This window comes from Magallana gigas, chromosome 2 (assembly GCF_963853765.1).
Source record: "Magallana gigas chromosome 2, xbMagGiga1.1, whole genome shotgun sequence".
NCBI lineage: Eukaryota > Metazoa > Mollusca > Bivalvia > Ostreida > Ostreidae > Magallana > Magallana gigas.
Genome location: NC_088854.1, coordinates 12,381,804 through 12,439,245, shown reverse-complemented (window position 1 = coordinate 12,439,245; position 57,442 = coordinate 12,381,804). Strand labels below are relative to the sequence as shown.

General features: G+C 34.3%; 3 protein-coding genes across 6 annotated transcripts; 1 reads left to right on the top strand and 2 right to left on the bottom strand.

Annotated features, from left to right (window-relative positions):
* Positions 1-921: 921 nt before the first annotated feature.
* LOC105336114 (A disintegrin and metalloproteinase with thrombospondin motifs 1) lies at positions 922-45,772 on the bottom strand. Of its 4 annotated transcripts, none has more exons than XM_034447959.2 (34): positions 45,543-45,765; positions 42,429-42,492; positions 41,844-41,978; positions 41,381-41,520; positions 40,539-40,671; positions 38,609-38,736; positions 36,483-36,569; positions 35,617-35,741; positions 33,521-33,664; positions 33,133-33,267; positions 26,565-26,718; positions 26,069-26,164; positions 25,679-25,830; positions 25,526-25,589; positions 25,291-25,402; positions 24,860-24,990; positions 23,458-23,578; positions 23,260-23,337; positions 22,973-23,124; positions 22,729-22,873; positions 22,064-22,193; positions 21,671-21,852; positions 20,838-20,948; positions 20,551-20,667; positions 20,192-20,317; positions 19,616-19,792; positions 19,306-19,416; positions 18,968-19,186; positions 18,140-18,250; positions 17,847-18,047; positions 17,544-17,666; positions 2,321-2,503; positions 2,064-2,186; positions 922-1,485 (listed from the first exon to the last, which is right to left on the bottom strand). In XM_034447959.2, exons 1-34 carry the CDS (start codon positions 45,609-45,611, stop codon positions 1,046-1,048), a joined length of 4,719 nt encoding a protein of 1,572 aa, XP_034303850.2. In that variant the 5' UTR covers positions 45,612-45,765; the 3' UTR covers positions 922-1,045. The 4 variants fall into 4 exon arrangements, with proteins under 4 accessions (XP_034303850.2, XP_034303851.2, XP_034303853.2 ...); XM_066075068.1 differs by lacking the exons at positions 922-1,485; positions 2,064-2,186; positions 2,321-2,503 and adding exons at positions 15,176-15,739; positions 16,318-16,440; positions 16,575-16,757 and having other exon boundaries at positions 45,543-45,772; XM_034447960.2 differs by lacking the exons at positions 20,551-20,667; positions 20,838-20,948 and having other exon boundaries at positions 45,543-45,766.
* LOC136272577 (uncharacterized) lies at positions 6,422-11,928 on the top strand. Its single transcript, XM_066074317.1, has 5 exons — positions 6,422-6,462; positions 6,896-6,967; positions 8,219-9,589; positions 10,145-10,340; positions 10,892-11,928. Exons 3-5 carry the CDS (start codon positions 8,417-8,419, stop codon positions 11,926-11,928), a joined length of 2,406 nt encoding a protein of 801 aa, XP_065930389.1. The 5' UTR covers positions 6,422-6,462; positions 6,896-6,967; positions 8,219-8,416.
* A 1,663-nt stretch (positions 45,773-47,435) lies between the features above and the next one.
* On the bottom strand, positions 47,436-49,197 carry LOC109619736 (carbohydrate sulfotransferase 10-like). The gene is made up of 2 exons (XM_020070568.3): positions 49,057-49,197; positions 47,436-48,412 (listed from the first exon to the last, which is right to left on the bottom strand). The coding sequence occupies exons 1-2, from the start codon at positions 49,154-49,156 to the stop codon at positions 47,577-47,579; spliced, it is 936 nt and encodes a 311-aa protein (XP_019926127.3). The 5' UTR covers positions 49,157-49,197; the 3' UTR covers positions 47,436-47,576.
* Positions 49,198-57,442: the final 8,245 nt, after the last annotated feature.

Here is a 57,442-nt window from a genome sequence, read left to right as displayed (position 1 = left end):
CATTTTCAATGAAATATGAAGGAAATGAGGAACAAATTTCGGAGTTTTGTCCATTTTTGACTAGTAAATTATATCTAGAATGCCTACAGTCTCTCCATAAACGGAATGAAACAAGCCATTGACTTCCTCTTTAAAATGAATATAAGTATCGGGACTACTTTTCCCATGATTTAACATAAAATGTCATGAAAATGTTAAATTTTCTACGTAATTTCTTTAGAGGCGTAAAGTACGGGAAAACGAATCTTCGAATCAATTATAACGTCATAATGGTTCTATCACCAAAAAGACACTCTGGAATCATTTACTAGATCTTGACCTTAAACGTATACAAGAAAGCTAAATGGTGGTGACCAGTTTAAGGCTCTATTTACCTCCTTTAGAGCTTTGTATAAAGATATAAAAATGGTCTTAAAGCTAAAATACTTGGATTTCTTCTGTACTAAATGTTAGTCTATGGCCTAAATATGACAGACCTGATGGTTAATTTGTTGTCCCCAGCCTCCTTTAAAAAAGAAAAGAAATTTGTTAACAACTTTTAAACTTATTATAATTCCTTACTTTTGAATTGAATGTATATTATATCTCCTTCTATCTGAAAACTTAAGGCGCTTTTAATATTTACAACTGCGTTAAAACAGTTGGTCTTCTGCGGTAAATCATTTGATACTCAATTCTGTAAAGCATATGGTTACAACTGAAAACAGTTTACAGCCTCGGACAATCTATAATAAACCAGTTTAAAATCACATAATTTTAAACTTAACTATAGCAAAGATTGTTATTATTAAGTGTAAAATTCTGTGATTTTAAACGTAACGGATGTTATCCTTTTCAAACCAGTGACTAGATTTTTTCCATATTTTTTGAAAACCCAACACATAACACTGAATGGAAATAAAAATAAAATAAAAACATGCAGTATTTGCTGACTATTTTACTAACAACAGCTCTGATAAAACTCTCAGATTGAAAACCATTTTTTATAAATAAAATATCTAAATATTTAAACAAGGGTCCAATTCCTTTAGAGATTCTTTCGACATCACATTTTTATGTTATCGTCCACCAGGTTCTCAAGTTTTTGAACTTCATCAAGCACACTGACTTCCTCTCCTGGTGGGACCTGCCCTGTTTCACTTCCGTTTGTCTGAGCGGGGACACGCCCCTCCGAATATTCCTCTACAGGCTGGAGATTGTACCCTCCCCCTTCGTTCGGAACATCCCCTATTGAGTTTACGATTTGAGGAATGCGGTGGACTTTGGACGGGACCAGATTCTGAGATTCTACCACCATTTCGGGTGCTTTCAAATCGTTGTTGTCCGAAATTTTATCCGGAATTAAAATATCTTCGTTTCTGTCATCTGCATGCATCAAATCCATTTCTAAACGGTCTGCTTCGTTATTCCCCATTGGGTCGGCGCTGTTTCTGGTTACTGTATTTATTTTCTCTGGTGTATTCATTCCGGCTCTCCACAAATCACCTGAAAAATTGTTCTGATTGTCTTAAAGAAAGTATCCAGGACATATGTGTATTTTATACAATTTTAACGAAATTTGAAAGCCAGGCCACAATTTTTGGAACAAATACTGTGAACATGGTTATTTTCGCCCAGTGTAAATTTCGCCCTTCTACACTTGCAAACAGTTTTGCCCCGTCTTGAATTCGCCCAGTTGTGTTTAAAGAGAGATAACATTTGACCAGTCATAAAATCGCCCGCTGACCTTGGCGAAAGGGGCGAAATTAAACGCGCCCGAATTTTTTCCTGTACACAGTACAACAATGTCACATTTTTTCAAGTTCATTGACCCTCTGCTGAGTGGGCTACTAGTAATTCTCTCAGGGATTTATATTTTATAACTATAATTTGCAAAAACTTTAAAAACTGCCCAGTAAAAAGGCAATATTTGTCAAGTGCTACCACACAAAGGAATGCATTTTTGTTCAAAAAATCCTAAGTAGGATTTTTATTGAAAACTATTCTCTGGAAAGCCAGATTTTTACAACTGATAATATTGATGCCCAACCTAAAATTCATTTATTATTAGAAAGTCGACGTACGCTTTTTCCTCGAGCCACACAAATTGCAGTAGTGTGGGCAATTCTTTCGTGCCCAGGGAAGATACTGCCCCCTACAAGCGCTCCTTCCGTAACCTGCACAATCAGGCAGTTTATCGGTACATGCTGAAAAGAATGTAGACCATAAGATTTTACAAGCATGTTCTTAGTAGTCTAGCTTAATAAACAAGCAAATATTGCGTTGGAAACACTACAAAAGATGAAATATTTTAATTTTTTAGTCTAAGAATAATTCGTACGTTGGCAGAATTTGCAGTGACGTTGACAGTTGGTTTTGGCCCATGCACCGTACGCTGTGCAAACGTCAGCCCCGTATTCGTCACAGTCGTCGATTTTGTCGCGACACGGATCGCTGCTGACCACCACTGTAGTCGGTGGTGGCGTCGTTGTCGTGGTGGTTGTGGTGGTAGACGTTGTGGTCGCTGAATCATCAATGAAAGAATATTACGTTTATAGTGATTGAAATGTTAAAAAATCGAAATGTTTAGAACAGAAATATTTTGGCAGGGCACCTGCTTGTTTTCACAGTGATATTAAAGCAGTTCACATTGGAAACAACTTTATCAAAACTTTATACTCTCTAATGCATTTGCCCGTTACAATACTGTTGAATTATTTGTTTCTTTAAGCCAAATTTTTATGGAAAATACCGTTAAGAAGCCTTAATTGGAGCAAAATTTAATTATTGTCGTCCTGTACAAAAATTGATTTGCTATATGTTCCTTAACGCCCTGTCACACTAAGCTGCGTCCCCACGGCGTGTTCACGGCGTTGTAAAATTCATGGAATCGCCGTAAGATCGCAAGGAAAATTCAGAAAAAATGTACAGTTTTATTTGAAAATTTTACAAGTGGAAATATCACGGCGTCCTGACGGCGACTGAGGCGTTCTTACGGACCTCCTACGGCGTGTAACTGCGATTCCACGGAGTTCTACTTGGCGATTAACTGCGCTCTCGCCGAGTCTCCGCCGAGCGCTCATGACGTGCTAGGAGTTTTTACCGCGTGTCCACGGCGTGCTCTGCGCGCTGACTGCGCTCACAAGACGTTCTTTACTTCTTGGTGTGTTCATATTAATTTGTACAATTGTATGGGAAACAAACAAGAATTTACAACAAGTAAATAAATGATTAAAAAATTGTTTTGATTTTATGAAAAGGTACATTGTAATTGAAACATAGTTCCTTCTAAACAATTTGTGAAGGACTGAATTAAACTCTTAGTAGTCAGGTCTACAAAAAAGATCCGTTATTTATTAATTTAGTTGTTAGAAAACAGAAAAGATGTGAAAACATCAGAACCAAATGGCATGAATTCCATCTACGTCCATTGATTGGTCTTGGAATATTAGCAAATGCTACTTTTTACATAGTCATCTACACCCAGTTTGATAATTATTACATCGCTTGCTATTGTACAACAGCCATTTTTCGAGTGATCCCAAAGGACTCCGTGAGGTCTCCGTGCAAGCGCAATTGACTTATCACTGCGATTAGCTGCGTTCCTTGAGTGCGCCGGCGGAGCTCTCGTGGCGCTGTTGGAGATCTTATGGCGCTGTCACGGCGACCTCACTCCGCTTCTACGGCGTGTTTATCAGAACACCGAGCCACAGCGCGTACTTTATGCATGTTCAAAGTGCGCGCCGTCGCATGGCGTTCTTAATGTTCAAGGCGATCCCACCGCGACGGACGAGGATGCCGTTGCGTTGTTACGGCGCTTTAGGAGACTCTACTGCGTTTACCTTGGCGTTTTACATTATTTAAGTACCGGTCTCCCTAAGAATCAGGTACCGTGGTTTAAAAATAAATGAGATATGGCCACAAAATGTACATTTAAAGTGTTTTTCATGCTTGAAAATTATTATTTTAACACTAGATAATTTTAAAATCAAGTAAGTTTCTATGGAATTTCTCTAATCACTATTATTTTATAAGCTTACGAATCAGGCTCCGCCATTACGGTGTATACAAAATGTTAAAAATTTACATCGACTTGACACCTATTGCTTGTTAGCTACAATCCCATATATATAATAAACAGTTACTTTGAATACTAATCCTAGGCAATGTAAAAAAAACCTGGTGTGTTTATTTATATTTTATGAAATATAACGGTATAAAATACAGTTCTGAAAATCCGTTTTTGAGGTAAGAGTTATTCCCCTTTGAAAACTCTTTCGTGTTACTGATGTAAACAAATGGCAGACGGCAGGTGTTCGGTCGCCTGTATATCTAGTGTAGTTAAAACAGACTGCAACGTATCTTCAAGATATCGAAATGACTGTGAAGTGAGGAGGTTGAGTGACTGTAGCAGGCCCATTTTCAACCATTTGCGTCAGTTTTCTATTAACAGCGCCGACATTACAAGTGGAGGGCAATTGATTGCATTTCGATGCGGGCTGTTCGACACAGATCTTAGCTCATTCACCGTGTGCCCATTTCATAGAGACTCTCTAGGACTAGCATGGCAGCAGAGAGCCAAGTGTCAATATCCTTTTCACGAAGGGAAAGCTAAACCATACCGTAGTTTTTCTCTCCGAATGAGCAGACTTGTTTTCTCAAGCTTATCTACTTTGGTACCAGTTGGCTCAGGTATGTACATGTATCATGTCATAATAATGAATATACTATTTCATTCTGCTTTTGCACATATTTTTGAGACAATGAAAATATAATAAAAAGATTATATACAAGAGTTTTTCACTAAGTCAGACTTTAGAAATTTATGGGGTTTTTTTTTTAAGGGGGGGGGGGTGTCATTCTTTAACAAGATCTTCACTATTATTGTATATTTTAATATTACTACCAGGTACATATATAAATTGTACAATTAAAATTCAGTGGTATTTCATGTTGCCAATTATTTACTTCCTGAGAATATGATTCAAATTTATAACAAATTTTATTGCTTATACCCCAATGGATCTCCAACTCAAATAATTGATTGATTTATGCTTATTTTTAACACCATTTTGTCATGTTTATAATATATGAAATGTGTTTTAGAAATTTAAAGTATTCAGCATATTTTACGAATATTTATAAATTAAACTAGTGGACTTAAACATGCATAGTTATATACTTAGGTATTGAATCATAATTTTTTGAAAGATATAGTCTCATAACTGCAGCGGTGTGTGCATACAAATTGAGTAACGCGCGCTAGCGCGTTATGAAAATTTGTATGCACACACCGCTGCAGTTATGAGACTATATCTTTCAAAAAATAATGATTTAATGCTTATATTTACATTTTTTAAACTTTTTGCCTTGTCTGCAAATGTGATTTATGTTTTATCTGTAGGGTAAGTTCAAATTAATGGAAGAGCCACTGTAACAGCCACAAGCGTGAACCTTGAGTCTCGCTTGTGACTTTGCATTTTACAGCGTTCAACGTTTGTGACGTCATAATAAAACTAGTCATTCTAACCTTAGAGTACCCTGTGTGTGTTACGGTCTTATAACTGCAGACTGTCTTTTCACACACTTTACATGCAAAAAATATTTGGAATGTAAATATATTATATTAAAACTATGCAATTTTCAATGCATCCCATGTAGCCACCTTAGGAATGTATCTTATCAAATCAGCTGACTGACTGCAACTATAAAATAACAAAATTCCAGGGGAAAGAAGTAGGATTTCCATAAATTTAACATATTATTAATAAATCATTGTATGTATGTTATAATCTGTACTTAATCATTTTGAAAAATTTGTTTATATTTTAGGCATATGTCGTAAGTGTACACAACCTACCTGATAATCATGAGGATCCTCTAAATCAAACAGACATAAAGGTAAAACTACATTACAATTATAAAACCAACAAAAAAGAATTATTTGTTTGATGCACTCCAACAGACCTGCAAATTAAAAATTGCATGCTGAAACCCAAATATTACTACTTTAGTTTTAAGGATTATTTTGTTTGCAAAAAATTCTTGATTGTTATTATGATTATCTATGTACAAGCTAATTTTTAAAAATACCGACCTCATATTAACCCATCTTGAAAAATGTGGGGTTCCTAATAGAGTACTCTAACTAAAATTCTTTCATGCTCACCTTACTTATTGTCTAGAAATGTAAATGCTTGATGCAAATTCAGTAATAAAGTATCAAAATATTTTGATATCTTTTTATAACAATTATATTTAATTATCTGACACGACTGGAGTTAAAGAAAATTTATTTATAAATTCCAAAAATGTTATTGCATTGCCACTTCTAGAAAATTCTACAATTTGTACAATATTCAAAATTAATATACATGTAGGACCTACTGTTATTCATATTTTTTATAACTCTTTGAATTTTTATTCTTTTCTTCTCAGAATGATAATGATAATGAGAAGAATATATCAGCTGATACCACACAGGTAACTTTTTATAAAATTCTATCATAAGAAAATTTCACATTTAGGCCAAAATAACATAATTGTTTGTTTGGAATTGCCTCCCGCTTCATTGAACTGATTCCAGATTATAAAATTTGATTATCAGAAAGAAAGCCTTTTTTTAATATTGAGATTTTTATTTACCAATTTTTGATTACTGAAACTTTAAAAAAAAAAAAAAAAAATGGTCCCTCCATCCTGGGTCCAGAAACCTCCAGGCCGCAATTCCAAGCAAACAATTTTTAAAGGATGGCCTTAAAGTACATGCATTTGAAATCCTAAAATCACAAAATGAAAGCTTTTGAAACATATAATTATGTCAGTGGTAATTTTAAATATTACTTAAGATTTTATCAAGCTAATTCTTTGATGCAAACATTTTTAAGAATTTAATTACAGATAAATTTATTTACAGAGATGTGCTGCGTACAGTCTTCGTCCAATTAACATTGAGAATGGTGGGGATTGCATTGAACATTCAGACCAGGTACAAAATATTAAGGGAACTTAATGTGTTGATCAAGAACTTATTTCATATTTTTCTAATCATCCACAATAATTATATAAATATCATTTGTCTGTCTATCTGTAAACTTATCACAAAATAGATTTGGCCTTTAGTACCCTTGTGCTTATCTATTAAAATTAGCACACAGTATACTTGAGCAATTTTCTTTCAATTTTACACAAAGGCTGCCCCCCCCCCCCCCAATAGAGAGAGAAACAGACAGAATAGAGAACATAGAGTTGGTGTCTTAAACATTCTTATAAAAACTATTGTATTTTTTAAGATTCAAATTTAATCATTTAAACCTGAAAAAAACATATCCCTTATATAATGAGTTAGTTATAGATTTTGATGTCAATTATTGGTCAAGGTCATAGCAGATATTACCGATAGTGTAAATACTTTTTACTATCTTTTTTTAGCTCACCCAAACCAAAGGTTAAAGTGAGCTGTTGCCTGCCATCCGTCTGTAAACTTTTCAAATGTTTTACTCCTAACTACAATAACATCCCTTGCAAAATTTAATTCCAGTTTGGGGAGTTAGTTTTTGGGTGATTAAATGGATGAAACCACATGGAGTGAATTGGTGATTCTGGGTGATTACCATAAACTGGTACAAACTTTTAAGCATCTTTATGAAAAGGGAACTTGAAACTGTTTAAATAAAGGTTTAACCCTTTTCAAAGGGGAGATAATTACTAAACAGTGAAAATAGGGTAACAATTGCACTAGAAATACCAATATTTAACAGAAACATCTTAGTTTTTATAGTGGGGATTCTAAATTATTAAAATGGTGACCCTATAACTATAATATAACTCCCTATACATTTTTTTTTAAAGATTATTTAATATCAATGGAAGAACCACTGTAACAGCCACTACCATGAAGTATGATTTTTGCTTATGAAGTTGAACTTGACTAGAGTAGTGTTCAACATTTTTGACCTCCCCATCCATGTTATTTCATTTTGCAGCTCATCTCACATTTTACAATCAAAATACTGGTAGATGTATAGAATGATTGGTATATATATATTGACAAGTTTGAACCATGTACATGTATCTGTCTAAACAAATCATGCAATTTTTATATAAAAATACATATATACGGTAACAATGGAAATAAAGATGCATCATATTTCATGATAAGTATTTAAACTTTTATGATTCTGTTCATTACTGTTTTGAAATATTTTAATGATTTTAATATGGTTTGCATTGCTTTCAGCTTTCATCACAGGAGAGCCAACATCTGTCTCAAACTTCAAACTGGAGTGAGGAAAATTCTCTAGGATTAGAGACATTGAACAGTATTGTCCATACCATTTCTAATGGAAAACTCAGTCCATTGAAATACCAACTGCAAAAACCTCTTCAGGACATTACGTCACAAAGTAGAAATTACATACAGAAGAAAGCATCACAAATGGTACATAGTATCCTGGAATTGGTTGCTCCTGGACAATCAGAAGATCTACTGAAACTCATGGTGGAGCCTGTAACAAACACCAACCACCAAGAAACTGAAAACCTTTTGGAAATACTGACTAAAATCTACAACGATTCCACATACAAGGCTGTGAAAGATCAGACTCTATCTATTATGGCTGGACTTACAACAAAAGAGGACCTCAAGAACAGAATCCCAGGACTTACAAACTATCATATTGACAAAGTTCGAGCTGTTACACCAGACCAAATATTTCAGAAGGTAAACCAACCTCCAAAGAAAAGACAAAAAATGGATCAAACTAAACTAGAGCACTGTCTCTCATTTTTCTTCAGCTCCTCTTTTCACCAACTGGTGTCTTATGGTACAAGAGATTTGGAGCTTGACTCTGGTGAAATAGTTGTAATTCCAGATGTGGTTCGCACTGCTTGCCATTCTTCTATAATTGAAATGTATGAAAAACATTGCAGAGACACTGACTTCTCACCACTGTCAAGGGCTACACTATTTCGCATCCTACATGCATGCTCGGCTTCCAAACGGCGCAACCTCCATGGCTTAGACAACATTACAGCAGATGGCCTTGCTGCTTTTAGGTCTTTGTGTAACATCTTGAAGAATCTAGAGCTCAAAGGAACCATAGACAAAGATATGAAATCTACCTTGACACAACTTCTCACAGATGGTCAAAATTATCTGAAGAGAACCTTCAAGTTCCATGTCTCTCTAGACTCAGCTTGTTCTGACCATTGTATACAGTGGGCTTGCAGTGATCCTAAAGATGTCAAATTTCAGTCCGTATGCAACCATGAGCACACAGACAGCTGTCAAGAGTGTGAAAAATTATCAGTCGTCCTTGATCAGATGTGCTCTTTGAATCTAGATGATGATGAGGCAGTAGATGTTATAGAGGCAAGAAACAACATCCAAGCATGGAAAGCCCACATCGTAAGAACAATCAACCAAGACCGCAGCAGAGTAGATCTTCTAGACACTTTGAAAACATCTCAAATACTGCTGGTGATGGACTGGGCCATGAAGTTTCTCCCTCTTTTACATCGAGAGAAGCAGTCAGACTGGTTTGGTCAAAAAGGGATCTCGTGGCATGTCACTGTTGGCATCACTAAAGATAATAATGGATCTCTAAAGGTAACAATCAATATTTACATACATTTGCAAATATGTTTCCTTATATAATCCTATAGCGAATAGCGAAAACGTTCAATTCTGTATGAACTTTTTCATGACGTCACAATGATCATAGCACGCGCTTATCGCTTGGATTATTGTAAACTTAAAGTCTTGGTAATTTTGACAGATCTAGGCGATTAATTTGTCTTTTTCAAATGTAAATATAAGTAATAAACAGCAATGCTTTTAAGTTCACGGGATATGAAATTGGTTGGTATATATGTAATCAAATCAACCGAGAAGCCCTTTGGGATTCACAGGATTTGATAACGTGACCAACTTCATAACCCGGTGAACTTTTTAAATTGATGTTTATTTCTTATTAAAATGAAGAAAATATTGTAAAGGAATTATTACAAAAGCAATAATTTAATCAACAAGTGAGTTTTTATCTAATAAAATATCAGATATTATAAAAATCTGGCCAGATGAACAGTAGAAAAATTTTAACTCTAATTAAGGAAGTAAGAGTTTATTGTACACTTATTAAAACAAATGTTCTAATTTTTTCAGCATAGTACTTGGGTGCACATTCTGGAAAGTGGCAAACAGGACTGGTTTGCTGTAGCATCAATCCTGGAACATACTCTTTCAACTGTGGCTCAGCAGTATCCCAATATGAAAGAGGCGTTCCTAAGATCTGACAATGCTGGATGTTATCACAATGGATTTCTCTGGAGTTCAATTCCTAGCATATCTGAGAGAACAGGTGAATAAGAAACTTTTCTTACTATGCTAAATATTATTGAATCATGATTTTTTTAAGTATACAGTCTCATAACTGCAGCAGTGTGACTGCATACAAATTGAGTAACGCGCGTTATGAAAATTTGTATGCAAGCATCGCTGCAGTTATGAGACTGTATACTTAAAAAAATCATGATTAAATGCTTATATTTACATTATTTTAACTTCATGCCTTGTCTGAAAATGTGATTTATACCTTAAAATTCCTATCTTATCCTAAGGGTAAGTTCATATTAATGGAAGAGCCACTGTAACAGCCACAAGAGTGAACTTTGATTTTCGCTTGTGACGTTGCAGTTAACAGCGTTTAACGTATTTGACGTCATAATAAAATTCATCATTTTAACCTTTGAGTTCCCTGTGGGCATTACAGTATTATAACTGCTGTAGCTTTGAACACACTATACAAGCAAAAAATATGTGAAATGTAGATATCAGCATTTACATGAAATCTGTGATGTTTTTATTCTGTAAACTGCTATGAGGTGTGTAATTTTCTTGTAACATTTGCAGGAATCGTTGTTAAAAGATTCAACTTTAGTGAGGCACAAGCAGGGAAATCATATTGTGATGCCAAAATTGCTCATCTTAGGAAGAAAATGAGATTGTATGTAGCAGATGGCAATGACATCAAGTTTCCAGCTGACATGAAGATGGCCATAGATACAAGTGGAGGAGTTGCTGGATGCCAGGTAGCAGTTGTTGATGTTGATTACACCAATCAGCTGTTATTTGGCCACAAATGGAGGGATGTACGTTTCATCACTGATTTTGAAATTGATTCTTCCTTGATGACCACTCACCGTGCGTTTGACATTGGTCAGGGAAATGTTATTGACGCAACATTAATGGTCTCCTTACCACAGAGTTCAACGGATCTACGAATACTCTCCAACTTCATGACACCAGAAAAGCAGGAAGGACAAATACAAACTCCAAGTACTGTAAAAGAACCTGTTCAGTGCCTCCCTTGTTCCGAAGAAGGCTGTTTACAAAGTTTTTGCACCTTTGAAGAATATGAGGAACATATGTATTTTGAGAGGCACACGTTTGAATTTCATCAAAATTCAAACATGTCTACATTTGACAAAGTTAAACTGAGATGGGCAGAAAAATGTAACATGCATGAAAGTGAAGAGCAGATCATCATGCCAACAGCCCTGTCTGACAGTGGTGGAAAAGGTTCTAGCATAAGAGGATGGGCTCTTAAGAAAGAAAAGAAACAAGTTCGGTTCAAACAACACGTGCGCAATTACCTGAACATGGTATTCAAGACTGGAGCGGAGGTTTGGAGGAAGGCTAATCCAGCAGAGGTTGCTTTGAACATGAGAGCACTGACAAACGATAGGGGAGAGCGCATTTTTGCAGCTCAGGACTGTTTAAAGCCAAGTCAAATCATTTCCTATTTCTCCAGGCTCACATCACAATCCAAGGATTCCTCGAAACAAGGGAGCAGAGAAATAGCAGAAGAAGAGGATGATGAATACCTGGAACACGTTATCAGGGAAATTGAAATTCAGGAAATCAAAGACACTGTGAATGCGCTGTGATCAGGAAAGAGAAACCTTTGTTCAGCTATGTACATGTAATTTACGTTAAATATTTCATAACAGATTCATAATTCCAAATGCAAATGACTGTAAACCTTAACTCTATATCTAGAATTTCGAACAAATTAGTTTTATCATGTTTATGACTACAATATAATATTATATACATGTATAAGACAAATCAAGATAAATGTTATTTCAAAATTTTCCTAAGGTTGCATAATCAAGTTCCGTAATTTAGAATTCTTTCTCTGTATTACAATTCAAATAACCAGTATTTATTTTAAATAGTGTGTAACTGATACCAGTATTCCATTCAATTTTTTACCCTTGCAATATATATGATGACTTTAACTTCTTATTGTAAAAAGGTTACCGATATGCAGGGACACATTTTTGCCATTTTCATTGTTATGCAACAAAATCAAATTTTGTTTTTACACTTGATATATTCTTCAAATGTTTTTGAATTTATTTGTGCAATCAAATTTTATTTCTTTTTTTCTAAATTGAAAAATTGCAATTACATTATATGTAGGTATGATGCAAGCAATAACTGAAGTGCATGATGTTGGAGGTTACATATCCTCCCCCGCCCCCTTGATACAATTACAGCATATTATTTGCTGTTTTCTAATTTATTCTTTTGGAGACAATATTATGCAAAAAACCATAGGTATGTCTTTTTTTTGTTAATCACATGTATTTTTATCTCACATATGCACTTAAGAATTTACATGTTCACTTACTGTACAGTTCTGTCATTTTATGTGTTGTCATAAGTCAAGCGCTTAAAGGTTAATTTCCAAGGCTATTGTTCTAAAATTAATTAAATGATTTTTACAAGTTCTTCATAGTCATCATAGATTTGTCAACTTTATAGATATAAACTGATTTTTAACAAAAGATATAATAATAACAATACATGAAGTTATTGCCAATTTTTTCATATGAAGGGATTTCAACAATCCATTGTTTCTGTTTATGGTGGTAGTTTTTTTTAGGAAAAAATGGGCAATTTTCTTTTTAGAAACCTATTTATTTGAGACAAGATACTTTCTTAAATAACAAAAGAAAAATTTTATCTTGTTTTGTAAACATATATTGCCAAAAAGTTATAGTGACAAAGGTTTGCAAAGGTGAATTTTAAAATATTGTGGTTTTGTTGCCATGGATACCACCTCTAATTGGTAAAATCACACATATCTAATTCTGGAATTTTATTATTCATATGATGACTTTTATAACTATTTATAATTGGGAACAAAAGCAGATCAGAAGTTTTTAATATTTTGACATAAAAAAGACCAAATTTGTAGTTTTCGGTTTTGGCTATTTTTTGCAATATGAACCCCTTTTAATTTGCATTTCAAGAAAAATGTGCTTAATATCTATAAGAATTTGAATGATTTTTTAAAACACCATATTATCCTCTTAATAAACCAACAAAAACAAAATATCATTCTTTTTTCATTTTCTTGCTGTCATGGAATTTTAAATGCTATTTTCCTTTAATGTACAGAGCTATTTGGAGTCTTGTTGCGATGGAAAATATGACGTGGATATTTCCATAGCAACAGCTTGAATTTTGCCGAATGGTGTTTAGGTTTAGCTTATATGACTGTAGTCTCTTGTAATAAAGAAAGGTTATATCAATTGGGTAACCCCTATGATTCACTCTCTGTCTGATTCTTAGTGAGACCAGTACTTAAGGACGCAGCGGGATCGCCGTGAGAACACAGCTCCGGTGGGACAGGGGTTTAAGAAGAGAAATCTTTCCTCTGAAAAAAAAAATTATGATTTTTTCGAAACTTATTTATCATAAAAGTTTTATTTATATGCAGACTTATCATACTAGCAGGTTTATGAAGCAAAATAAAAATCTAAAAAATAAAGTTCGTATTGCTTTAACGATAGACTTTGCTTTAAATATAGATTCACATCTGTAAACGATAACTATGGTTAAGAGTTGTTAATCATAGTCTCACACTCTTGAAACTATGTTTATCAGATACACTATGTTTTGCAATCGCAAATTGCTGTTTTCGGTGTTAATTTAGGTTTACACCTCTGAAACACAGATGATCGCGTTAACTATGGTTTACAGATGTGAAATACAGATTATCGTCGTTAACTATAGTTTTTTTTTGTTCGTAAACTATAGTTTACAACCGTTAAACCTAGTTTATCGACTGTGAAACTGTGAATTGGCGTGTCTTAAGGTCAAGATGTATAAATGAAAAGTGCCTACAGGTTTATGAAATTTAAGATATAAATCCTTTCCATGATGCTTCATAACAATAGCTGTTTGATAGGGTGTACCGGGGCTAAAATCTTTGGTATACACAATGAAAAATCATGTTTAAAACTGTCATTTTCAATGAAATATGAAGGAAATGAGGAACAAATTTCGGAGTTTTGTCCATTTTTGACTAGTAAATTATATCTAGAATGCCTACAGTCTCTCCATAAACGGAATGAAACAAGCCATTGACTTCCTCTTTAAAATGAATATAAGTATCGGGACTACTTTTCCCATGATTTAACATAAAATGTCGTGAAAATGATAATCTTCAAATCAATTATAACGTCATAATGGTTCTATCACCAAAAAGACACTCTGGAATCATTTACTAGATCTTGACCATAAACGTATACATGAAAGCTGAATGGCGGTGACCAGTTTAAGGCTCTATTTACCTCATTTAGAGCTTTGTATAAAGATATAAAAATGGTCTTAAAGCTAAAATACTTGGATTTCTTCTGTACTAAATGTTAGTCTATGGCCTAAATATGACAGACATGATGGTTAATTTGTTGTCCCCAGCCTCCTTTAAAAAAGAAAAGAAACTTGTTAACAACTTTTAAACTTATTATAATTCCTTACTTTTGAATTGAATGTATATTATATCTTCTTCTATCTGAAAACTTAAGGCGCTTTTAATATTTACAACTGTGTTAAAACAGTTGGTCTTCTGCGGTAAATCATTTGATACTCAATTCTCTAAAGCATATGGTTACAACTGAAAACAGTTTACAGCCTAGGACAATCTATAATAAACCAGTTTAAAATCACATAATTTTAAACTTAACTATAGCAAAGATTGTTATTATTAAGTGTAAAATTCTGTGATTTTAAACGTAACGGATGTTATCCTTTTCAAACCAGTGACTAGATTTTTTCCATATTTTTTGAAAACCCAACACATAACACTGAATGGAAATAAAAATAAAATAAAAACATGCAGTATTTGCTGACTATTTTACTAACAACAGCTCTGATAAAACTCTCAGATTGAAAACCATTTTTTATAAATAAAATATCTAAATATTTAAACAAGGGTCCAATTCCTTTAGAGATTCTTTCGACATCACATTTTTATGTTATCGTCCACCAGCTTCTCAAGTTTTTGAACTTCATCAAGCACACTGACTTCCTCTCCTGGTGGGACCTGCCCTGTTTCACTTCCGTTTGTCTGAGCGGGGACACGCCCCTCCGAATATTCCTCTACAGGCTGGAGATTGTACCCTCCCCCTTCGTTCGGAACATCCCCTATTGAGTTTACGATTTGAGGAATGCGGTGGACTTTGGACGGGACCAGATTCTGAGATTCTACCACCATTTTGGGTGCTTTCAAATCGTTGTTGTCCGAAATTTTATCCGGAATTAAAATATCTTCGTTTCTGTCATCTGCATGCATCAAATCCATTTCTAAACGGTCTGCTTCGTTATTCCCCATTGGGTCGGCGCTGTTTCTGGTTACTGTATTCATTTTCTCTGGTGTATTCATTCCGGCTCTCCACAAATCACCTGAAAAAATTGTTCTGATTGTCTTAAAGAAAGTATCCAGGACATATGTGTATTTTATACAATTTTAACGAAATTTGAAAGCCAGGCCACAATTTTTGGAACAAATACTGTGTACATGGTTATTTTCGCCCAGTGTAAATTTCGCCCTTCTACACTTGCAAACAGTTTTGCCCCGTCTTGAATTCGCCCAGTTGTGTTTAAAGAGAGATAACATTTGACCAGTCATAAAATCGCCCGCTGACCTTGGCGAAAGGGGCGAAATTAAACGCGCCCGAATTTTTTCCTGTACACAGTACAACAATGTCACATTTTTTCAAGTTCATTGACCCTCTGCTGAGTGGGCTACTAGTAATTCTCTCAGGGATTTATATTTTATAACTATAATTTGCAAAAACTTTAAAAACTGCCCAGTAAAAAAGCAATATTTGTCAAGTGCTACCACACAAAGGAATGCATTTTTGTTCAAAAAATCCTAAGTAGGAGTTTTATTGAAAACTATTCTCTGGAAAGCCAGATTTTTACAACTGATAATATTGATGCCCAACCTAAAATTCATTTATTATTAAAAGTCGACGTACGCTTTTTCCTCGAGCCACACAAATTGCAGTAGTGTGGGCAATTCTTTCGTGCCCAGGGAAGATACTGCCCCCTACAAGCGCTCCTTCCGTAACCTGCACAATCGGGCAGTTTATCGGTACATGCTGAAAAGAATGTAGACCATAAGATTTTACAAGCATGTTCTTAGCAGTCTAGCTTAATAAACAAGCAAATATTGCGTTGGAAACACTACAAAAGATGAAATATTTTAATTTTTAAGTCTAAGAATAATTCGTACGTTGGCAGAATTTGCAGTGACGTTGACAGTTGGTTTTGGCCCATGCACCATACGCTGTGCAAACGTCAGCCCCGTATTCGTCACAGTCGTCGATTTTGTCGCGACACGGATCGCTGCTGACCACCACTGTAGTCGGTGGTGGCGTCGTTGTCGTGGTGGTTGTGGTGGTAGATGTTGTGGTCGCTGAATCATCAATGAAAGAATATTACGTTTATAGTGATTGAAATGTTAAAAAATCTAAATGTTTAGAACAGAAATATTTTGGCAGGGCACCTGCTTGTTTTCACAGTGATATTAAAGCAGTTCACATTGGAAACAACTTTATCAAAACTTTATACTCTCTAATGCATTTGCCCGTTACAATACTGTTGAATTATTTGTTTATTAGTATAACCAATATCTGTTTTAAAAAAGTTGTTCCCAACGTAAACTCCTACATGTATAGTAGTTGCATTTGTAAAAACAAGCAGATGCCCAACCTAATCACTTCTGTTCAAAACATATATATATAAATATTTCAAAAGAGTGAAAACGATTTATTGTAGGGATGGCAATTATTCATGTATAAACGTGAAGGTTACCTAATAGGAAGTATTAAGTTTTACATTGATCACGAAACAATAAACGCATTGTCAATGTCAAAGATCAAATGAGATGCATTTGAAAGCAGTTCATCCCATCCTTATTTTTCCTAACTGGCGATGACTTGCGACTTTAATTGTTAGTAGTTATCATTTATTTTAGTTTATCATACAATATAGAAAGGATGCGAAATGCTTAATTGATGTTAAAAATCTAAATACGCCTTGCATTAATAAATTTTTAACAAGTTTTATACTGCCATAAAAAACAGATCACGATAAAAGTATTATGGTTTCAATGATAATAAAACCACATTACTTAGATCGTGATTTGTTTTGTTTTGTTTTTTAAATATATTTGATGAAAATATATGGCCCTTTTACTTACTCGTGCTATCAGTATCACAGAAGCTACAATAAAGCTTGCAGTTCTTTTTGGCCCATGGTATATAACCCCCCGTACACGCCTGCCCTCCGTAGTCTGCACAGTCTGTGATCGCATCTTTACAAGCTGTAATACCAAATTATTGTGAGAAATATATTCTTTTAAGTGTAATTAACGAAGTCTGTATGTTTGAGTGCCTGAATGCAAATTCTTACTTTATTTTCCGATGATGATACATTCCATTAAAATTGTAAAGAAAATATAGAAAACCATTTATAAGTGAATATCATTTGTAACTGAACCTACGTTGGCAGAATTTGCAATGACGTCGACAGTTGATCTTGGACCAAGACGCGTAAGCAGTGCATACGTCACTTCCGTACTCCTCGCATCGTTCAACGTCCGTACAGGGATCGGTACTGGCGACGTGAGTTGTACTCACAGTAGTTGCTCGAGGTGTAGTAGTGACCATCTTAGTAGTTCTATGTGTAGTTGTGCCGGAATCGCCTACAAAAACAAAAACCCAAACACGATATTATAAAGACCCAAGATCATCTGGAGCTACTGATAGCCTATTTCTTCTTCTAGACTGATCATACCTCCACAGTAGTTACAGAACAATTTGCAATTCTTTCTGGCCCACGACTCGTAAACACCTGAACAGGATTTTTTTCCATAAGCGGCACAGTCAGACAAAGCATCTTTGCATGCTGAAAAAATTATTTGATAATAAACACTGATAATCTTCTCATTAAATGCAGGATAAGGAGTCATTATGATTTTTTAAAAATGAATATTTAAAAGATGATTAATTAAAATTTCTGAGCTGGACATTTTTGGAAGTAAACTTTACCTAAATATATACTGTATAAACTGTCAATAAATATGTAGACCGGAAATACCGCATGTATCTAGACGCATATCGACCAACCAGAATAATGAACATTCTAATATTAGATGCAATGATCTTATTTATGGGGATTTTAAAAAAAGGAATCTAAAGAATTGATAACAGCACGTACCTAAAATAGTCGAATTTTAATAAAGGATGTCCTAAATCCTTCACACTGACAATATAACATGCGAAGGTACTTAATGAAATTCATCCTTTGAAGTATAAATGAGATATTTTACAGTATACGATACCATTTGTTACCAGTTTAATTAATATAAAATTTTCTTGCATGACACAACCTAATTCAAGATAAAAGCGTATTTGTAACCACTTTAACTTTACGTTAAAGCAAAATGCTTAGTTTATTGACCACGTAATTCTTAATTCGAGAACTTGTATAGTGCAATTTTAAATCAACACATGTATTTCATTGCCTTTCAAGGGGGTGAACATACGTTATCAATATTTTTTTCAAGATACTATCCAAGTATGAATAGAGTTAGAATTATGAATTACAATGAAATTTACTCACGTTCACAGAACTTGCAGTGACGCGCGCAGTTCTTCCTTGCCCAAGGCTCATAATTAGTACAAATATCATCCCCATATTCGTTGCATTTCTCTACATCCCGACAGGGGTCGCTGCTAGCGGTGTTAGAGGAAGACGATTGGACATGGTTGCCGTTGCTATTGGTTTCTTGATGTGAAGTCCCTTGATGTGCAGTGCTAGTGCTTGTGGTTGCATTTACAGCTACATGAATACATAACATAAGTATTATAACCATTTCTGTAAATCAAATGACCATTTTCATCGTTAGTATGTTATATCTATAAGTAATTTTGCAAAGAACTTAAGTAAAAAGTACTAACCGTCGCAGTAGTTACAGTACGATTTACAGTTTTCTTTGGCCCATTTCTCATAGTCTCCAGTACAAGCACTCTTCCCGTAATCAGCACAATCGGGTAACACGTCACTGCATGCTGCAAACAGATAAAGACGTGCTATAATGGTAAAGCATATGGCTGTTAAGCGACCATCAATAGTTTTCAATTTTTTAACGCGGTTACTGCATGTCCTTTAAAAGAAAAAAAAACACAACAATAAATAAGGTAATAATTTTCAGCTTCCGTCGACAATAATGTACGTTACTGTCTCACCCAAAAACATATTTTTTCTTACGTTGACAAAATTTGCAATGCCGAGCACAGTTTTGGTGGGACCATGGTCCGTGAGTCGTGCATACGTCATCGCCATATTCATTGCATTTGACCTTGTCTTGGCAGGGGTCATTGGACGACTGTGTGTTAGTATTACCGGTGTTGGATTGTCCATGCGGGCTACTGGTGGTGCTCTGTGCTAAAGACACCAAAGATTGATTAATTATTTTACGTTGGCTCACTGCATCTTGAAGTTGTATCTCACATCATTAGAAAATTACTTGATTATAAAAAATATCGTGAGAATTATATAATTAATTGCGCAAGAAAAAGTATGATACTGTGATTTTTAATTTAATTCAGTTAGTATATATGAACAAAAGCGTAAGATGAATTAGAAAATCATTACCCCGATACCTTAACAGGTGATATGATGATTTTTCAACCAAATTGATTGATACAAACAATTTAAAACATCCCAATCGCCATCTTGTGACGTTGTGTCATAAAAACTGTTAGTCTTGATGCAGTGATCTATCTTAAACATGCATTCTTTTCTGAAGACTTTTTTGAGTAAAAATGTCTTCGTACAACTTACTGCACAATTTGCAATAGTTTGGACAGTTTTCTTTGGACCATTTTGCATACGTTGGGTTTGTACAAATATCGTCTTGATAATCGTCGCAGTTGACTTTGTCTGAGCAACTCCCAACATTCACGTTACCTTTATATAAACAGAATTGTTTCTTTAAGACTTTGAATACAGCTAGTAAACCTAAAGAATTACCAGTATATGCATGTACTTATTACTGATGAGAATTTGAACTTTTAATTTTATATGAACCATGAGTTTTCCTTATACCTTAATGTGCTGAAAATATTTTTTTAAACTAAAAATGAGTTGGAATTGCTAGTTTGTAAAACCAGTCGCCATCACAATCAAACACCATTGGTTACCCGCACTGCTGCAGAAGCCACAGTGTTTTCTGCAGTTGACCTGGGCCCAGTCTTTATACTCTTTGCAAACGTTGTCTCCGTAAGCCGGACAGTCTTCTAAGTCCTCACAGGGCTTGCCTGTCAGGGGTCACAAAGGTCAGAGATCAAACACCAACAGAGAGAGAGAGAGAGAGAGAGAGAGAGAGAGAGAGAGAGAGAGAGAGAGAGGTGGTAAAGCTTTTTCTAACAACTTCAAAAAAGTCTATAAAAGCAGAACATGTAGATATACGGAGCTAAAGGATAACTACCTTCGGGGCATAAATGACAATGTTTTGGACAGTTCAACTGGGTCCACTCAGGATAGTTGGAACACACTTGATTTCCATAGGCACGACAGTCCAATTTATCTAAGCAGGCACCTTTTCCAGAGAATAAGCAATACACACAATCAAAGCAAAAGAATGGGTCCTTGTCAGAACATCAATATACAGTGTATAGAACATGGGCGAATAAAACAAAGCTCGAAAAAAAAATACAATTTTGATTTTATGAAAAAAAACAACTTAAATACGCCTTGACAGAATTATGAAGAGCAATTCCACTCATAAAAAGAATTGGAAACGATTAAATGATACCATCTGAAGAGTTCGCCAAATCTTATCAATACCTGTACGTTTTAATTTATGTTTTTATTATCATTGCACTAAAATCAATATTTTGATTTTATAAAGGCGAAATTTGAATCAAATTTTTGTATGATATACGAGATACATGTATATTGTTAATTTTATTTTTTGCTTTCTCATCAGTTTATTTTGACAGGGTCTAGGTAGTTAACCCGCCTTCATCGCCCATGTTCTTTAATAGGAATCGAATGAAAGCTAAGTGGGAATAGAGGCTATTCAAAACTAGGGGTTTTTTTAATAAAAAAAAATAGGTCTCTCAAGGAAACAGCAAAATCAAAAGTAGGGTTTTACATGTGACATTAAAGGCGCTATCAGCATAAAAATCAGCGATGAAATTTTAAAACATGATTGACTAATATAAGTTGTATACCTTGAGGAAAGCAATTTTCTTGACATTTTGAAAGCAATTAACCACACAAAGCAATAAAAAGCCATTTAAATATTGAAAACCGTACCAGTGACCTCACAAGCCTGCGTATTACAGGCTCCGCTGAGAGCGGGTTTCCTCGCGGCGTTACACCGGCTTTCCGACACCGCGGTGAATTCCCCTCGCTGTATGGTTACACACTGCACTTTCCGTGTGCGAGTTCCGCCACCACATTCCTTGCTGCAAGTTTCCCATGAAAAAGCATGCCACCTTTTGGGGAGAAAATTTGTCTCAAATTAAAAGACATCAGATTGTGATACATATAATGTTCTGAACTTTAACTACAATGATTTCAGTACATTTCATACCGAAGTGAGTTTAACTATTTTTATTTAAAGTTCCTTGCGACTGTATGCAATTCGTCAGAATAAATTGTGCTTCTATGCATTTCTTATTACAAACAATGCAAAAATATGCTCACTCTGGGGGACAGGCTTGGATGTTGCAGTACACAGAGATTTCTGAGGGTTTCAGGAACAGGTCACACTTGTAATCCTCCACTTGCGCGTTGTTGCTGATCCTGATGCATTTGGCGGTTCTTGACTGTTTTCCTTAAACATTCATTTGACCTTCATTTTTTTATGTTCTTGTGAGAATTACAATTTATATTTAAAAGAATGTATATTTAAAATGATTTTTATAGAAAGGAAAGAAAACATCGGACATGGTATTCCTATAAAGGTAAATTGGCAAAAAAAGTTCATGATTCAAAAATATACATGCATTCACTAATCATATGTTTGGTCCTTTGCAACCCAAATCTTAAGTACACAATAAAGTATTTGCTACCCATATCGTAAGTACACAATAAATTTCTTTTCTTACGCCATGACACAGTAGTCTGTGTACAATTTTGACATAGTTATATGCTTAATTGTTATAGGATATGTAAATGAAATCAACTTTTTGCATTACAGATCCGGAAAATACCCAAGATTAAACCAATTTTTTTTCATATAAAAAGACGATCAAAAAACTATCAATTTTTTCATTTTATTCCGAGTATTATTAGATGAAGAAAATTATTCTAGGTTTTGAGTCAGCATAAAATATATGAAAGGAGTTGATTGTTGGTTTTTAGCTTACCTGTTCCACACGTGGCACTGCATTGGCTGGTGACCACAGCCCATTTGAAGTCATGACTGGACGCGCCACCATGTGGTGTGTAATAAGAGTATGTTATATCTGGTGACACTCCCATGAATTGTGTGGCGTCGTATTTTTGATACACCTTAATGTAAGATGATAAATACCGCAAAACATATGGTTACTTATACAATTTTAACATATACAGTTTTAACTATAATTATAGATAATGATTCCGACATACTTCAATCTTCACGCTTGCTGTTGTTGGTCCAATAATATGGATTTTCTCGGGTGTTGCCTGGTATTCTATCAGTACCCTCGATCCACCGTACGTTCCCGACAACGCCTTCTGTTTGTTCTGTCCGAATATACCTCGTCCGTTTATTTTCACACCTAAGTTTTACAAAATTTAAGTTACGGATTTAATTTCTCCACCAAAAAAAAATCCTGCAAATTCTCATTTAGTCGTTGAAAACTGCTATCTTAATAAATTTTGAAATGATTTTCAAGAGTTTCTATTTTGCCTACCCATAAAGCAAAATCCATTCTTGTTTTGGATTGTAATTCCCGTACTGCCAACCGGAAGTGTGAGTACGGTATGGTATCCTATCAACAAAGATCCATCAACATTATTTAATCGCTTAGCATGTCTCCATGAACTATTTATGTGTTCATGGTTATGATAGTGAACTCATTTACAGAAAGTTTTCAACGGTTAATGTTTACCTCCAGGGTTGTTTTCCTTGTATTTTCCAGTGTGGCCTGTGCACGTGTTGCCTGCTCCATTGCATAATCCACAGTTATCAAACTTTGCGTTTGATCCCAAAACGCCATCACAACCAAAACCCTAGAAATAATTACATAAGAAAATCTTTAATCAAACTCAAAATAATTCTTCCACGTGCTTTGCACTGAAGATTACAGGCAATAATCTACAATAAGAGACATTATAAAGTTCATAGGCTTCGGAACTAGAGGGTTAGACATAACCATAACCATCTTCCTTTTTTCCATTTTTTCAAGTATAGCCCTTCCGACGCCACTAAAGTTGACATATAAGGGAAAATTTGAATTATTTATCCGTTAATTTAATTATATCATACGTTTTTAAAAGATTACATCTTAGAAAGTAAGCCTACAATGATATCGAGCCTGATAAACTCAATAACAATAACCCTATCCTCGGTGTTTGAAGGTAAGTCCGATTTGTTACAAAATTTAATGGATATTACGGTCCGTAAAACATATTAAAAGACGCCAAAGATGCACAGATAGTACTATACAAGTACTATAAGGAGAAAAACTCTCTTCTCCGTTTTATTTTCCCAATTCGGTGGGCTAATTTAAAAAGGGCTATTTCATAACTGCAAGTTACCTCTCTTCAACCAATCGTTGTATAAGGTCAAATTCAAAATGGGCGAAATCTGTTAAAAACTGATTGGGCGAAAAGAAAACCTGTGAACAATTTACAATGTAATTTGAAAACGTATTTTCACAAACTCCACAGTCTGGACTGCCGATCAAATGCCAATCATTTCAAGGGTATAATATTAATCTATAAGAAAAATTATTCAACTTGTAGTTAAGGTGGGCTGGGTGGTTTTATCCACTTATAGATTGTATTAATCTCCTTTAGAATGAGAGCTCTGTACACAGATGAAGGAACATACTCAAATCTAAAAGCTAAAAATTTTACGTGTTATTTTTTTTTTAGAACTTAAGGTCAACGTTCATATCGGGTGTCATTTCTAGTGCTTTATATTTTCCATTTACTGGGTCCGTATCTATTTGATAATGCTTAGTTAGTATTGGTGATTTACATATATTTACATTATAAATATGGATTTAGAAAGGGAGAAGATCGATAAAGAAATGAGGAAGATCGACGAGATATAGCCTAAAAATGATGGCTTAGCTGTTTATGCCCCAGGGATGCACCATGCACTGATTTCAACCTTCAACCCAAAAGATCTACTGTCATTTTAAAACGTATTTAACGTAGAGTTCATCCATGCAAAAATACAAAACCTTTCCTAAAATATTGACTCTGGGGCATCCTCTTAAGATGCTGAAGTTTTTTTCTGGATGGGTACTAGTACTACTTTTCATGTTTCTCTTCAGTCATTACCTCGCATGTTCCTTTGACACATCTAGATTCGAACGCTGCCCCGGCGGCACGGCACATCGTCCCGTCCTCTGACGCCTCGGCCCGTGTATAAACAAGGTTGTCATCCAACGCCCGACACGTCAGCTTACAGTCTATCACAATATAACCTTATATTCTTAATGATGTCATGGGGATTTTTTTAATAAAAAAAGCAGTTGTTAACGTGTGTTAAAGTTGTGTAAAATATTGTACAAATTTACACAGAAAGCAATCAAAAGGTGAACTCGTGATAATATAAAAGACTATGATTTCTTTATGTCTGGATTTTGATTACTACATGTATGTCAAGACTACTAGGATTCAATTACGTAAAAATATTTATCAACTCGAATATCATTTTTGATAGTATATTTTGTTTTAATTCTTTACATGAATACTTTAATGTTTCTAACCAGATTCGCTTTCCGTAAATGGAACAAAATGGTATCTTTTTCCATGAACTGGATTTTTGTTTGTGGCAGAACATTGTTCCTCTTTGAAATTATGTTGACTAGTCACACAGGGCTGAAAAATGACGCCAATTTAATGAGTAAAATAGAGAACACTTCAGCTGCAATTTTGTATTTATTCATTGCCGAGGAAAACATGTTTACAATAAAATGCCGGTAAAATTAATGTCGGTTGTACCTGAAGATTGCAAAGCTTCGCTTGATATGATTTTCCCGGACACTCTCGCCCACCAAATCTCGGTCTAGTTGAATCAAAATAACATTATTGGAAAACTATTAGATTCACATTACAACACAAATGTCATTAATATTTTATTCCGTGAAGTCTTACTCCGGGTTGGTGCAGGTTCTTTTCTTTAGTGTCACCCCGCCCCCGCAACTCCTAGAACATCCGGACCATTCTGACTCCCAACTCGACCAGCTGCCGTCTACGGCTCGTGGTCCGCTCCGTCCCATAGACACACACTGGCCATTAATACACCACTAAAGCATAGACCGATACTAATGTGACATACTTTTATACTTAAGTTTTCTGGAAAATCTATAATTATTATCCCTAGTAAATAAGCATTATGGAACCGCCGTCATAAAATTTCCTCAAGTCATTACTTAGTCAGACATTTGACCTAAAATGTACATTTCTTTTAAGAATCTGAGTTGAGGGCTGAACTGAGAGATTTTAAAAAATGGTGACGGCGGAGCCTGACAACCATTAACTTACGTTTCTCCCGCCGCATTCTGTTCCGTCAGCAAACGACGCCGCCACAATAGTACACTGATGTGTATTGGGATTGATGCAGTCCGCACGACAAGGATGCTGCGGATGAGAACAAATTAAGCCATAATCACAGCGACAGGCGCAAACTCACTGCCCACGAATCGATTTGATCTCATCGAATTAACTTTTTATTTCGATTTAAACGAAGTAAATGACGTTGTTTGCTGAACGCCATCTCAAAGTCACGAACATCGCACTCAGTAAGAAAATTATGTTCATTTGTCCATACAAGCTCCCAAACTAATAATTTACTTTAATAATCTGTACTTATTTTTTTATAAGTGGGCTATAATTTGTCACACGTTATCTCATTTAGGAAAATAAACCAAACATTGATTACAGTGACCAAATTAATATCTGCTAAAAAAGTTTATTTTTCAGCTCTTAGATACGAAAAAAATCTAGCTTCCAATATTATGTTTTGGTTTTCACAACTCACTGTTTTTCTGACGCACGACGTGGTCGTTCCACCAAAGAACAATGTACACTGAGCGTCCGCGGAGTAAATGATGCCGGGTTTCTCCCCAGTGTTGTCATACAGCCTCACGGTGGACCCGGAGCGGCTAGGGATGTCAGAGAGGCACTGGACCCCACTGTGGATAAACAGAGTACAGAAGCTATAGAGTAACTACTATCTTACTACCCACTGTGTATAAACAGAGTACAGAAGCTACAGAGTAACTACAATCTCACTACCCACTGTGTATAAACAGAGTACAGAGTAACTACAATCTTACTACTCGCTGTGGATAAACAATCTCACTACCCACTGTGGATAAACAGAGTACAGAGTAACTACAATCTCACTACTCACTGTGGATAAACAGAGTACAGAAGCTACAGAGTAACTACAATCTCACTACTCACTGTGGATAAACAGAGTACAGAGTAACTACAATCTCACTACTCACTGTGGATAAACAATCTCACTACCCACTGCGGATAAACAGAGTACAGAAGCTACAGAGTAACTACAATCTCACTACCCACTGTGGATAAACAGAGTACAGAGTAACTACAATCTCATTACCCACTGTGGATAAACAGAGTACAGAGTAACTACAAACTCACTACCCACTGTGGATAAACAGAGAACAGAAGCTACAGAGTAACTACAAACTCACTACCCACTGTGGATAAACAGAGTACAGAAGCTACTGAGTAACTACAATCTCACTACTCACTGTGGATAAACAGAGTACAGAGTAACTACAATCTCACTACTCACTGTGGATAAACAGAGAACAGAAGCTACAGAGTAACTACAATCTCACTACTCACTGTGGATAAACAGAGTACAGAAGGTACAGAGTAACTACAATCTCACTACTCACTGTGGATAAACAGAGTACAGAGTAACTACAATCTCACTACCCACTGTGGATAAACAGAGTACAGAAGCTACAGAGTAACTACTATCTCACTACTCACTGTGGATAAACAGAGTACAGAAGCTACAGAGTAACTACTATCTTACTACTCACTGTGGATAAACAGAGTACAGAAGCTACAGAGTAACTACTATCTCACTACCCACTGTGGATAAACAGAGTACAGAGTAACTTTAATCTCACTACCCACTGTGGATAAACAGAGTACAGAAGCTACAGAGTAACTACTATCTCACTACCCACTGTGGATAAACAGAGTACAGAAGCTACAGAGTAACTACTATCTCACTACCCACTGTGGATAAACAGAGTACAGAGTAACTTTAATCTCACTACCCACTGTGGATAAACAGAGTACAGAAGCTACAGAGTAACTACTATCTTACTACCCACTGTGGATAGACAGAGTACAGAAGCTACAGAGTAACTACTATCTTACTACCCACTGTGGATAAACAGAGTACAGAGTAACTACAATCTCACTACTCACTGTGGATAAACAGAGAACAGAAGCTACAGAGTAACTACTATCTTACTACCCACTGTGGATAAACAGAGTACAGAGTAACTATAATCTCACTACTCACTGTGGATAAACAGAGAACAGAAGCTACAGAGTAACTACTATCTTACTACCCACTGTGGATAAACAGAGAACAGAAGCTACAGAGTAACTACTATCTCACTACCCACTGTGGATAAACAGAGTACAGAGTAACTTTAATCTCACTACCCACTGTGGATAAACAGAGTACAGAAGCTACAGAGTAACTACTATCTCACTACTCACTGTGGATAAACAGAGTACAGAAGCTACAGAGTAACTACTATCTTACTACTCACTGTGGATAAACAGAGTACAGAAGCTACAGAGTAACTACTATCTCACTACCCACTGTGGATAAACAGAGTACAGAGTAACTTTAATCTCACTACCCACTGTGGATAAACAGAGTACAGAAGCTACAGAGTAACTACTATCTCACTACCCACTGTGGATAAACAGAGTACAGAAGCTACAGAGTAACTACTATCTCACTACCCACTGTGGATAAACAGAGTACAGAGTAACTTTAATCTCACTACCCACTGTGGATAAACAGAGTACAGAAGCTACAGAGTAACTACTATCTTACTACCCACTGTGGATAGACAGAGTACAGAAGCTACAGAGTAACTACTATCTTACTACCCACTGTGGATAAACAGAGTACAGAGTAACTACAATCTCACTACTCACTGTGGATAAACAGAGAACAGAAGCTACAGAGTAACTACTATCTTACTACCCACTGTGGATAAACAGAGTACAGAGTAACTATAATCTCACTACTCACTGTGGATAAACAGAGAACAGAAGCTACAGAGTAACTACTATCTTACTACCCACTGTGGATAAACAGAGAACAGAAGCTACAGAGTAACTACTATCTCACTACCCACTGTGGATAAACAGAGTACAGAGTAACTTTAATCTCACTACCCACTGTGGATAAACAGAGTACAGAAGCTACAGAGTAACTACTATCTCACTACCCACTGTGGATAAACAGAGTACAGAGTAACTATAATCTCACTACCCACTGTGGATAAACAGAGTACAGAAGCTACAGAGTAACTACTATCTTACTACCCACTGTGGATAAACAGAGTACAGAGTAACTACAATCTCACTACTCACTGTGAATAAACAGAGTACAGAGTAACTACAATCTCACTACCCACTGTGGATAAACAGAGTACAGAGTAACTACAATCTCATTACCCACTGTGGATAAACAGAGTACAGAGTAACTACAAACTCACTACCCACTGTGGATAAACAGAGAACAGAAGCTACAGAGTAACTACAAACTCACTACCCACTGTGGATAAACAGAGTACAGAAGCTACTGAGTAACTACAATCTCACTACTCACTGTGGATAAACAGAGTACAGAGTAACTACAATCTCACTACTCACTGTGGATAAACAGAGAACAGAAGCTACAGAGTAACTACAATCTCACTACTCACTGTGGATAAACAGAGTACAGAAGGTACAGAGTAACTACAATCTCACTACTCACTGTGGATAAACAGAGTACAGAGTAACTACAATCTCACTACCCACTGTGGATAAACAGAGTACAGAAGCTACAGAGTAACTACTATCTCACTACTCACTGTGGATAAACAGAGTACAGAAGCTACAGAGTAACTACTATCTTACTACTCACTGTTGATAAACAGAGTACAGAAGCTACAGAGTAACTACTATCTCACTACCCACTGTGGATAAACAGAGTACAGAGTAACTTTAATCTCACTACCCACTGTGGATAAACAGAGTACAGAAGCTACAGAGTAACTACTATCTCACTACCCACTGTGGATAAACAGAGTACAGAAGCTACAGAGTAACTACTATCTCACTACCCACTGTGGATAAACAGAGTACAGAGTAACTTTAATCTCACTACCCACTGTGGATAAACAGAGTACAGAAGCTACAGAGTAACTACTATCTTACTACCCACTGTGGATAGACAGAGTACAGAAGCTACAGAGTAACTACTATCTTACTACCCACTGTGGATAAACAGAGTACAGAGTAACTACAATCTCACTACTCACTGTGGATAAACAGAGAACAGAAGCTACAGAGTAACTACTATCTTACTACCCACTGTGGATAAACAGAGTACAGAGTAACTATAATCTCACTACTCACTGTGGATAAACAGAGAACAGAAGCTTCAGAGTAACTACTATCTTACTACCCACTGTGGATAAACAGAGAACAGAAGCTACAGAGTAACTACTATCTCACTACCCACTGTGGATAAACAGAGTACATAGTAACTTTAATCTCACTACCCACTGTGGATAAACAGAGTACAGAAGCTACAGAGTAACTACTATCTCACTACTCACTGTGGATAAACAGAGTACAGAAGCTACAGAGTAACTACTATCTTACTACTCACTGTGGATAAACAGAGTACAGAAGCTACAGAGTAACTACTATCTCACTACCCACTGTGGATAAACAGAGTACAGAGTAACTTTAATCTCACTACCCACTGTGGATAAACAGAGTACAGAAGCTACAGAGTAACTTCTATCTCACTACCCACTGTGGATAAACAGAGTACAGAAGCTACAGAGTAACTACTATCTCACTACCCACTGTGGATAAACAGAGTACAGAGTAACTTTAATCTCACTACCCACTGTGGATAAACAGAGTACAGAAGCTACAGAGTAACTACTATCTTACTACCCACTGTGGATAGACAGAGTACAGAAGCTACAGAGTAACTACTATCTTACTACCCACTGTGGATAAACAGAGTACAGAGTAACTACAATCTCACTACTCACTGTGGATAAACAGAGAACAGAAGCTACAGAGTAACTACTATCTTACTACCCACTGTGGATAAACAGAGTACAGAGTAACTATAATCTCACTACTCACTGTGGATAAACAGAGAACAGAAGCTACAGAGTAACTACTATCTTACTACCCACTGTGGATAAACAGAGAACAGAAGCTACAGAGTAACTACTATCTCACTACCCACTGTGGATAAACAGAGTACAGAGTAACTTTAATCTCACTACCCACTGTGGATAAACAGAGTACAGAAGCTACAGAGTAACTACTATCTCACTACCCACTGTGGATAAACAGAGTACAGAGTAACTATAATCTCACTACCCACTGTGGATAAACAGAGTACAGAAGCTACAGAGTAACTACTATCTTACTACCCACTGTGGATAAACAGAGTACAGAGTAACTACAATCTCACTACTCACTGTGAATAAACAGAGTACAGAGTAACTACTATCTTACTACCCACTGTGGATAAACAGAGTACAGAGTAACTATAATCTCACTACCCACTGTGGATAAACAGAGTACAGAAGCTACAGAGTAACTACAATCTTACTACCCACTGTGGATAAACAGAGTACAGAAGGTACAGAGTAACTACAATCCTACTACCCATCCATATATAAACATTCTTTTGTTCTACATCCATTCATATTACATGTATTATGTCTTCATTGTATTAGGTAAAGGTAAGGAACATTATTCGATCCCATTCCCAGATATTGTGCAATTATTGCCCTATAGTTTGCATTATGAGGTGAAATATAATGGGAAGTACTAAATCTAACTGTATTGATTAATGCTTTCATTGATTAAGAATCAGGTTCTAGTAATTACATAATTGTTTTGACCTTGGACTTAATTAAGAAATTTGTAGAAAGTATTCAAGATTCCAACGATGGTACTGGTATTTAGGCATAAACATTAGGTTTGTTCTTAGAATTAGTTCCTCGGTGATCCTGGTTTATAAGCATACATGGTAATAAACTTAGCTTAAAAGTGCGTGTTCTTGTTTCCGACTGCTGTGATTGAAATGGTAGCTTTAATTAGTCTTTAAGAACATCCCAAACCATGCACTCACAAGCTCTTTAAAAGCTCCTGAGTTCATAATGGATGAATTCAGCGATAAAACGAGAAAATTAAAACCGATAATGGATAACAAATAGCCTTATTAGACTTATTAGACTTATTAGACCATCTTACCTTTTGGGAATTAAAATATTTTTAATACTTTTTCTTTACTTTGTACTTGATCTTTTTTAGAGTACATGTCACCTTTTTATTTACGTATATATGTCGCTAAAATCTGTCACTGCTACTCAATGCCTGTTTATAATCTTTCTAGACTTTTTAGTTTTGCATTTCGACATGTTATATTATTATCTATTTACCAGAAAAATGTAATTAAAGCGATTAAAACTATTGTGAAAATTAAGTTAAAATAAACAATATCTGAAAATTAAAGAACGCAATCAAATACATAGACTCCAAAAATGAAGCTGTGTACCTCTTGTTTCATATCTCACCTCACGAAAATTCCACCTAATTACAAGTATAATGTACATATATCTAATCATGATCGTAACACCCTTGTCACAAATCAAATAGCTCAGTCCGGCTACAATAAATAACTAGATCTATATGCAGAAACAAGATACGGCAATGCCTTAAACTTATCTGATTCTAACTTTCTGCTCTTTACATGTCAAATGCTCGGGGTGCTTCGATCAACAGCACCACAACAGATTGGCAAAACAAATTCGTGCTTAGATTCGTGTTATTGAAATTAGGCGAAATATTCCCAGGGGTATGGGATATTTGCATAATAGCACAATGTTGATTTCTTTTTGTCGTCTTTCTGAGTGGGGATGCACTTTTCTTAATCGACTACATGTATTACACTAATGCACTAAAAGTAAACTAAAAAATCAGAATAATGATTGGTCCAGATCTCTTGGTAAATTAATCATAGTTTATTTCATTACACTGAACGTTTTAAATTGACTTATGTAAGAGATATATTTGTTAATTTAATGTTTATAGAAATACCTGGGAAAATTTGCGAAGACGTAAGTTGTGATTACCAGTAGCTAATTGTAACAAAGAAACACAAAGATACACAGATAGATAAATAGACTGAAAGAATGTAGACATTAGCAAAAGTACTGGTATTTTACATGCACTGGACTATGTTGGACATCAGCTACAATCTAAGATGGCTGCTGACCCACCTTAGGTAGTCTCTGAGGTACTGAGCACTGCACGTGGACCACCGGGCGTTATCAGAGCTGGTGGAGCCGTAGGGGGACATGATGTACTGGTTGGGAGTACACTGGTTACTATCGCCATCGTGTTTCATCCCCAACCTGCAACGTAAAATAACTAATCATTCATCAAAGCACATATAGATTGTTCGGATAAAAATACATGGATAAGATTTCACAAGCTGATTGACAGATAGATATTAAATTGTTCAGATAAAAATACATTAATAATTAAGGATTGGGTTACTTCCATACTTAGAAATCAAACGAAACTTTTATTGATTTTAACATGCATTGACGGTTACTTTATTAAACAAACGAAATAAATGACGATAAGATGTTTTATATGCCATACGCGTGTCCAAGTTCATGTACGATAGTGTAGGCCGTGTCGAGTCCGGAATCCTGGTTCACCGTGCACTTCCGGTCCGTGTAGCAGACCCCGCCCATCGTTCCGAGACCCACGTTCATCTTGTCCCCATTTTTCACAAGATCTGTCCTATGTTATCAACGCAAAAGTGTACCCGTTATAATCATACGATGAAGTGTTCAAACTGCTACTTTTAAATAAAAAAAACAAAACAAGTGAAAAGCTGTCATTGTGACAGCAAACCGGGTTTTCTTTTATGTGAACTTTATCCATAATCCATGTCAACCCATATTCAGTGAAATGGTGTATCCCTATATGCAATATTTTGCCAAAAAGTGACTAAGTTCAAAAGCTGGTATTTTTTTCATAAATTATCAGAAATCAAAATCCTAGCAATATGCACACCTCTGATATACCCTATGTACAATTGATCTGCAAAAGAACAACTTCATATCTTGAAATCTGTAGGAGGAGTTAGACATACAATGAGGGTACCCTATATGCAATATTTTGCCAAAAGTGACTAAGTACAAAAGCTAGTATTTTTTTCATAAATTATCGGAAATCAAAATCCTAGCAATATGCACACCTCTGATATATGCACAATTGATCTGCAAAACAATAACTTCCTATCTTGAAAACTGTAGCAGGAGTTATCCGTACAATGAGGGTACCCTATATGCAATATTTTGCCAAAAAATGACTAAGTTCAAAAGCTGGTATTTTTTTCATAAATTATCAGAAATCAAAATCCTAGCAATATGCACACCTCTGATATATGTACAATTGATATCCAAAACAACAACTTCCTATCTTGAAAACTGTAGGAGGAGTTATCCGTACAATGAGGGTACCCTATATGCAATATTTTGCCAAAAAATGACTAAGTTCAAAAGCTGGTATTTTTTTCGTAAATCATCAGAAATCAAAATCCTAGCAATATGCACACCTCTGATATATGTACAATTGATCTGCAAAACAACAACTTCCTATCTTGAAAACTATAGGAGGAGTTATCCGTACAATGAGGGTACCCTTTTGGCAGCCGCCCGCCCGCCCGCCATTTTCACCATTTTAATAACCGGATTTTTCCTTCGGAAAACCCGGTTAAAAATAAAAAAAAATTAATAAGGAGAAAAAATTCAATATATCATTTTTTAATAATTGGGCTTAAAAGTATATGGAACGCAATAGAGAGGTCATTGACGTTTGTGACGTTTCATAACTATTATTAAATAATGCACTGGGAAAGATAATTAATTTTTTATTGGGAAATATAGTTAATTTTTACATGTATTGCCATCTCTAAGCATTTTTTTCTGTACTTAATGATGAACAATAACAAAAAAGGAATAAATTCAGCAGCTTCAGTTTGCGACTTATAAAATCTTAACTGCCTTAGCCCGGTGTATACTAGTATAAATTCGGTAAATTCTCAATTAATTCTGTCAATGAATGACATTAATCGTGTAAGGTGAATGTACAGACACTTTTAGGATAATGGCTAGCTTTAGGATGACTTTGTCAAGTGATTTTGACCTCAAATGGATGAGTACGTTTTAACGACATGACACAAATACGCTAAACCAATGCCATTACAACATGGCTAATATTTTTGAATTGAGGAATAAAGAATCATTCATTGAGTATTATGAGTTGATCAAATACGGTCGGGGTGATCAAATCCAATAAAGTCCGAATGGCTTAATGACAGATTTGATCAACCCGACTGTATTTAATCACCTCGTAATATTCAAATAATGATTCCTTATTTAATACTCATATAATTTTCATAAATTGTACGATTAAATATTTAAAATAGTCATTGATGGAATGTGTTGGACTACACATTACAAAATCGATTTGTAGTATTATCACAGACAAAGACACTGGAAAATGTAAATATTGTTTCATAGATACAATAACCAATGATCATGTTGAATTCCAACTATTAAACACTGTTGCAGTCAACGTTGAGATGCTAAATAGTATAAGAATGGAGTTTTATAAACAAAATAAAACAGGAAGTTTAGTTTTGTGTTTACTTGCATAAAGCCTACCGTAACGTTATATACACGTACTTTGTGATAAGTATGGATACATCCGGGTATCTAGGGTCAGCTTGGTCTTGGGGGTCATGTTTCTTCTGCCATTGGCAAAATGCATTCAGAAGGTCGCCAGAGTCTTCCACGATCTTCAAGTCCGACTGGTCAAAGATAAATAATCAGCAACGTGACAAAAACTAATCAAAACTTGACGGTCTTGCTTTATATATATTAATATGAAAAAGATTGAGCAAAAGAAAGTGTGAAGACACATATCCTCAGAGCAGCCATATGTAAAACATCAAACAGTTTTTGGTTAAGATAAAAAAAAACTAAACAAACAGCAACTAAGGGTTAGTTCATACAATAAATGTGAAATGGTTCAATGTCTTTATTCGTAAACATACTTCTAGGGAATAAGACTGTTCTCATAAACACAGAAAGCTGTATTTAGCATTAAGTCCAATTTAGACCAAGATATAACTCCTCTTATAAAATTAAATGCGATAATGAGAGAACGAGTATAGGTCTTGGATAAAACCATCTTTAATGGAAAACATGCAGAGAGCGACGAAACCTTGAAAAAAGTACGGCAATCAATCAGAGATCGAATTTCAGCATTTATGGTGGGCTATTAAAGATAGCGCGGTGGCGCTTTGACAGTTTGGTAGATATAAAGGATGGGTTTCCTGTATAGCCGGAAGGTTTCTAGCTTTTAAAAGATTCTAAAACCGAGTGCTAACTGCATTGAATTGCATTTTCTCCCAGTTAATTGATATCTAAAGCAAACTTTACAGAAATGCAATTCTGCAGTCACACAAAAAACAATGCTTTCTTTCTCCGTGGGTATAATTAAATTACAGGATTAGAATGTGAAAAACTCAAATATTGTGAAACGGTACCCTCTCCTCCGCTAGAACTGTTATTTCCACCATAGCCAAATACAGCTTGCTGTCGCCTAGGGAAGGATCCAGAAAAATTCTTGCTGCCTAAAAATACAATGATCATTGTCAAATTATCATAACTTCTTTACTGAGTAAGTAGTCACTTTAAGAGTTTAAGGCTGCAACTGCTTGCCCTTTTTGATAATAACTTAAATACTTAGTATCCTTGTGGCAAACTTATTATTTCAGCCAAAGCTCTATGACTATTTGTAATGGGTAACATATAATGGAAACACCATGGACAGAAGGGAAAAAAAGTTTAAAATAATGTTAACATGAATGATGCTTTATTTAATCAAAGTACTGATAGTACTGAAAAGCGCTAACCCAGCTTCTGTTTGTATATAAAAGATATATGTATATAACATTTTAGTTTCTGTATACGCAATATATTTCCTCATCACTGTGTGGCAGCCCCAGCAATGATGTATGTAAGCCCTGTACATTAAATTCACAGTAGCCCGTACTAGCCCGTGCCGCTCCTGAAACTGGTTCCCTAACCAGTTTAAATGATGTAAACTTCTGCTCATAGGGGGCGGTTATTCGTTGCACCGGAAGTAGAAGTCTAATAAAGCGCTGAGCTATGCTTAGCGCTTTAAAAATGCCACAGTGATTACATATTTTCTTAAATCGAACAGCGCTAGGAACTTAAACGTATTTGCAGGAACAACGCGTTGGAACTCATATTTGACATCCCGTTGTGGAATACGGTATATACGGTAAATAATTACCCAAATGGCATCGTCACTAACCATAAAGCACATCACTATGAACATAGAACTCGCGATCATATGTTAAGAATGTTGATATATCAATAGGGATGAAAGTATATCATATTCAAAGTTTAGAATAACCGTTTTCAGTTTCTGAAAATTAACGGCACATGTATTCATCCAAAGAATTCTTAACAATTCGTTTGAAATAAAATAAATGTTAGCACAAACTTGACCTTAACAAAACTTTAGTTGATTGAGCAAATCCATCACGCATAAAGTCCACCGAAGGTATACTATAAAATATTTTAGCAGTATAATTCCTTTATTTTTTTTCGAGAGAGGATGTATACAATGTACGTTACTAAATCCATGTAAATACCATACCCAATATATATATATATATATATATATATATATATATATATATATATATATATATATATATATATATATATATATATATATATATATATATATTTCAAAATATTGTGTGTAGCCTTTATATAGTGTAAGATATTGGCATTGATGTAATGCGATCAACTGCAAGAGAATTAAAAATATAAGAAGATGCCAACGTAAGGAATTAAGCAAAATGATAACTAAAACAAAAACAATCTTTTAACTATCATTTTTAAATATATCGGGTTATGTTTTAGCCCTTGTGATGTTCTTTAAAGTTATTATGATAATTTATTGTGGTAAATGCATCACGAGCCGGAAGCGTGGAGACCCGAAGGACACTTCTATCAGCTGTAACTATACTGGTTGGTTTTTTTTATTCTTCGTGGCCATTATTTTATCATTTACGAAAGTCGAGGAACGGCAGAGAGGATTTTCGTGTCCCTGTGAGACCCCGTCTCTGACCTGGGTAACAGATCGAGGTAATCGGCTTTAACGGTGTCTGACTGTGCCCATTTGTTATTGGACTAAATGGTAGTAGATGTACTTAAATACTGAAAACAGAAGGATCAATGTTTAGGAAAAAAACTGCCCTTTATCATTTTTTTTTATCGAAATTTTAAAATTCGAAAAAAAAAAGATGAAATAAATACACCACAAAAACATGCGAGACAAATCTCCCCAAAGCAATAAGACAAAAGGAATACAGATAAAAAGTCAATAGATACGAAATATGAATGACACCAATACCTAATATGTGCCTTGTAAACTTGGATATTTATTGACTTCACATTTAATACATCATAAGCATGGTTTGTGGAACCACGTGTATAGTTAATTTATTTATTATTTTATTTATCAAATAGCAGAGAACAAATAACACCTGTAAGATATATAAACATGTGTATTGTTGTTTATACACTCTTGTGGGTTTTAACTTCTGATCAAAGAGTCTAAAGCAAAGCATACCATATTCATGACTGTTGTTACAAATCTCGTGGTGTCACTGCCGTGGAACTTATGGCTATCAGGGGCCACGACTACTTTCGTCTCCAAGTAACGTCTTGCTGACCGTCTGATCATTCGTTTCTGTTCATCTAGATTAATGGTAATTATCATCATTATTGGAGACCGTACGCTTAGGATTATACTGCAGAAACTTTGTAAGAACAAGGCAGATTTAGATTTGTATACTTTTCCTCCTTGATTAAGACCAGACTTGAGGAAAATTAGTTAATTGTATGATTGCATGACAGAATCAGTTCTACGTCTCAGACAGCACGCTAAATATCCATTTTCTCCAAAGCAAATTGGGAAATGATTGTATTTTAAGTTTTAGCTCGTATTCAAAGCTGAATCAGCGTTTCCAACAACGAATTCAATGGATGATATTTTGTCTTATATTATTACAGCCTTGGATTGTCTTACTTTTAAAGAGTTACATATTTTTCACCAAATTCAAAGCAAAAGACTCAGTAACTCAATAAAACCAATCTCTCTCTCTCTCTCTCTCTCTCTCTCTCTCTCTCTCTCTCTCTCTCTCTCTCTCTCTCTCGTTTCATCGGATTGAAGGCAAACACATCGCCAATGTTACTATAAAAATCACATCAGAAATAGTAACCAAAAATGGCAAAACGACATCAAAAGAGACGTTTGTGCCATTTTGTCACACAGACAGCAAAACTTCAAAAAGATTTAACAAATAATAAAAGATTTTTTCTGTTTTCTCATTCATGTTTTAACAAGATTGGCATTTTGAAGAGATACACCATGCATATGAAAATCAATATAGACGAACTAGGCATACTTTTCATAAAATTTGGGTTTCTCAGCATATTGAAGTAACTATAGCCTCGATGCACGGTTTACCGGATGTTAACTCGCATGCCGATGTAGTTCTTCGTAAAAAAGTAAAGAGATTATTACATGTCATTGTGTCATTGCAATTTCTTCAATGATAAAAACACATCACAAGACATGATGTGATCACGTATTTTAAACGTGCGCTCTAAATATGTTAATTTAGTCGCTGAGCTTGAGGTAACATGGTAGCAAAAGTTAACATAGATCTAATCCTCGAATTGGAATGTAGGGTTTTCAACAAGTAGAATTAAAGAAGCCTTGGTCGTAATTTAAAAATTTATTTATGGCACGTAGCACGTTTTCCAAAACGGACCTCATTTTAAATCCCCTCCATTATAGGGGGAAATCAAAATCAAAATATCGATTTTACAAAAAAAATGGCAAGGATCAATTTCTGACCCTATTTCTTCAATTAATTTGAATTTGAACAATAAAATTTTTACCATCGATCCCTTAATATTTTAACTGTTATTAATGTTCACTGTCCCACAACTTGTTTTCTATTAGACATACATGTATGTCGAAACATAGTAGGTTTATACAACCAGAATCCATCCTAAATCAAGAAAAACTGAGACCTCTTTGACCCGATTAAAACAGTTAATTATAATAAAGGATCACAACTTCTTAGACATTGGGCTATTTTCCTAAATAATTACGTGGAAAACGTCTTTGTTGGTTTTATTCCAACAAAAAATGTAATACTGTACATCAACAGAGAACCTTTCTCCGTACTGCCGATACTTCGATTTTTCCTTAATTTTTTGATGGCCCTCCTGTTTAGTGTTTATCGTTTCGTAATGACGACCATTATAAAACGTTAAACGTTTATTGAATATGAAAAGGGCGGTCTGCCATCTGTTCAACTCTTATGCGTTCTTATACTTAAGTTAACTGTTTCTAAAAGTAACTTATTTGTTCAAAAACGCTTTGTCTTCAAATCGATTAAGGTAATGCAGAGATTGTATTTATCAATGAACATTGCGTTGATGGCATTGATCAAACAGCTGTTGCTGATACTATTTCCAATTCGTACCCGAAGCAATTGTTCCTCTCTGTGCAGAACGTTTAATTGCAAGATGTTTCCCTTGTTGTGAGCTCGATCTTTTGTGTATTTTCAGCAAAGGTTGGATGTACAAATCGTGATCTGTAGCACTAATAACACCATGCTGAAAGAAATATTCCTATGCAAATAAGTAATACTGCAAAGTTTATTGCAACAGTTAAAAAAAAGATTTTTATGCAAATAAGTAATACTGCAAGGTTTACTGCCAGAGTTAAAATTCTAATAGATTTTTTGGATGTAATTTTTAAATTTATAACAATTTTTACAAAGGAACTCAAGAGTGCAGTCTATTTCATCAAATTAATTTATGTTAACAAATGACGCACATCTTTCTTTAAGAAAAATGATAAAAGTTTTCATTTGTCGTGAATGGTTAACATAAGGTATGAGGATAGTGATCTGCCTCTCATAGTACCTCAACGAATTAATGAAGTTGTTATAAATTTTCATTTGCTGAGAGGGGAAAATTAATATATATGGATAATTATATATTGATATAAAATGTCTTTTTCATTCATTATCAGTCTAGACTGCCCAATAGTATAGCGCTAACTGGTACATTTTCTAAGAAAAAAATGCTAAAAAATTTCAACCGATTAAACATATTCACGTAATTATCCATGTTTGTTGTTATCTTTGTAAAATAAAAACACAACACAAATAATTATGAAAAGTAATAGTTAATCAATAATTAAGTGATTAATCAGTCGGGTTTCCAGCAACTGAATGGCAATTGTGTATTCGATAGCAGTCTTTATTGTTATTATCATTTTTTGATTAGTGCTGATTTTACTACGAATCGTGTTCATTACCAATCCATCACAGGTACTTAGGGCAACAACAGAACCCGGATGTGATTCCGAACGACCAATGTAATGGCAGCTGTCATTTGTGTTACTACAGGGAACACTTTCTTTGCTTCCATTAGAGTGGAGTTGGCTTATTTTACAATCTGAAAGACAAAAGGGTAAAAAAGATTCCAATAGTTGTGCGTTGAACCAACTTGATTTATTTGTGCTCAAACTGAATCAAAGATTACTATCATTTTTTGCACATTGTATTTATTTCAAAGTTTTAACAAGACTGTTTATGAATGAAGGTTATCGAGGTCATTTGCAAAACAAATTGTCTTGATAGTTTCATCACGATGATAGCCTCAAACAATTTGTTTAGCTGTTACATTATCGCATGTTTGTGTTTCCTAACCAAACACATCTTAATAGAAAAATAGTTTTGTTATGTATACAATCATCTTTCAAAAAGGCATGAGTTTACCGGGAGATAAGAGGTTCTTGTTCTCTGTAAGGTACAGTCGGTACTCTTGACCGAAAGCTTTCAACGTGATGTTACGAGATTCCGGCGTTACTTCTTCTTTTATAAACTGCACAGGTATAAATTCGTAATCCGGAACTATAAATAGAGAAAAACGAAACAATACTTTTAAAATCAATAAATTTCGTGAGTTTTACTATTGATACTCTTGTTTGATAAAATGGGAATCCCAAAAAGATATAGATTAACTAATTTTGAAGTGGTACACTTATATAATGAAAAAGAAAATCGCATATATAAACGGATCTACAAGATTTTTGAAACAGTAACCTTGACCTTCGCAACTTTTGACTAACTACAGGGAAATTACACTAAAAAATAATATCAATGAGATAGAAAGTCCATTCATTATGTCATAAAAGCTTTCGAAGTATACCGTGGATAAGCTTACGGTGATTTTGATTGTTGTTATTACTAGGAATACATTTCAGCAGTTCATTGAATACCGAGGTAATTTTGTTTTCATCCTTTAAAATGTCATGAAATACTCGAGGCTGACATGTTACAATGGATTATCAAATTTCCTACCTTGTTCCAATAATGTGGTTCCAAAGTAATGAGACAATTCATCTTCGCTTAAGGTAAAATGAAACTGAAAAAAAACCCAGGTTCATAAATTCATTATATTATATTCTTAAAAGTTAAATTCGTGTCTAATGGTTGTTGCATAAAGTTTCTACTTCATATCTGAACAGAACATGAAGAACAAAAAACCGAAGCTTCATCTCCCTCTTAAAAAAGATTTGAATTAATTTGTTTAATTCAGTGCGCCGCCGGTCGGAGCTTCCTCTTACAACAATAAGTACTTTTGTAAATTATACCATGCGTCCCTAGTTTATCGGATGTGTTGGTGATACACATTAAACAAGGAATAAATAATTGTTTATTGTGTTGTATTTTCGCAAATATAATTTGTGTTATATATCTACTAAAAATCTACTAAAAATCTGTTTGATATTTTGATGACTGATTCAGGAATGTCTTTGAAATTGGATGAGTTTTCATTTGCTGTAATGTATTGCATCCATAATTATTATATTTCATAGCAAATTGCAAAATCTTAGTGTGATATTTCAAGGGTTAATTAAGGAATAAAGATTCACCTTTGAAAATTAAATATCATCAACTTTATCCCATCTTGAAGTTAACATTGAAGTCTATTTAAAAAAAAAACCACAATTTTAAATACAGCTTTTTAGTGTAAGTTGTTTTCATATAAATCTTTAAGTAAAGTTCGTTTGATTAGTTACATACTGCTGGCTTTGGTTTACATGTTTGTCAGCCCCACAATGATTTAAAAAAGACTTGCAATGTAGCTTAGATTAATCAAAATCGTTAAATTCATCTCATTTATATATAGACTACTTAAGAAGAATTGAAAGTTTCAAGTTTGCTCAGAATTTTTTTATACACCAACACAACTAAGAAAGGCAGAGATCTGTGCTATTATCCCATTCACAAAAAGTTCGAGATGGGGTAAATAAATTAAAATCAACTCTTATGGTCTTGTTATTTCTATCCTTGATCTTTTTTAACTGCGCCTAAATATATTGAACAAGGTTTGCGACCCAGAAAAAAGCATGAAAGAAAACAGAACGTCAGCCGTGACGTCACATATGCCGCGGCACTCATAGGGGCATGTTGTATGGTTTTGTTTAAGAACTTTCATCAATTCAGTATCTCGGGTCACGATAAACTCGGATCTTATTCAGCATAATTAAGATCTTCTTGGTTTCCAAGAGCAAATGACGTCTTCAATCTAAATTGAAATAAAATGTCTAATTAAAAAGTTCAACAGAAGATTACAGATCTCTGAAATTTGTTTACAACTAAATAAGGACAGCTTAAAATCGTTTTTATTATCAATTGGAAATATAAGTTTAAAGATTTATCAAACAACTTTCTCTTTAGCTACTCTGTGTCTAGATGTAGAGGTATGCAACATGGGTGATTTGTTTGTTTTCTTCCATTTAAATGAGGAGTGACAAACATGCCGATCTAAAGCGTTACTGGGAGTAAGGGAATATATCAAAATAATGTTAAGGAAATCAGATTCCCATCCTCTGTGACAAGTCTTAGCGCATTTATTCATTCCTCTTGATTTCATTTCATTAATTAACGCTTTGATCATATAAGGTTGTCAAGAATAACATGGACATCTGAACGCATACTTTAAGATGCACGTTTAAATAACACACTCGAAAAACTGAAATGTTTCCTAGCGAAATGGTAAAAAAAAGATGAAAGTTATTTGTTTAAAACTTTCCCTATCTGTCTTTCCATTTCTCCATTGAATTTTATTGTTCGTGGATGACGTGAAAACAAGAAGAGCTTTAATTAATTTTGTACATGAATTTAAACATTACTGAATAAATCAAATTTCCATTGTAAAAAAATCGCATTAATTGACTCCTTGGTTTTGATAAAAAAAATAACCTGGATTAAGAAAATCTCTCTCTCTCTTAAAAACAAGCAAAAGAATGAACTAGTTAGTTCATACCTGAATTATTTAATTCTTGTTGTAACGCCTTTGATTATTTAGATTTTGTTTTTACTTTTTGTTTAGATTATCAAAATACGGAATCCAAGATGCCAAAAATATATACATGTACCACGATTATTTTAAGAGGTAGATCTGATATGAAAAATATCGTATTCTTAATTCATTTACAACAATAAAATGCGCTGAAAATAATCGTACCAAATGTCCATGCATAGAGTTAATATCCTAACTACAAAGATAAATGAACAAAGAAATACGAACGGAAACATATTAAAGTATATTTAAGAGCAATGGTAAATGTTTCTTCCATCTCTAATGAATTGGATTGGTAAAGCATCAAATACGTTGATCATTAAAATGGCGAAAAATCTTTTTGTGGTGCTTTTAGATAAGGCCTCTGGCAAGTGAACATGAGAATATGATATGAAAAGAAATATTTATACTATACACGATTGAAGGACAGCTAAGAAATTATATTAAGTTGAATGTTTTCTCGATTGGTATAACATCAAATTTAGAATAAATCATAACGTGGACCATAAAAGATAGCAATCACGCTCTTTATGATGCTTTTTGATAAGGTTTCTGGCAAATGAACATCAAAATATGATATGAAAAGAAATATTTATGGTATACTTTGTCAAAACAGAGTTAAGTTATTAAGATGCAAGATCTTAAAACGGGTAAGTAATAACCGTTGTTTACTGCTTTGGGATTACTGAGACGTAATCGTCTTAAAAGGACTTAAAAAACTAAGTATTTCTTTATATCGCAAAACAACTTGAATGAAATAATATATTGTAATGAAATATCAATTTATCTTAAAAATCTTATTTGCCTTAGGATTATAATAAAAGAGAAAACGCATATGTAAATCATCTGTTACAACTGTTAACAAAAGTGTACTTGTTTGGAAAATAAAAAAAATCTATACATGAAATGCACATCATATTGACATAGAAATAATATGAAAGTAAGCAATACTAAATAATGTTTTTAAACAGTGAATTCTTTTAAAGACGATTTTCGATACAAATCACCTAAAAATCCCACAAAAATTGGTTTTCATGAGGTAAATTTGATTAGGTCGTATCATATATACTTTTAATATTCATTATTTATTGAAAAGTAACCCTCACCTTCTCCCCTGCCGCTGCAATGCCGACCAATAGAGAAAGTAGTGATGTAACAATCCTTACATTGAGCATGATGCAAATTGTTGAGTCTCTGAAGGATTTTTCTCTTCTTTAAGTTTGAACTACATTTGAATGAAATGTAATGTTGGTCGGGGCAACACTTAAGTTAATTATGGGATTCTATTTAAAAGTGATGCGTTTTTATATCTCTTCATGAGGAACCGAAGTCTAATTTAAGGTAATAAATCCCCGGACTACACACTGGTATCTGCGAGTCAATAATTCCTTCCAGAGATAAGAAGGGCTGAACCTACGTAATGTGGGGACAACAGCAAATCGTGCACCTTTCCTTAGTAATAATTCATAGGAAAACAAAAACAAGTTGGGGTTTTCATGAGTCATATCGCTATACCCCCGCCCAATCGGAGGTAACCTGGGTAGGCGGCCTTCGAGATACAACTAAATCAAAAGAAAGTAATACGGACATCATTCTCGCAATGAACTTCCCGACCGATAAAGGAGTAAATTCGCGAAGAAACGACAAATACGGAACGGAACTTTGAAAGCGTTGGGAGGGGATGCAGTGGGACACAAAAGGTGCTATTGGCATTGCCTTAAGGAAACACTACAATTTAAATGAGTTGATAGCTGTTTTATACAGAGCATGATAATTCTTCTAAATGAGACGACTTCAAAGAAGTTGGCGTAATTTAATGCTATACATTTTTTAACTAGTCGTGCTATACGATGTACATTTGTATACTGAGGGTCAAAGATTGGTGCAGCTACATGTATATCACCAGACATATGTTCTGTCTTTACCTTGACTTCGTAATTCACTACCCATTACCAGGTAACCTTTCAGGTAATCAGCTATCTTAAACTTCTATTAAACCATTAAACAATTACTCATTTAGAACTGTTGGCTACTTGTGTTAGCACGATTTCCATTGACAAATCTTTAGGATTGACACGCATCACTCATTTCCTGTTACATTTGGGAATACAATCCCCCTTATTTTTGCCATTACGTAGAGCCACCCCCTAATATCATATATAATAACTGTATTATAAAATTTTGTGAGCCAGAAAATTTATCATGAAATTTGTTTTCTTTGCTGAGAAGTTTTGTACAGTTGTTGGAATGATGTGCAATAAAAGGAAGCTTAAAAGACACCTTTCATCATTTGAAATCACTTTGTTTTTTCACATCATATTAAAGATGGAAAGTTTATCTTTCAAGTAGTATGCAATAAAAATATTCACCATTGCCATATGTCACAGTCTTAAAAGCATGTGTACCATGTATTTAATCACCAGAAATGCTATTTAAATCACTTATAACACAGTGCATTAAGGTGGTATGATACACCTCCATAATGTAACGTACTTCCTGTTGAAATACTAGTATACAATAAAATAAAATATGATTTTTAATTTTTTTCCTTTCCCAAATTTGTTACCTAACAACATAGCGCAGTGGGTAAGAGTGTTAACTATAGAGTGTTTACCACATGTATTAGTAATGAGTTCGAATCCCACTGGGGCTTTAAAAATTTTACCTTTCCAAAAACTTTATGAACTTTTTTTTTTAGGGTCAAAAAACGTAAAATGTGAAAATTCTAAAACAATGAATGTATTTTCATTATAATGTACTTTTGTCTACATTAATACCGGTAGGTGTTCGATACCACCTCACTCGTTTCATATATGATAAAATATGAGACGCTGGTAATATAACATTGGTGAAAAGTGGCTCTAAGAATGCAATGTCAGTGATTTGTGTGCAAATGTTTTCTTGAAGTTTCTTCAATGTTCTTTCGGTAGTTCATAAGAATAACCATAGAGATCAAAATCAGCTTTGTACATTCGCTTCAAATCCTTTATTGCTTTGCGACTGGTACCTTTGTACGCCTTTGCCAGATAATGTTGTCGTTGTTGCTTTTTCATCACACTAGTCATGTGAATTTTTTTAGTACCTTTGATGTATATCTTTACAATAGCAGTGGTATTGGTGAAGTTCAAAGTTCTGAATTTTTAAAGAGGAAATGATAACAATTTTGATATATATCCTTGAATTTTGAAAGACTTCCACAATCTTTGACAGAACTGGATAAATGTCAGGCACGGTGCTTCTTTAGCATATCCTATCATAACTTTGGTGATTTCTTTGATAGAATTTTCCGTATGTTTTTTCTTTAAATTTGTCAGGAATTCCTTCTTTAAGCGCCTTGAAATAGACAGATGGTCAAGTATGAATTGCACGTCATTGTTAAACGTCTCTTGTTTACTAACAACGTTATACGGCACGTTGCAAGAGCCACATATCTCCGATATGGGTTGCCAATGAGGGTCCTGATAATTCTCTTTCATGATGAATTTCAAAAATTCTTCAAAACTGGGAGATTGAGAACACGCCTTTCCATTTCTCTTGTTTATTTCGCTAGCGACTCCCCAGAACCCCGGTAGATATATCTTATCTACGTATGCCGAATATAAACGTGAATACGGATTCCTTGTCACGTGAAAGATGACGTCACTGCCTGAAAAATGATCCATAGTTGATTTTTTATTTAAAGCATTATTGTGATACAGTGACCGCCTTTTGCCAAACACGTCTTTTATGTTTTCAACATTATTCAAAGCTAGAAATACTTGCATCCAGAATGTACTGCCACATTTTGGAACCTTGCAATAGTTTAGATTTTTCCAGTTATAAAACGTTACGTTAGTGGGTGTAAGCACTTGTTTTGTGATCTTACACTTTTGTCGCAATCGTGAATTTCTTTCCCAGATTGTTGTTATATATTTTTGTACTATGCAGGTTTCAGCTCGAACTGTGTTCGTATTCCGAAGAGTTTCTTTGTGTATATCTGCAAGAATAAGGGCTCGTGTTAAATAATATACAGAAAGTACCACATTGACCAACAATACTATACTTCAACTGTTATCAATCATAGATTTTGCATCCGGTGTTGATTTTCTTTATAACATGGACGGTCAATATTGTGACCCATTTAGCGCTCTTTCAAAGTATTCTGCTTCTGTATTACAATCGTACCGTATGCCATACCCACGTTTAACGAATAGATGATTCATATAACCTAACTATGGAAAGAATGTATCTAGTCACCACATCAAATGTCTTATGAAAATACTTGAACTACAAAGCATACAATTACTAAGCTCTTTAAAGCAATATAATCTGTGTTTTACCAGAATTTCATTTTGCTGCAAAAGTCCACTATAATGACAATTCTGTATTTACTACTTTATGATAAATTACATTAAAATCATCAAATTATTAAATATTATTATTTTATATGTAGATGAAAAATTAGACAAATATGATATCAAATTAAGATATAAAAAAAATATTCGGTTGTATCTAACATGTATGTAAATTATAGCTAACATGACTGGAAAATTATATCAATTTGTTTTAGTTGAATCTCAACAGCGTGCCTACTTAATCAAAAAAAAAAAAATATACACTCAGTTATTTAGTGAAACATACCTGGTAGTGACAAATAGTGTATCCTTATGTATATATCAAATACAATGTAAACGGCAAGAAATGTTACAACAATTTTAAAAACTCTCTGCAGATGGGACATTGTAACAGACAAAGGAATGTCCTCTATTTGTTTTACACGTCTCGGACAACTGATTATAAGTATATGAGTTGGATATTGACTCTTATATTAACATAGATACAAAATCAATAGCTGAAATACTCTGATTTTGTGGATCACTGCGTCACGCTTCAAACCTTTTAATATAAAAAAAAATCATAAATAAATAAAAAATAGACAATTAGATATAGTGCGTGAGTGTAAAGAAGTACCAAACACCTCATCCATCTGTTTTAACTATAAAATCTATAATAGAACACGATAGGATATATAACCACAAATTTCGATATTGAATGATAGTCAAAATTAAATGACATTATGATAGCAAGTTGTGCATTTAGCTAATTGCTACTCTCTATGAATTAACATCATTTCGTTTTCATAGATAGAAAGATAGATAGATAGATAGATAGATGGATTCAAGTAATCAAATACAAGATCTGTTATCAGTTAAGAGAGAATTAGCTGGACCTGTTGCATGTTTATTTTAACTGGATTTCTGTAGGGAAAGGTCAGGTTTTAAAATGACGGGCGGGCAGCTCCCTAAGGAGTACCCGATGTGTCGTGCGGACCAATTGTACATATATCCAAGGTGTGCACTTGGACTTTAATTATTGATGATTTATTCAAATAACGTCATCTGTTGAACTTCGACAAAAGTAAATGAATACTAAACGCAGAGGCCTGTTTTATCATCACCTGGTACGTTGCAACAGTCACAAAACTTAAATGAGTGATACAAATATGGATACTGAAAATTATCTTCCAATCCAATCCAAGTTCTTAACATGTTTTTTGTTATGTTCTAAACTGATTTATTCCACAGGAGTCGGCGATTTTATCAATTTGTTGTAAATAAATGAGAAACAGGCAAAGTCCTACCAGTGAGCTTAGCGAGCGAAGCGACAGGATGACAATGGGTTGTCTATATTTCTTTATTTTGTCTTTATTTCGCTATCCAACCGACATTAAACACCAGACATCAACCCCGTGATGTTATTTTATCAATTCCTTGCATTTACTTCCCTAAAATTACCCTTCAAAATTATTTTAATTCCATTTCTGCATATCTCGATCTTAAACAGCGGCCATTGACAATTTTGTTCACAACTTTGAAGCGTCTCTTTGTTAAGTGAAATTCCTTTCTTTTTATCACATAATAACAAATCATGTTAAATCGCATGAGAAAAGAACCAATGTTGACAAGTCCAGTCAGTGGGACGTCACACAAAATTGTCAATGGCTGCTGTTTAAGATCGAGATTGAGTGAGCTTCGCGAGCGAAGCGATCGCTACAGGATGGCAACGAGTTTTCTAGATTTTCTTTATTTCGCTATCCAACCGACATTAAACACCAGATATCAACTCCGTGATGTTATTTTATCCCTAAAAATCATTTAAATTCCATTTCTGCCGGTAGGATTTTGCCTGTTTCTCATTTATTTATAACAAATTGATAAAACCGCCGTGAAAAATAAGAATGGTTGTAGAAGGTTAGGATATCCTTAATTAAGATGTTCCTAAGTTATCGTCGACCTACATCTTAAGACGTGTTCTTAGTTGATCTTAGAATGTTCCTAACTTTTTTCCTAAGTCATATCTTAGGAACACACTTAAGTCATATCTTAGGAAAGTTTCGTGAACATGCCTGCAGAGCCATACATTATCAGCATTGACAAGACTTCCATAGTCATATTTAGCCTGAAGAAAATATGAAGTAAAAAAAAAATTCAGTTTACATTGATATGCCACATTGGCCCCGCCCTAGGTCCTGAAACCCTGACACAGGTACCATTTAGTTTTTTCCCCACATATGAGAGTGCAGAGAAATTTTTTTGTAAAAATTTGGCCTTTTATTTGCGTATTTGGTCCCGCTAATGAGGCCCCGAGGTCGTAGACTGCCGCAAACGTGATTATCCTCAAAATAAATATCTCTCAAAGTAAACTAAATGCAACGCATTGGCCAACAATCTTAAAGGGACTTAGACACGATTTGACTTAAAATTTTCTAATTTTATTTTTCCATGTTCAACGTTTATAATGTTAAATACAGAAGTTTATAATGCTATGTCAAAATTTAAAAGTCAGATATCAAATTATAAGCAAGATATAAGGTTCATAATGCTTTATTTTGTAAACAAAGTTCGAATATTGTTATTGTTTACTTATATGTTGTATTGGTGTAAGTTTCAATCAAATGTAATTTTCTTTTGTTGATAATAGTATTTATGAAGATATTGAATTAGTTTAAATTGTTTTTTACAAGTCATTTTTCTAAGAAATGGTAATTATGTACTTTACATTTTTTGTAAACAACCATAAGCCTCGAGCTTTGTTTACATAACAGTCAATACTTACCTCTGTATCTCGCTTGTAACTTGACTTTAACATTCAATATTTTGGCCAATCATTAAAAATGCACAAGTGAACCATTTTATACATAAAAATTAAAAATAAAATTTTTGATCTCAAATCGTGTCTAGGTCCCTGCAACCTAGAATGACCATTCCCTTTGTAAAGACAAAGTCAAGATTGCGTACCGCATTGTTAATGATCCATTCTATTTTACTACTGTTTATGTTAATTCACAATATGTTACAACTGCATCTTCGTCAAAGCTACCGCTTTAATGAGGATATAAGAGAGGTTTTTTCATTATTGATATATTAAATAATGTCCTCTTAATAGGAGGAAGTATTTATTTAAAACATTTATGTCTTACATGACCCAATTCCACGTATCTGACTATCTGGCAAAAGAGTTATAGATTATATGTACTTTTATAGTTGGGCGTTTGGTACGAGATTTAACTCTACGAGAACAATTTACTTTCGCGATGCCGAATGTCATACGTCAGTACGAGAGTAGATGTAGTTTCATATTGGTAAAATTATCGTTTCACTTGCAATAAAAAGGATCGCGGTTTTCAGTCCTTCATCAAACAAGACTATAATTTTGATGGTAAAAAAGTAAAATCCCTCGGTAACGGAACAAATCGCTTTACTTAAAAGATAACGACACTTTCGTGTCCCATGTAAGAGACAAACCTAGAAACAACTTTCAAAGAAGCTTGCTTGACACAGCCAAAAATTTTTATGTTAGCATGAATCACCTTGCTGTTATCATAAATTCATTTACAGAACCTGCAGATTCAAGTAGTTTTTATCTCATCTTTCATTCATGCAAATAGAGCATCTATATCATTTGTAATTAAATTAATTAAAATATGATTGACTCGTCGTTATATGTAAGGAAATGAAATCGTAAGTTGCGAAATCTTGTTTCCGATCCCATTGATTTATTCAGTGAATATGTAAAAAAACCCAATAATTAAATAATATAAACAAATAAAATCAATTTTATTCGACCAAATTGATAATATAATAATACAATTACTCAAAAAACACTAAATAATTATTGAAAATGAAAACAGTCAAAAAATGCCGATCAGAGATATCAAGGGACCCTCTGTCATATTTGTTTGCATTTGCTTTTGCAGGCAAAAATTTAAAAAAAGAAACCATCCCATATAGAATGCAGAAAAAAGGATTGGGGAAATGGGACCGATACAACCCGAAGGAGAAGGAGAGCAACAAACTGTAGGTAACTGAAATTGTCTTTTAAATAACAAGAGGTTGGGAGCAAGCTTATAAATGATATCCTTTACTATAAAAAACATAATAAATCAGTAATTATCTATTATATATCTAATAGAAATAAATGGATGCACTGAATTTCTTAAATTGAACTTGCACAAAAAAAAAAAAACAAAAAAAAAAAAAAACCAAAGCTCAAGGTCAGGACATATTTTCAGATTATAAGGAACTTTTGTCAGAAGAAAAAAGCTTTTCATCATTTTTCATTTGTTTGGACAGAAATCATGTATTCTTTTTTTACAATTACCTTGAACTAGCAAAATGACCTTGGGTTAGGCTAATGACACACCCTCAGATAATAGGCAATCTTTGAGTGATGTAAGAACTTCCAATGTTTTTCCTTAAAAAAAGGATAATACCACATATAAATTACGCATATTTCCTTCTAATGACCATGGACCTGCATAAATGACCATGAGCCGATATCATAACACACCCGCAGTCCATAAGCAATTATTGTGCGAAGTAGAAACTTCCAATGATTCTCTATAAGAAAGATACTAACCAGACTCAAATTATTCTTCTTTCTTTCCGGTGACCTTTAACTTGCCCAAATGACATTGGATCAAAATTATAAGACACCCTCAAGTCATAGAGCACTTTCTTCCTGAAAGCACTATATTATTAGTTATTCAGGTCCAACCAAAAATTAATATTAATTGATATTGTGCTAAAAATCATTTATTCGTACCAATAGCTAGAATATTAATAAATATGGATTTTGACAAATAAGTTATTTATTGACTTCATTTAATTAGGTTTATCAAATATGGATATTTATTATTTCATGCAATATAAGCATATTGTTGGGGACAAGAGCTATAACTCTAGTAATGTTAATTCAAGGGCAATAACTCCACACTTCCTGGTCTTAAAGCGTGTGCGATAAGCTCTTCCTTTTATATTCAACTGTTCCCTGAGTCGGTCACCAAAAATCAACAAGAGAAATGTCCAGTCGTATCTTAATGATCGGCAAGTTTTATCACTTCATACCGACATATTATAACAAAAACCATAGGAAATCTTAGGCGAGAAGACCATACGCAGCAGTCAAATGGAACAAACACAGTTATGTCGAATAATGTATTGAACATCATAATCCAAACAACCTGAATTGTTACTAGCTGCCCCTTTTAATTGTTGACATATACCCCAAGAGTGAAATGGCTTGTAGTGAATGTTTTTCTAAGTAAAGGAAGCAAATATGAAAAAAGCGTCCAAAGCGTAATAGTATCAATGACCTCATTGATCAGCAATATTGTTCAGTGTCTTACTCTACATTTGATCAAGCCTTGTCACAGATTCAGGAGATGGGGGAAGGTGCATTAATGGCCAAAATGGACATTTCGAGTGCTTTTAGATTGTTGCACGTCTGTCCTGAAGATTTCTGCTTGCTTGCTAGGTTTCAAGTTTTTAAATTCATGTTATGTGGACAAATGCCTACCAATGGGTTGCTCAATTTCATGTTCATTATTTGAGATGTTCTCTTCCTTCCTTCACTGGGAGCTGCAGCAAAGGTCAAATCCAAGGGAAATAATTCATTATTTAGATGATTTTTATAGGTAGAGCAAACAGCTGATTGTGAGATGTAAATGGCATATATTCAAATAAAGTTACTGAACTTTTGGAAAAAATTAATTATGCTTTCAGTTGTAAAAAGTTCACCGTTAAAAAGTTACAGCCATTAGCAGGGTCACTAGAATTTGTGGTTAAAGCTTTCCCCACAGGAGGAGCATTTTGTCGTCGTGTATATGGCGGCACTTGCAGGAGGTAAAAAATCTTTCCATTTCATAAGAATTTCAAAAGAAATCAGATTGGATTTATAAATGTACATGTATGAAATATATCTGATAGCATGTATAATATATCTGACTGATATTTATCTGATATTCATGTACTGAACTAAAGTTTGCATATTTGTTTAAACGACCATGACAACTACGCAAATCAAACAAAAGTCTATTTAGTTTGTATATATCTGAATCATTGCCTGTTGTTTTGATATTGGTACTAGCTATAAACATTAAAAGTGTGTTATTTAGGCTGAGGTCATGAAGTAACGTTACATTATTTTGACCAAAGACGTAACAAGAAGTGCATTTGTGACGTCACATTTTATTTACACCCGGCTTCAGCAGGTGGTACTGCAATTTACATAATATGTACACCCGCTTTGTTAACCAATCAGATCTCGCGTTACATGCGACAAAGGAAATAAAAATAATTATTCGAGATGTCGTGCTTTGTTTTAAAATTGAACAGGACATGTGAACATCCAATTCAAGCCTTGTATTACAACATATACAATTTGAACACACAATTTGTCACAAACAGCTGAATATGGGCGCGCTTAATTTGTCAACACCTTACAATTGGTGTACACTTTTATAATCAAGTGCAAAAGTGTAATCTCTGTGCAGGGTATGTGTTAAAACTGAGCTCTTATTTTTTTGATGGCGCCAAAATGGTAAGTTAAAAAGAGTTTCTTGTGTCTGCACAAGAAAAATGCTACAGTTGATAGCTTACATGTAATTGTAGCACATATTGTGTGGATAAATATTAGTGTTTAAAGCATAATAAAGATAAATCTAAAAGTTGCGTATTTTATATATATAAATATTAATAAAACATGTTTTATCAGCAAAAGTTAACGGATACATGTACAATGTTCTAAAAAGTATCAACAGATTTAAAAGTTATATATATTTATCAATGCAAAAGCATTAACTAGCTGTCTAGTAATCTTGCCAGACTATACTTTTATTAACCTGTAAAGTAAGTAATTTTACCCTATTTATTTTTACTTGACAAGAAGATTTTTTCGGTGAGCTTTGTTCCTCCTCTAAGGGAAGTTCTTTGATATAAGCATTAAGAAATAAACACATACTGTATTTTGACTGTTCCTGAAAACTGACAATGGTAGCAATCGATTACAAAAATTAGTAATTTTCAAAAGCTATTTAAAAGAAAACAACGAAACTTCTCGGCAGTTGTTTGGTGTCCATGTTGAAAATATACATTACACCAAATTGCGCTTCATTGTATGGTGTAAATCATATACAGTAAGTGTACAACAGTGTAGATAAATCAAGCGCGCCCTACAGTAATGTCTTTCATTAAGGAGCTTGACCATATATTATACACAAGACGAGGATTTCTTTTTGCTAGAGCAACACATACAGGAAGAAATTGCTTCTCTGAAAATGGTCTGACGAATGAGAGTTGAATTTCAGATGCAGTTAAATAGGTTAGACTAGGCAATTCCCGCTTAAAATTTCATTGACTTAGATTCTTATGGGCAGGTCAAAAGTTACCCACTGAAGATAATTTAAGGTTAGACGAATGGTTGGGTTATAATTATGTAGTCTACAGGCTATGCGTTTTCTTGCAATGTCTGCTGTTCAAAATCATGAGTATGCCTTATCAGAAGAATTTAGCTGCAACTCATATCAAATTCGAACAAGAAGATGTAGAATACGGCCAGCATACAAAATATTGCCCTCTATATAGAATTTTCTTTGTTATCTTAGATGGCAAATGGTTTTTCCATTAGCTATTTTTTTTATTTTAATTTGAGGGAGTCGACATATACATTCATTTATCTGAGATATCAAATTCTTCAGGTCTATTAGTCACAATATTATTAGGGTTTTTTTGGCGTAGCTTTTCATAGCTAAAACTATTGCAGAAAAATTTACTAACTTGAATATCAAATCAATTATAGCGATTATATGTAATATATATTTTTAACGAAAAGTAATAAAAAATCAATAAAGCTTTTGATGTTTTCAATTTTTTATTTTTGAATGTATCTCAGGATTGACTTGCTTCAATCTAGCATAACTTTTACCATAATACATTGTCTATACTCAATAATGTCAAATATTAAAAAACAAAAACAAACAAACAAACAAACAATTCACCTATATTATAAATGTAATTTGACATATTAAACTGACTAGTAAATGTGCCAAGTATGTTTAGGTTGTCGTTCAATTTTACCAGCAACTCTTTGTGTCACATACTTGATTTTACACAAGCTTTTTGTACAAGATACATCTCGCATAAGATAAATTTTCTGTAATTATTTGTTTACATTTCATTAATTTATTGTAGATCAGAATCCCACCATTACACTTTGTGTTTGATTCCTTCTTTGGAAATTAAAACTTAAGTTTTGTCTACCAGAATATTGCTGCGAATGCGACAAATCTGCACCATAAGCATTTGACCTCAAATTGGGACAAAAACTTTCTCTTTATACGTGCTGCTGGAACCAAACTATGTTAAGACGTCAATATTTGTCATCCATATGTTGCAAGACTAGTAAGATTTGTGTTCATTGTCATGACTTTGTTCTCTGGAGACTTATTGATGGATCCCGATATTTTTGTAAAAATGTAAATCCTTTTAAATCTGTTTTTCATAATCCCTTTAGAGGTTAACTCCAAAGAATAATAACAAGGGTTACAAGACAAAAATGTTTCAGAGAATTTTTGGAAATCAAAAAACTTCTTCATCGAAATTATATTCCGATTAATATTCAAACAAAATTTGTACATGAGTATAAAATCTAGAAAAATTTAAGTTTTATTTATAAAATAAAAAATAAG

Excerpts from the sequence above, each read along its gene's own strand:
- LOC136272577 (XM_066074317.1), top strand. The coding sequence starts at position 8,417 with ATGGTACATAGTATCCTGGAATTGGTTGCTCCTGGACAATCAGAAGAT. Across the intron at positions 9,590-10,144 it reads ATAATAATGGATCTCTAAAG|CATAGTACTTGGGTGCACAT; the intron begins GTAACAATCAAT and ends TAATTTTTTCAG. Across the intron at positions 10,341-10,891 it reads TAGCATATCTGAGAGAACAG|GAATCGTTGTTAAAAGATTC; the intron begins GTGAATAAGAAA and ends TAACATTTGCAG.
- LOC105336114 (XM_066075068.1), bottom strand. The coding sequence starts at position 45,611 with ATGCTCAATGTAAGGATTGTTACATCACTACTTTCTCTATTGGTCGGC. Across the intron at positions 19,793-20,191 it reads AAACTATTGCAAATTGTGCA|CACAGAGCACCACCAGTAGC; the intron begins GTAAGTTGTACG and ends TGGTGTCTTTAG. Across the intron at positions 17,667-17,846 it reads TCATTGCAAATTCTGCCAAC|CTTGTAAAGATGCGATCACA; the intron begins GTAGGTTCAGTT and ends TTGGTATTACAG.
- LOC109619736 (XM_020070568.3), bottom strand. The coding sequence starts at position 49,156 with ATGTCCCATCTGCAGAGAGTTTTTAAAATTGTTGTAACATTTCTTGCC. Across the intron at positions 48,413-49,056 it reads ACACTATTTGTCACTACCAG|ATATACACAAAGAAACTCTT; the intron begins GTATGTTTCACT and ends TTATTCTTGCAG.